The sequence below is a fragment of the Schistocerca americana genome, chromosome 7 (genome assembly GCF_021461395.2).
Source record: "Schistocerca americana isolate TAMUIC-IGC-003095 chromosome 7, iqSchAmer2.1, whole genome shotgun sequence".
Taxonomy (NCBI): Eukaryota; Metazoa; Arthropoda; class Insecta; order Orthoptera; family Acrididae; genus Schistocerca; species Schistocerca americana.
In genome coordinates this window covers 387,831,333-387,903,421 of record NC_060125.1, presented here as the reverse complement: position 1 = coordinate 387,903,421, position 72,089 = coordinate 387,831,333, and the positions used below count along the sequence as shown (strand labels likewise).

Below are 72,089 nucleotides of genomic sequence, written 5' to 3'. Positions count from 1 at the left end.
AGCATTAAAATATTTATTCCTTGCCTCAGAACGTGTCCTGCCAATTGAGTCCCACTTTTAATCAAGTTTTGACCAAATTCATTTTATTTCTAATTCAATTCGGTAAGTCCTCATTAGTTACACGATCTACCCATGTCATACTCACCTTTCTTTTTCAGCGTCGCATTTTCGAAGATGCTCTCATTGTCAGTGTTATTAAACCCATACTGGAGGGTTATGTTTTTTGTACATATTCGAAGGCAGTTACTTCAGTCTTTTTTTCCGCTGTATGTGTATTGACAAGAGAATCTTCGTCAGTTCTATACAGTATGATATATCATACCCTAGATCGACCTCAAACCATACACACACACACACACACACACACACACACACACACACACACACACACACACACACAGGAAGTGCAAAATGTTTAAGCAGTGATGGCTAGAGGACAAAGGTAAGGAAGTAGAGGCTTATCTCACGAGGAGTAAGATAGATACTGCCTACAGGAAAATTAAAGAGACCTTTGGAGAAAAGAGAACCACTTGCATGAATATCAAGAGCTCAGATGGAAAGCCAGTTCTAAGCAAAGAAGGGAAAGCAGAAAGGTGGAAGGAGTATATAGAGGGTCTATACAGGGGCGATGTTCATGAGGACAATATTATGGAAATGGAAGAGGAGGTAGATGAAGATGAAATGGGAGATATGATACTGCGTGAAGAGTTTGACAGAGCACTAAAAGACCTAAGTCGAAACAAGGCCCCGGGAGTGGACAACATTCCATTAGAATTACTGACAGCCTTGGGAGAGCCAGTCCTGGCAAAAATCTACCATCTAGTGAGCAAGATGTATGAGACAGGCGAAATTCCCTCAGACTTGAAGAAGAATATAATAATTCCAATCCCAAAGAAAGCAGGTGTTGACAGATGTGAAAATTACCGAACTATCAGTTTAAGAAGTCACAGCTGCAAAATACTAACGCCAATTCTTTACTCACGAATGGAAAAACTGGTAGAAGCCGACCTCGGGGAAGATCAGTTTGGATTCCGTAGAAATGTTGGAACGCGTGAGGCAATACTGACCCTACGACTTATTATGAGGATAGATTAAGGAAAGGCAAACCTACGTTTCTAGCATTAGAGAAAGCTTATGACAATATTGACTGGAATACTCTCTTTCGAATTCTGAAGGTGGCAGGGGTAAAATACTGGAAGCGAAAGGCTATTTCCAATTTGTACAGAAAGCAGATGGCAGTTATAAGAGTCGAGGGGTATGAAAGCGAAGCAGTGGTTGGGAAGGGAGTGAGACAGGGTTGTAGCCTATACCCGATGCTATTCAATCTGTATATTGAGCAAGCAATAAAGGAAACAAAAGAAAAGTTCGGATTAGGTATTAAAATCCATGGAGAAAAAATAAAAACTTTGAGGTTCGCCGATGACATTGTAATTCTGCCAGAGACTGCAGATTACTTGAAAGAGCAGTTGAACGGAATGGACAGTGTCTTGAAAGAAGGATATAAGGTGAACATCAACAAAAGCAAAACGAGGATAATGGAATTAGTCGAATTAAGTCGGGTGATGCTGAGGGAATTAGTTTAGGAAATGAGACACTTACAGTAGTAAAGGAGTTTTGCTATTTGGGGAGCAAAATAACTGATGATGGTCGAAGTTGAGCGGATATAAAATGTAGACTGGCAATGGCAACGAAAGCGTTTCTGCAGAAGAGAAATTTGTTAACATCGAGTATATATTTAAGTGTCAGAAAGTCATTTCTGAAAGTATTTGTATGGAGTGTAGCCATGTATGGAAGTGAAATATGGACGATAAATAGTTTGGACAAGAAGAGAATAGAAGCTTTCGAAATTTGGTGCTACAGAAGAATGCTGAAGATTAGGTGGGTAGATCACATAACTAATAAGGAGGTATTGAATAGGAGTGGGGAGAAGAGAAGTTTGTGGCACAACTTGACAAGAAGAAGGGACCGGTTGGTAGGACATGTTCTGAGACATCAAGAGATCACAAATTTAGCATTGGAGGGCAGCGTGGATGGTAAAAATCGTAGAGCGAGACCAAGAGATGAATACACTAAGCAGATTCAGAAGGATGTAGGTTGCAGTAAGTATTGGGAGATGAAGAAGCTTGCACAGGATAGAGTAGCATGGAGAGCTGCATCAAACCAGTCTCAGGACTGAAGACAACAACAAAAACAACAACCTTGTTGTTAACCTTATTTGCAATTAGTTCCAAATAAAGTGTAAGTGAAGAAAAAATTGATCAATCAATGGTAACTGAGTAAGGCCCCGTCCACATTTAAATAATGTCTTCCCTATTGTATTGTATTGTATGTCAACCGGGGACCTAGAAACGACGGAGAGGCTCCGTCCCCGCCGCAGCCGCAGTGGTCCACAACCCCACGACGACTACCGCAGTCCACTTCACCCCTCCACCGCCCCGCACCGACTCCAGGGTTATTGTGCGGTTTGGTCCCCGGTGGACCCACCAGGGAACGTCTCACACCAGACGAGTGTAACTCCTATGTTTGCGTGGTAGAGTAATGTGGAGAACTTGTTTGCGCAGCAATCGTCGACATAGTGTAACTGAGGCGGAATAAGGGGAACCCATCCTCATTCGCCGAGGAAGATGGAAAACCGCCTAAAAACCATCCACAGACTGTCCGGTTCACCGGACCTCGACACAAATCCGCCGGCTGGATTCGTGCCGGGGAGCAGGCGCTCCTTCCCGCCCGGAAAGCCGACCGGGCGGGCATCTGTCTTCCTTAAGTCCCATGTTTCACCACAGAAAGAGGAAACACTGCGTTTTTTCTCGGCATAATGTCCTATTTGTCCGATTGCTGGCTTTGTCCTTTGACTGATAATTCCATGTTGATCCGCTGGGTTGAGTATCCATTTTACCCCTAAGACTCCTCTTAGACCAGCTAGCTGCTTAGGCCAGCTCTCAGAATTGGAAACTGTGTGCATTCTATGTACAAGTGGCTTAAGCATACTCACGTCAACTCAAAGAATAAGTGTAGGTCCGTGTGACTGGCCCACAGAATCATCATTCTTATATCTAATCTGAATATACAAGAACGACAGACAGCCATGTTTTCCTGTTCCCACGGTAAAGCTAGATGTTTTTGTAAACGGAATTGTGATGGTGCAGAAACTGCGTTAATTTGTCCTTTTCATGTGGCCATACTATGAAAGTGTCATCAGCATACCTACTAAAACAATTTAAGAGCTGCTGATTTAAGGGCTCTTTCCACAAAGTTTCGTATAATAAATATAGACATCATGAAACAGCTTGAGAAAGGACATGGTGGAATAAGGCTGTAATGACTGAAATTTGTTGCTACTTGGTTACGTGGAGTCTGTGGTACGAGCGTCCTAAATAGAGAGATTACATAGTGGCCAACGAACTAATCTAAGTTACTTAAATTAAGGATTCCAGGTCTAGCGGTGAATTCCGTCGAGATGTAAATGTGGTGCGAACATTTTACCACAGATCTACTCCATAATGTGGCAAGATGTTCTGCCAAATCCTATTTAGTAACACCAATATTGCTTACTATCGGTCGCAATAGTAGACCTCCTCTATGAACATTGGGAAAATCATATAGTCAGCGTCAAACACAAATATTTGGTTTTAGCCACTTGATTCTTATTTCCCATAATGAAGAATCAAGGGATGCTCAACTTTTCCTGCCCGCATCTCGTGGTCGTGTGGTAGCGTTCTCGCTCCCCACGCCCAGGTTCGATTCCCATCGGGGTAAGGGATTTTCTCTGCCTCGTGATGGCTGGGTGTTGTGTGCTGTCCTTAGGTTAGTTAGGTTTAAGTAGTTCTAAGTTCTAGGGGACTGATGACCATAGATGTTAAGTCCCATAGTGCTCAGAGCCATTTGGACCATTTGGACCAACTTTTCCACTGCACTCATTGTGTGGGGTCGCGATCTTCAAAGTCCCTCGACAAAACGCACATGTTGGCGACACAGGGGCACGAGGTAACAGTAGCGTCGCATTGCCTTTGGCGGTCTTGGTATTATTACGTCTGGATTTTCTCGATGGCTTCCTGCGGAGGTTATGTTGCTTCATACAGTAGGAGTTTTCATAAATTCATGGCGAGTTCCCATTTAATCTCTTCTGTAAGGCAGTCAAAGAAAGATGTTGCACATCTTCTCCAATACCATTTAACAGCATCGCATCGTCCGAAGTTTTCTCTCTAATCACTGACTGTTGCGACGTTATATGCTCTAGGGGTGGCTGCAGTTTTGTACTATTACTCGCACGTCTAACGCTTTCAACAGACTGAGGTACACACTTTGCGGAAGGACATTATCCACTGATTTCTTTTATTTTATTAGTGAAACCGAGACGGTCCTAGTCGAACGCAGAGAGTCTTGCTACCAAACTACGATGTATCGGTCGGCGCGAGGTGACGAGCGTGCAGAGCCAAAGCTTGAAAGTGGTAATCAGGGACCGGCAGAGACAGTTGTGAACGTGGATGTGATGATGTACAACCAAGTGGGTTGCAGTTCTTCGTCAAAGCTGAATGTACGGCAGTCACGAGGTGGTGTGGAGGCGAAGTATTCTTTAAAACTTGTAGTAGACTGCCGAGGAATGTCGTGACGTGTTATTAAGTCGTCTTGTACGAGCTTAAATAGAGAGAAGGCGCTCGGCGTGAAGGAAGTTGATCGCTGCAGCGGTTTGAGTTGGCCGTTGTAACCGTACTAAGCGGCGGCATTTGGTGGTATGCTGAAAGTGGATTACAATCAATGCTAAGCGCCTTCAGTTGATGTCACATTGGGAAGCCATTGTGCACTGACGGAAAATATTTTGCTTTGTTTCAGCATGATATGAGTGAGCACCTGCAAGTCTATAGAACTTCGTTCATCACCCGGGCTTTGTTGTTTTAATTTGTTTTGCCTTGCTTCTAACACCACTGCGCTGAGTTAGCTTTATGTTAACTTTGTACGTCTCTGTGCTGGTTGATTTTCAACAAGGTATTTTATTTTCATAAGTATATGAAGTTCCTTTTAAAGCTTTTGTGTGGTTGTTATTGAGTTATATTAAACGGGCCGAGTTTATCGAAAATATTGTTGTTTAATAACTTTAAATTTACAATCATTAGCCCATTAGCTAACCACAGCAACAGTCCACTAATTGTTTGTTATTGGACGGTTATTCTTAGAGCGTGTGTTGCCTTTTCGAGTAAAATAACTGCTGAGTATTCGTGCGAAAGCTCCATTGACAGTCGCCCTGTAAATTTTATTTGTCGCGTTTGTTATTGTTGAAAATATTTTATTAATTATAGTTATCGCCAGTGTGTTACGATGCCGACCTCGGAGCGGGTTATCGGCTTGTGAAATCGTTATGGCTGTTGTTACATGTATGTCTATTTCCTGTTTTACAAGTTTCTTGTACCAACCTGTAATCAGAGCGCTCATGATACGGCAGGCAGCAGCTTGGCATAATGTGGGACCTGGGAGCGTATTGTGCCCGTTTGTAGCATCCATTGTAATTAACAATGTTTTTTGGTAACAGCTATTTACATTGCATTATATATATATATATATATATATATATATATATATATATATATATATATATATAATGTGTGTGTGCGGTAGTTTCAAGGAAGTTTCACATTTTCTTATTCTGTTTTGTTAATGGAAGGGGGGAACCATTCAAAATCGTTGCGTCCTTGTAGCATTCCATTCTCTTCATATCATTGTTTCTTCGTTTAAATGAATGAAGAAGAAATTATTAGTAATGCTACATTCTACACAAATTCTGTTCTTCACTGGCTGTTCCAATAACTTTCCGAGTTTTTCTGTTTCAAAGCTTCATTCGTTTAATTAGATGTTGCTCTCCACTTTCAAAAATGGCTCTAAGCACTATAGGACTTAACATCTGTGGTCATCAGTCCCCTAGAACTTAGAACTACTTAAACCTAACTAACCTAAGGACATCACACACATCCATGCCCAAGGCAGGATTCGAACCTGCGACCGTAGCAGTCGCGCGGTTCCGGACTGAGCGCCTTGAACCGCGAGACCACCGCGGCCGGCGCTCTCCACTTTCCACCACTGAATCTCCTACTACAATGCCTGCAGAATGCTGACGAGTAACGAAGGTAACATCAATTGTACGGGATAGAAACATAAGAAAACTGAAAAATTTGCTTATCTATTTTTCCAGTTTTTTATTTTTGAGGCATCATCCCAACATCCATCTTTTAACACATGAAAATCGAAAACATTGCATTATACAATCACCATTCAAATTTAAATTTAATAATTATTAAAATGCTCGCGCGCACACACACACACACACACACACACACACACACACACAGAGAGAGAGAGAGAGAGAGAGAGAGAGGGAGAGAGGGAGAGACCTTCGGAATGTTTGAATCTAGGGTGCAACTCTTAACATATTTCTTCACGATCTGGCAACTACTAAAACGATGAATGTCTTTTTACATGTAGCCATATCATTTTTGGCTCATACAGTTTTCACACCGGTAGGACATTGCGACCCAGACTTCACTAAACGCGAGTTTTCTTAAAAATCCAGAGAACAGCGAATGACAACATGTCCTCCGTAATGTACTCGGACAGTAGTGACTGTGTTCGTTGAAATCGATGAGACGGCGGAGGGTTATTACGATATGAACTGTCAGATAGGATTAGCAGAACGCTAAAAATTTCTGCTGATAATACTACTGTCTAATGTTTGTGCTGAGGGTTTTCGTGACATTCTCTAGGGGTGAGATTAAACGCTAGATAATGCCCACCAAGAACAGAGTGAATTCAGTGCTATTGAGCTGTATGCTTAGCTATTCACTCCTGGAGCCCGTCACACCGCACATATATTTAGATGTTGAACTAAAAAATGGTATGAAACTGAATGAACAGGTGAATTCAGTTTAAGAGGTGTTGAACGGCATTGATATAGAAAGTGTCATGCGTCTGTAAATGAAATCACGTTGTCGACACTATAGGGATTACAGGTTGACTCTTACACAGAAGATCACAGCAATCAGTCACTTTTTACAATGCTATTTATTTATTTTTTTAAACAGCGCCGTTACCGGTTTCGGGCCGATAGGTTCATCTTCAGATGGCTAGATCACGTTTTACAATGGATTTCGTGTCTTGTTTCCCCACCTGACCAAACTTCCTTCGGGTGGTGATGCCCTATAACCAAAATAAGATGTGGGACAGTGTCTTTTTACTTGTAATTGTACCTCACTATTATTTTAAGTGATCTAAACAAATAATTATTATTATTAAATGCAAAAATGGTTCAAATGGATCTGAGCACTATGGGACTCAACTGCTGAGGTCATTAGTCCCCTAGAACTTAGAACTAGTTACACCTAACTAACCTAAGGACATCACAAACATCCATGCCCGAGGCAGGATTCGAACCTGCGACCATAACGGTCTTGCGGTTCCAGACTGCAGCGCCTTTAACCGCACGGCCACTTCGGCCGGCTATTAAATGGAAGATGTTTCAGTTACTTACAATGAAGAATCCGCGCCATTACGTTCCAGTGCAGGTTGCTTATCGTCTTGCAGCACTGGAACGTAATGGCGCGGATTCTTCATTGTAAGTAAACGAAACATCCTCCATTTAATAACAATAATTTGGTTACATCGCTTAAAATCGTCGTGAGGCATAATTAGAATTAAAAAGAGGTGGTCTCGCATCTTGTTCTGCTTACAGGGCATCACCACCCCAAGGAAGTTCCGTCAGATTCGGAAACAAAACACGAAATCTAATGTAAAACGTGAACTAGCCGACTGAAGATGAACCTATCGGTTCGAAACCGGTAACGGAACTGTTTAAATAAATAAATAGCTTTGTAAACAGTGGCTGATTGCTGTAATCTTCTTTGGAAGAGTTAACCTATATTTTGTACACAGCCACGGGCTCAAAATGTCAGTTTTTGACAAAATAGCACTATAGAGATTGTTTCTGCGATAGTACAGCTGTAGAGTTTGGAGTCTTATCAGCCAGAGACGGCAGCAGATGTCGAAAAATTTCAGAGATACATGACTGCCCAGAGGAATTACATGTCAATGTTTCACGATTACGTGGCCTTAATCTCGCAAACTCTTGTTGGAGAAGTTAATAGAATCCGGATTCGAAAAATACAATACATAATTCTGTTCCCTTCATCATATACTTCACGTCAGGTCAGTGAAACTGAGAGCAGAGAGATTAGAGTACTTGCGGATTCCTACAGAGAGTTTCATTCGCAAATGGAAGAGGATCAAATGTGTATAATATTAAATATGAAGTAGCGCCTGTTCATGCACTGTACATTGATTTGCAGGGTATAAGTGTGGATGTAGGATCGTCGGTGATAGTTATGAATGTGCGTGTTTACAAGCTTTACTTTTTCTATTTCTTATTGCCGCTTTCTCATACATCTTTCATAACGATGGCCGAAGACTTATCGTTAGGGGAGACCGTGGCATTGTATGTTCAGAAGATGTGCTTCAAGCGACGGTAACTACACCAGGTGACCGCCGGCAAAACTGCTGGTCGACTGGGGAACTACGAATGTGTTCGCAAATCTGTCAGAAGTCACTGCTCCTGGGGCAGCCACCTCAAGCAGATCATCGCCTTCAACGCAAAGCCTTCTCATTCTAACGGCCGTTGCCAGTGGCCTCTGAATAAGAGATCGCTGCATTCTGCTGCCGAATTCGTCGTTCAGCCTTCTGTACTGTTGCCGGGACTTTGTATTCTGTCAGCAGTCTTTGACTGCAGATTACAGACTACGAAAAAAGTCCTCCAGATCGCTGTGTTACAAAAGCCTATGACGTGTGGAACACTATGAACTGCCTCATGCTATTAACAGGTGTCACCAACTGCATACTGTAATAAACTCTGAAGGCCTGGAACTTCAAGTGTCAAATTTTGCAAAATACTCGTTGACTACAACCGTGAGTTTCATTTGAAGACAGTTCCTTCTCAGCAAACCGAGTTTGAAGATAGAAAACAGGAAGAAGTCTTTTGGGGCTACATTTGGCAAATATGAATGAGGAACCAATTCAAAATCCAGTTTATGCACTTTCGCCTTTGTAATACCTTATGTGTGAGCTGGCGCCTTACCCTGATGAAAGAGCACTTTTGCGTGTCAACCTTGGTCTTTTTTCAGCCAACAGAAGTTTCAAACATTCCAACAACGAAGCATAATAGGATTCTGCCTTTTTCCAAGTGATCTATAAGGAATATTTCTTGTGAACACCAAAAAAAAAAAAACAGTCTCATCACGTTACCAGCTGACAACGCGGTCTTTGTTTTCTTTGGTGCGCTTTCATCAGATTTCTTCCATTGTTTTGACTGCTATTTTTCTCTGATCTGTAATGATGGATCCAGATTTCATCAAAAGGCACAGGTCGACCCAAAATGCCTTACAGACTGGGATTCAACATTGTCAGACATATTGTTGAAATGTTACGCCGGATCGATTTGGTCGAGTGATCAATCCCGTCCCTCACCTCGGACACAGTTCCTTGACAGCCAATTTCCCATGCTGAAAATTACGCACTCGCTCAGTTGAGAAGCCTACTGCCTCAGCAATGTCGCAAATTTTTATCGATTCCGTCAATTGTTTCCTTTGTGGTGACCTCAGTTGGACGGCTGGAGCACGATTCTTCTTCATTGCTTGTCCAAACCGGTTTCAATTCATTAATACAAACGTAAATGGTCTTAAGTGAGGTGCAGAGCTCGGATGAACTTCACTCACTTCTGTTTTGATCTGTATGGCAGCCCGACACTTCAAATGAAAGCATTTAACGTTGTTGTTGTGCTCTTCAGTCCAAAGCCTGATTTGATGCATCTCTCCATGCTACGCTATCCTGTGCAACCCACTTCATTTCCGAGTAGATACTGCAATCTACATCCCTCTGGATCCGCTTGCTGTATTCATCTCTTGGTCTGACTCTACGATTTTACCCTTCCGCCCCCCCCCCCCCCCCCACACTCCGCCCTCCCCACCGCCCGCCATAATTACCTCCAGTACTAAGTTGGGGATCCGTTGATGTCTCAGAATACGTCCTACCAACCGATCCCTTCTTTTGGTCAGGTTGAACACAGATTTCTCTTCTCCCCAATTCTATTTAGTACTTCCTCACCAGATACTTGATCTACCCATCTAATTCTCAGCATTCTTCTGTAGCACCACATTTTAAAACCTCCTATTCACTTCTACACATGGCTGCCCTCCATATAAATACTTTTACAAAGGACTTCTGGACACTTACATCTATACTCGATGTTAACAAATTTATCTTCCTTAGACACGCTTTTCTTGCCATAACCAGTATACATTTTATATCCTCCCTACTCCGACCGTTATCAGTTATTTTGTTTCCCAAATAGCGAAACTCATTTACTACTTTAAGTGTCTCATTTAGTCCGCAGCTCGTGGTCGTGCGGTAGCGTTATCGCTTCCCGCGCCCGGGTTCCCGGGTTCGATTGCCGGCGGGGTCAGGGATTTACTCTGCCTCGTGATGACTGGGTGTTGTGTGATGTCCTTAGGTTAGTTAGGTTTAAGTAGTTCTAAGTTCTAGGGGACTGATGACCATAGATGTTAAGTCCCATAGTGCTCAGAGCCATTTGAACCATTTTGTCTCACTTCCTAATCTAATACCCTCAGTATCACCTGATTTAATTCAACTACATTCCATTATCCTCGTTTTGCTTTTGTTGATGTTCGTCTTATGTTCTCCTTTCGGGATACTTTTTATTGTGTTCAACTGTTCTTCTAAGTTGTTTGCTGTCTTTGACAGGTTTAAAATAGTCATCGGCAAACCTCCTCCAAATTTTTCTGAAGTGTCGGCAGAAGTGCCAACACCGTGTTGTTTGAGGAAGCCGAAATGCACGCTATAAGCTCACGTAGGATGGCGTGAGGTCTGAAACAGGATACTTAATGAATGCTATAAAGAAAAGTACGTAGCTTCTGGAATACTTAACTTTAATCCACAATTGGTGAACATTGGTCTTGTTACTGTACATGCTTCATTAGATACATAGCAAAGGATAAATGGCGCCTTGCTAGGTCGTAGCAATTGACTTAGCTGAAGGCTATTCTATCTATATTCTCGGCAAATGAGAGAAAGGCTTCTTCAGTGTTGTCGCTAGCAAAGTCGTCTGTACAACTGGGGCCAGTGCTAGTAAGTCTCTCGAGACCTGCCGTGTGGTGGCGCTCGGTCTGCGATCACTGACAGTGGCGACACGCGGGTCCGACATGTACTAATGGACCGCGGCCGATTTAAAGCTACCACCTAGCAAGTGTGGTGTCTGGCGGTGACACCACATTTTCTTTTGTTTCTTTTACTGCTTGCTCAATATACAGGTTGAATAACTTCTGGCATAAGCTGCAACGCTGCTTTACTCTCTTCCCAACCACTGCTTCCCTTTGGTGCCCCTCGACTCTTATAACTGCCGTCTGATTTCTGTGCAGCTTGTAAATTGCATTTCAGTCCCTGTATTTTACCTCTGCCACCTTTAGAATTTGAAAGACAGTGTTCTAGTCAACATTGTCAAAAGCTTTCACTATGTCTACAATTGCTATAGAGGTAGATTAGCCTTTCGTTAACCTATGAGAAGTCGTAGAGTCAATATTGTATAGTGTGTTCCTACACGTCTTGGAAATCCAAACTGACCTTCCCCAATGTCGGCTTCTACTAGTTTTTCCATACTCCTGTAAAGGACTGATATTAGTACATGGCAGCCGTGACTTATTAAACTGGTGATTAGGTAATTTTCATATCTGTCAGCACCTGCTGTCTTGGAATTGTGATTATTATATTATTCTCCAAGTCTGGGGGTATTTCGCCTGTCTCATACATCTTGCCCACCAGATGGAAGAGATTTTGTCATGGCTGGCTCTCCCAAGACTATTAGTAGCTCTAAAGAAATGTGGTCTACTCCCAGGGCCTTGGTTCAAATGGCTCTGAGCACTATGGGACTCAACTGCTGAGGTCATTAGTCCCCTAGAACTTAGAACCAGTTAAACCTAACTAACCTAAGGACTAGAGATGGGGGATGCACTCTTGAACTAATTCATAGAGTTGAATCTTTCAAAGGAGTGAGCAATCAGTGATTCAGAAAAAAAGAACGGTAGCTCCAAACGTTTCCCACGGCAGAGAGAGAGAGAGAGAGAGAGAGAGAGAGAGAGAGGGAGAGAGAGAGAGAGAGAGAGAGAGACGGAGCATATCAGCGGCGCCTCTGCTGGTCACAGCACAGTACACGCCACACAACACAGCCAGCGCCGGCCTCTGCCCTGCTTCTACCTTGGCTGCCTCCATTGTGCAGTGCCCCATTGGATTTAGTGTTTCACATATGCCGTGCCGTCTCTGTGCGTCGTCTGCCGCGCGCAGTGTCTGGCGCAGCTTGACTTCGCATCGCACTTTGTCGGCGATCGTTTCAGTCGCACGTCCTGCCCTCTGGGCAGTTGATGCGAGCAACAGGACTGAGAGCCACCTAGCGGATAACATAGGAACTACTTGCAACAACCTGCTCGCAAGAGAACAGACGATTTGTCTCGGAGCGGGTGAGTTCACCGCTCCCCCCACCCTCGGAACTCGCCCGCTCAACGCTCACCCCACCGTCTCGACTCTAGCCAGAGCGTTGAGCAAAGCGACTCAGGTGTCACTCTGGTCTCTGCGGTCTCGGCTCACGCAGTAATACAGCTCGCGGCTCGACCTGCTCGACTCAGCGGCTCTGCATCGGAGTTCGTCTCTACTGGATATTGTTCTTCGTAGTAATACCGCTACGTATATTACATTATTATGTTATGTATTCATCATTTGTTTTTATTTTATTTTCATTTGTTTAAACTGATTAGATTAGGTTCCTGACGACTCCTCTTACTATAGGATTTTTATGATGGACACTCGAATTTATGCTTTGATTACGAGCGAACCGATAAACGTATCGCAAAATGTGATACACCAATATTTTCCTTGTTTTATTCCGCGAAAGGCTATATGCAGCACTTTCGTTTTACAGTCAAATTTATAGTTTTTTTCTTATTCTGGTACGGATTTTGCGATTTTAGGCGTCTTCGGAAGGAAACGTTCACTTTAAAAATATATGGCTTCCGATGTATTTGTATGAGGTTAATGAAATTTTAATACATTGTAGCCAAATATATTGTTAATGTAAATCTCAAGTTACAACATTTTCCGATCACCCAAAAAACCACGATAGTGCAAAATAAATCAATAATCAAAAACTTTGTCATATCGTGGAAATTTCAATAAACAATACAAAATTCTTGCTCATTATCTGTGTTACTTCAAAATAGGATCAAATAAGATCAAAATACAGGTATAGTACTGGAATAAACCAAGTTTAAAGGGCAATGTGCCTTCCATTTATTTTCTATTGTAAATGAGTGGTGAGTCATGAAAAAGAGCTAATTCATTTCAGGGAGTGAACAGTTCTGATCCGATCTCTGAAAAGAACAGTTTTGCCCATCTCTACTAAGGACATCACACACATCCATACCCGAGGCAGGATTCGAACCTGCGACCGTAGTGGTCTCGCGGTTCCAGACTGCAGCGCCAGAACCGCGCGGCCACTTCAGCCGGCCCCAGGGCCTTGTTTCGACTTCAGTTTTTGAGTATTTTGTCAAATTCTTCACGCAGTATCATGTCTGCGTCTCATCTTTCTCTACGTCCTCTTCCATTTGCATAATATTGCCTTCAAGTACATTTCCATTGTATAGACCCTTTATATACTCCTTTCACCTTCCTGCTTTTCCTTCTTTGCTTAGGACTGGTTTTCCACCTGAGTTCTTGATATTATTACAGGTGCTTCTCTTTTCTCTAAAGGTCTGTTTAGATTTCCTGTAGGCAGTATATATGTTACCCTAGCGATACATGCTTCTGCATCCTTGCATTTGTCCTCTAGCCGTTCCTGCTCATCCATTTCGCACTGTGTCGTTTCCACTGTTTAGACGTTTGTGTTCTCTTTCACCTGATTCACTTACTGCGTATTTATATTTCATCCTTTCATCGATTAAAATCAATATCTCTTGTGTTACCCAAGGATTTCTACTAGGTCTCCTCTTTTTACCTACTTGATCCTTTTCTGTCTTCAATATTTCATTTCTCAACGCTACCCATTCTTCATCTACTGTTTTCCTTTCCCCTGTTTTTGTCAATCGTGACCTAATGCTCCCTCTGAAACCCTCTACAATCTCTGTTTCTTTCAGATTATACAGGTCCCATCTCCTTAAATTGATACCTTCTTGCAGTTTCATCAGTTTTAATCTCCAGTTCATAACCAATAAATTATAGTCAGAGTCCACATCCGTGTCTAGAAATGTCTTAGTATTTAAATATGCTTCTTAAATCTCTGTCTAACCATGATGTAATCAATCTGAAATCGTCCTGTGTCTGCAGGTCTCTTCCACGTATACAACCTTTTCTTATCTGCAGACCTAGTTGGCATATAAACTTGCACTACTTTGGTGGGTGTGGGCTTCGTATCTGTCTTCGCTATAGTAATGTGATCACTACACTGTTCATAGTAGCTTATTCGCGTTCCTATTGTTTTTCTCATTATTAAACCTACCCCTGTATTAGCCCTCTTTGATTTTGTATTTATAACCCTGTATTCACCTGGCGAAAAGTCCTGTTTCTCCTGCAACCGACCTTCACTAATTCCCACTATATCTAACTTTAACTTATCCATCTTCCTTTTTAAATTTTCTAACCCACCTGCTCGATTAAGGGATGTGACATTTCACCCTCCGATCCGTAGAAAGCCAGTTTTGTTTCCCCTGTTGACGACGTCCGTCTGAGTAGTCCCCGCCCGGAGATCCGAATGGGGGACTGTTTTACCTCCGGAATATTTTACCCGAGAGGATGCCATCATCATTTAACTGTACAGTAGAGCTGCGGGCCCCAAAAAAAATTACGGCTGTAGTTTACCCTTGCTTTCAGCCGATCGCAGTGCCAGCACAGCATGGCCGTTTTGGTTGATGTTACAAGGTCAGATCAGTCAATCAACAATTTAATAACAGTGCAAAACTCGGCGTTCTCCAATTTTGATGGCAGTCGACACACAAATCAGTTCAGGCGGCTGTCAAAAACGAACTGTGCGTTGTAAATTGTTGAAAATTTTTATACGATCCTTGGAATAAATAAGCTTACCAACTACGAAGATACAACAAAAGTGTTCCATTCTTTCACGGAAATTTACCAAACTCTTCAAATCAGTATAGTATTATTATTTGTTGGCCAGAAAGTATTGTAAATATGAAAGAGTTTATTTATTGCTATAGGTTACAGCACTTTATTTACAGAACTTAAAACTAAGGACTAGAAACTTGGTGCGTATAACTTGTGGTTCAGTGTCTTCCGCTCTACCGCGGCGTCAGGCGGACGTAGACGCCGTTGACTGGCCTCAGCACCAGCTCGCCCACCACCCTCAGGTCCTCCAGTTTCTCCACCGTCTCTGTACGGAAATTGCGTAAGATGTATGACAGCACTGTCTTCTCTTCCAGGATGGCGAACCTCTGACCTGCAAAAATCCCATAATCATAGGCCAAAATGGTACTCATTGATATTACTTAACCTTACTTTAAAAAAATTGAGCGTTTGGTACGTGTAATTTAGGAGTACCAGATAGCACAAGAGTCTGTTCACTACCGTTGAAACCAACATGTTTTGTATGAATGTGAAACGCACACCGTGAGAGATTTTGAGAAAATGAAACTGGAAACTCTAGTATCTGTGGTGCAGAAGGACGTTAAAAGTTAGGAGAAACTGCGCGTCAAAAATGACCAGCAATTTGACAAAAATACGTCTGCTCTATAGAAAAGTGTATTTCATGCCAATTACAAAAAATGTATAGTTTATAAACATTTTCATTTCCCGGTTGTTCGTATAGTTAGTTTGAACGTAAAGTTGCTCAGGTTCCACGTCCGTATGCCATTTTAAAATGCACCAGAATCCTTGATGCCTTCTTCTTTTCATTACTTTTTCAGGTTTTAAATATGGGTCGTAACACAGTCGTATTCTAGAAGACTCTGACTATCGGAACCCAAGTATAGGCGTATCTAGAAACCTGTGACGTATTTGGAATCAAAGATCTTATGACAAATTTGTTTACTTCTTGTTTTAGGCATATGAAACACAGTGAATGGGTTTTCAGTGGTAGAAATGCCGAATAGAGAAATTTCACCCCGAACGGATGTTTCGAGCCAACCAGCTCAAAGCAGCATCGAATAACGCTCATCATTTGGTTCAACAGCCACCAACAGAAATTCGGTGTACAGGCATACAATACATTCGCAAGCATTCCTTGCTGTTATGGAGTCTATTAAGCCTAACTAAAACCGCTGCATAGGGAAGTGGATACTGGAAACTCTGTTACTGATCAGCTGAGAGTAACCGAAGCCGAGAGAGCTGCAGAAGCTATTACCAAGGGAGCTAGGATAAATGAACGAAAGAAGAGAAAGAGCATGGAGGAAAAAGAAACAGGTGACGAACAGGAACATGCAACTTGAATGTTCTAAAACAGCATAGTGCTAAGCTAAGAAATTTGTAGATCCTCTTTTCTGATTTACCGGAAACCTGAACTTTTATCATTCAGGTACACATTCCTCTCAAATGAATGAAGTTAAATTCACCAAACTTGTCACGTATAATTAGAAGGTCCTTATACATCTCCCCTGCCTACTATTTTCTGAAACTTCTAAAATATGGTGATCAAAGCGAGTGTTTCTTAATCCTCATTTGTATATATACCTCTCGTAGTAAAATAAATTTTGTTATTTTTCCCAGATTAGCATCAGAAGGTTAAACTGGATGTATAACATACTTCCCTGAATGTTGTATGTAGCCTGACTGTTTTCCTAAGCTGTCGAGTTAGTGGTAGCAAAGGAAATGGAACGCCAGTGAAATAGTGTTCTGTTTTTTAGCCTTTTGTAATTTGTTTGTCAACACCATAATATAATACACATGTAAACGATTTTCTCAAAAATACTTTGCCTAATATCGGTAATTATTTTTACAAAATTGAGCTACTTGTGCGTTTTATATCAGTATTACTTTGAGGGGGAAGGGAATTTTAAAAAAGCCGTCGGTTCAGGGACGAAGCCCCTTAAGTGCCGAAATGAAGAGGAAGTATGAAGAAAGGTGAGAGAGACGGTCAACAAAGCATGTAGCCGGAAAATATTCTCCTGAGGAAGCCTCCTAGTGCAGCTTTGTAGTTACAGAAGGGATCTGTTACACAGAATACGAGCCCAAGGACTGGGAGATTTGTGTTTCCACGAAATATGGAAACTTGCAGATTCAAACAATGTAATAATCTGAAAAGCTTCTAGACAGAACTTTTCTTTATTTTCAGAAGGAACTGACCAACACGTAATTCAAACGCCTAAATGAAGGCTCTGAACAGGTCAATCAGACAAATCATATGCCTTTAGGATATATTGTCGAGCAACAACGTAGGGGACACTTCGCTACCAAACCTAACTTGAAGCAGTTTACTGCGATTGCGTTGACTTTCCCGGCGTAATAATTCTTAATAGTCTCCTCGGGTTTGCTACCGGATGCTAGTATCCAGTAGCTAAGCCGAGGAAACTACCAGGAACTATTTCAATGTCTGCCTGAAGGTCGGTCAAGGCACTGGTTCTTCGATGGGCAACGTAGCTATTACTATTCTAGCCTTGCCTAGTTAGGCTGCAATACGTGCCAACACAACCAGCTCCTGGAGCAGATGTCGTTCTATTTACATAGTATGAAAACCATAATTTGTTCAGAGCCGCACATATCGCCAACTTGTGGTGAAATACATTAATGCCTTCATCATAACCATCATCTCCTTCCAAGAGTTAGGTATTATAGTCTTCTGTTCCATCCACCTCTTAAGACGTTCGTCTTATTATCGCTTTATGATCGGCCGTTACATTCTTTGGCAATCCAATTTCTGTCATTCTATCAACATGATCCTTCAACTTATTTCTATTTTCTGTTATCTTGTCAGTAACCGAAACGATTTTTAAATCTAATCTTATTGTTTCATTCTTCATTTTAACCTTTTTATTATAAGTCCTTACATATCTTGTGAGCATCACTCCTGCTGTCTATAAGCGTGATTGTTCTGTTTTCGTTACTGTTCATGATTTGGAACAATATGCAAGAGTACGTATAGCCGTATTTTTATAGAGAAGACAGCTTGAAATTTATTAACCTTATTCTAAATGTCTTTGTCATCGTTGAAGTCAGTATCACATCCTAGATAACTGTAGTGTTCTAACATTTTCTCATTTTCGATCTGACTGCATTCTTCCCTGTGAAAGCCATTGTCATTGTATTATTTACAGATATAGTGAAATAGTGTTTTGATTAAATGTATATATTGTTCTTTGTAAGAACAATCAGCCTTTACGAAAACCTATGCAATGATAAAATATTTATGATAAGGAAACCATTGGAAACTGTTGAAAAACATAGGTAATTTGACCAGAGACACAGTTAAAGTTTACTGTCTACAGGAAAACCTTTGATAGAGCAGAAAGGCCCTAATTGTGAAAAAAATTAGACTAAGTTAATTTACCAGAGTACAAGTCACCCTGCCAAAGTTCTGGTTGTCCGAAAGTAATAGTAACAACTAGTAAAGTCACACTCTGATAAGTTTTACTAGGGTGCACATATTATTGTTTTATCTCCAATTTTAGTGTATTATGGAAAGATGTGTTGGATGATGCACTCAAGAGTAAAGTGACCCTATGATTAATTTTACTAGAAAAGCAGTGATTTAGTCTCAAATTAGTTATGGTGTATCATGGTAAGGTGTCGCTTATTTTGGATTCAAAATAAGTAAGTCATTGTTTAGTGTGTACTTTCCATTAGTTTCGCCACGGTAAACGTAGGTATATTTTATAAGTATGAAATAGTTGTATTTTACTTTAATTACATCCTTCCAATTGATGTACCTAATACTATTATTGATCAAAAATGTCACATTTAGGTACTGTGTTAATGATCTATAAATATCATTGATGTAAGCTAGCCTTTTAAGGTGGAAAACATAATAAATCCATCACTAAATAAATAAGTTTCTAAAGTTTCGTAAAGGAGTGTACTACATACGTAGATGCCCAACATAGGACTAATTATTACAATGTATAACGTATCTCGTATTTGGGGAAGACGTCGGGGACTTGAGCTAAGACAGCCTGCAAAGACCTCGTCACACAAAGAAACAGCAGAAAATATGGATTAAAATCTGCAGAGATGAAGAGATTAGCGTAACACATTTAAGATTCTATATAACATGACGTAATACAAATGTTTCAAAATGAGGTATCGTAGAGAAATTATTGTTATCTTCATCACTGATGTTACAAGTTTGTGGCAGATTACAAACTATAGCTCTTAAGATACGCATCAGACACTGTGTCAATAAACAACCAAACAAGAAATTTGCCACTACTACGTCTGCTAACTACTTTCTCAGTCTCATGACGTAACGTAATGGAATTAAAGCTTTATCATGTCAATTTTTTTCAGTACATGGAGTTGCTTTGTAACAGTATGTAATCAGAGACTGCCATAATATTTTAATAGAGCCTCTTTGTGGTGCAGAATGTAGCAACTGCTTACCTATGCAGTTGCGAAGCCCGGCGCTGAAGGGCACGTAGGCGTAAGGGTGCCTTCCCTGGGCGTTCTCTGGCAGGAAGTTGTCAGGGTTGAAGCGGTCCGGGTTCGGCCAGTGTTCAGGATCGCGGTGGACTTTGCGGATGTGCAAAAGTATCGTTGTTCCCTTCGGAATGTGGTAACCACCTGGCAGATGGACAAATCAAACATGAGGCTTATCATCACCATACATCACCATGTTGAAATTAAACCGCTGTGCAAAAAAAAAAAAATTGAGATGGTCGAAGAATTCAAATATCTTGGAGACTGGATCAGATGGAATGCCCTCGAGAAAAAGTTAATGCAGTCCAGAATAAGTAAAAATGAATGACGTTCCAGCTCACCCAAAACACATAACAAAAAGTCCCTGTCATGGAACGTAAAAATACGCATTACAATAATGCCAAAAACTACACAGAAATTTTTACACCGGAAGGATACACAGAAAAAATGCTCTGTACAAATTAATGCTGCTAAGGCGCACTGCAGTATTCAATTTACTCATTTCTGCTGCACGAAGAACCGCTTATGAAAGCGGTTTGTGGAGCGCTAGTGCATGAATCGGCGAATAAGCAGATCCAGCCGTGGCAAGCGAACGCAGCGCCACGTAGAGCGAAGTCAAAAGTGCAGACGAACGAATTTTAAGCACTTTATCAATGCCAAAAATGTCCCAAATCATCGATTTTTTGAATAACTAGCATTTCATATAGTCAATTAAATTGTTGTAGATTAATTGTTGCTCAAGCGACTAGTAGAGGAAAAAAACAAGGCAATTTTTGATGTTACAGGCATCTCCCACCAATGGGAACTTGAAATTGTTGAGATTAAATATTTTATAACAATTTCTGTAGCACAGTTATTATGATAATTTTTGAATAATTTTTCATTTTACTAACAATGAAACAGCTCAATGATTATTATATCCAGTTGTTACAAACATACAGGGTGTCTGTTAGATCAGTAAACAAACATTTTACTTACATCAAGCACAATTGACATAAGAAAAAATTAATGCGTACAGATACTTCAGTCATTCCTAGGTTCAGTTAGGCAAGACTGGAATTGAGTAAGAAATGGTCATAGCGTTGTTCGGCGTGTTGTGCTGCATGGTAGGTGTACTGGATGAAATTCGTAAAATATGGAGATGCAAACATACGATGAAGAAATGATTGAAGTTAACTGTCTGATAACTTTCTGAATAATGCTCCTCATTACTGAATTTTTTCATTCTATTTTTTTTAAATATATAATTTATGCGGGGCTGAACCACGCTATTACTTCCAGATGGAATCAGAATTTCTTTTCGTCGTCTTCCTAAAGACAGGGGTGTCATTATGTCCAGGCCAACAAAAGCAATGAATTATTTTCTGTAAATGGTAAGGTAATAATAATAAAAAAAGTTTACTGAGTAATAATTTGGCAGCATGCAGGTAGTCATTCTACACAGATTTTGGCTTTCTGCACAATGCAACGTAGTATGGCTTACTAACTGTGAAATCATGAACACATGGGGTTGATGGCAAACCAAGGTTGGCAAATCATTCGCAACGAAATAATCATTTTAAGAGTTTCAAACCGTACATAAACTTGTTTTTATTTATTTTTTCTCTTTTCTCTTTTTTTGTAAGTGAACCAAACCAACCAGGAAACACAATGGGTTGTGGGTGAAGCCTATATATTACAAATATTACTGTTAACAAGGATGTCGAATATTCAGAAAAATAATCACCAATTAATAATGCGTATGGGGTGTAGGCAGTCGTTCTACGTGGATTTTAATGTAAACACAACGCTACATGTTATGTTTTGGTAGCTGTAAAATCATGAGCGCTTGGGGATGATGGCGAACAACGGTCTCCATACTGGACGCAAAGAAAAAGTCATTAAACTGGGATAAATTTCATCCAAATTTATACGTGAGCATCTATGGACAAACTACTAATGAACTACGAATCCTTATTGATCAACGCATGAAATATCAGTGGTTCAGTATCACACGATGTCAATAGCTCACACTATACTCTTTCCGGGAAGTTTACTAAAAGGAGCAAAATTAATGTACCGAAACGCACTCCTATAGCGAAAATGACGCTGAAAGATACCTGAAACTTAGACGAGACAGCCCTACAGAGAATGTCCGTTACCTTACCACGCCGAAACCATAATCCCTGGCATCACGGATGCACAGAAACGGCTCCACTTTCTAAAGAATGGAGGGGGAAAAGGACGCGTTCGGCCTGACCAATCATCGCACCACAAATAAGTAACCTGACGTATATCTTAGACTCATCTCCCAGCATTCACTCCGTGCTAACCTTGCTAAATTAGGGTTATCAATGGCTCTAATCTACTCGTCCTCTGTGATTACCCACGCAAGCGTTCAGACTTACAATATTCTCATTTTCATTCAGTCACGACTACAGAAAGCGAACACAAACGCGGAAAGGATGTGTATCAATAAATAAATGAACGAGTAAGCCCAGCCATTCTCCGGAAGCTATTGGTTTGCGGAATAATTAAATACGTCACAAGAAAGTCTCCGTTATAAATAAGCAACATGCCTCAGAGAATGTAATCGTAATGAAACGGTACTTACGAAACCCTTTCATGTAACAAGCTGGTACAAGGTTTCAACTTCATGGTCAGCATTGTTTACTTCTGTTCTAATAGCAGACAGTGGAGACTTGCAAACTGGAATACCAGTAGGCAAGTGGATTATTTGACAAATAACATAGAACGTTAAAGCATATTCATAACTAATTATATTCTGTGAATGTTACGACACTCTTCCTGAACGTACGTACTACAAGGGTACGCTCATTGGAGAAAGAGTCGACAGATGAAATATTAAACAAAGTGTTTTACATACCTACTTCTACGTCCTGGGTAACCTTTCGGCCTACGAAAGGCACGCTGGGATAGAGCCTGAGCGACTCCTTGATGACCATCTCCAGATACTTCAAGTTGTTGAGGTCCTGCATCGATGGATTCCGCCGGGCATCCCCTCCGAAGACATCGTTAAGCTCTGCGTAGACCTTCTCCTGCAATCATTATTGTAGTTGTTGAGATCAGATAGTGAGAGAAGGAAGTAATGATTACGCAAAAGCTAACTGTTGCTGTAATATGAAGTATTCATCCGTGGTTATGTCGTAAGCTCCTCTGCAAGGAACTATATAGACTATAGTACGATTTATTAATGGTTTTTCCTAAAATTAAGGAATATTTTTTCCTCAAACGTGTTACTTTTATTTATAAAGTTTCTGGTTTGATCACTTTGAAGGTATGGGTACATAATACATTGACGGCAAAAAAATCCCAGCACCAAGAAATAATTAACTTAGATTACAGACATTTCAGGGATTCCTTTCTCTAGGTAATGTGTTTAAGTGATTGACATCCTGGGTTACTGGAAGCGCGAGCTAAGTCATTGTAAGTCTGAAATGCTGGTACATGAATAACTGGTGTAACGACCAAAATGTTGAATGCAAGCCTGCAAGCGTGGATGCGTTTTGTTGTACAGGTGGCCGAGGTCAGTTCGTGGGATGGAGTTTTAAATGTTCAAATTTGTATGAAATCTTATGGGACTTAACTGCTAGGGTCATCAGTCCCTAAGGTTACACAGTACTTAACCTAAATTATTCTAAGGACTAATACACACACCCATACCCGAGGTAGGACTCGAAGCTCCGCCGGGACCAGCCGGATGGAGTTTCATGCTTGTTGCATTTCGTCCGTCAAGACAGGAATGGTTAATGCTGATTCTGGATGGCGCTGGATTTGTCTTCTCATTATGTCCCGCACATGCTGTATTGGAGACAGATCTAGTGATCGAGTAGACCAATGCAACACGACAACAATCTGCAGAGCATATTGGGATACAATAGCGGTATGTGAGTGAGCGTTATCCTGTTGGGAAACACTCCCTGGAATTCTGTTCATGAAGGCAGCACAGCATATTGAATCAGCAGGCTGACGTACAAATTTGCGGTCAGGGTTTGTAGGATAACCACGAGAGGGCTTCTGCTGTTATACGACATCGCACCCCAGTTCATAACTTCAAGTGCACGTCCAGTGTGACTAGGACGCCGACTGGTTGCACATGCTCACCTGACCTCTTACTAACAAACACATGGCCATCACTGCCAGCGCGGGAGAACCAGATTTCATCAAAAAACACAGCAGACCTCCACTACTCCCTCTAATGAGCTCTCGCTAGACTCCACTAAAGTTGGAAATGGTAGTTGTATGGGATCAGTGAAATGCATGTTACAGGGCGTCTGACTTGGAGCTGCCCTTGAAATAACCGATTTGTAACAGTATCAGCTGTGTCGGAACCGCGCGACCGCTACGGACGCAGGTTCGAGTCCTGCTTCGGGAAAGGATGTGTGTGATGTCCTTAGGTTAGTTAGGTTCAAGTAGTTCTACGTTCTAGGGGACTGATGACCTCAGATGTTAAGTGGCATAGTGCTCAGAGCCATTTGAACCATTTGAATCAGTTGTGTCACTGTGGTTCCAACCAGTGCTCGAACCCCTGTTGCAGAGGCAGTACGATGCGCCACAGCCATACACCTCTCGGTAGCGCCACGTGGCTGCCCGGAACCCGGTCTTCTCGTGACCGTGCCCTCCCGCAACCACCGCTGCCAACAGTCACGTACACGGCAACTAACGCTTACGACCATTACAAGGTGTAAACCTGATTTACATCCTGTAAACATAAGTAACGCCACTCTTGTGCGACTGTTGCTAAATTTGAATATACATTATTTTTCAGATGTAAAAACAAGCCTACCAACTTCCGTTTGTGTCACTAAACTCTTTCTTCGTGTTGGGATCTTTTTTCCGTGTTCTGGTGTTTTAGATGAAAAGCAGTGCTTCCTTATAAAATATGCGTACATTTCACTTATGGCATTCTTGGCTCATTTTTACTTATTCTGAAAGCCACTGCTTTTTCCTTCTTTTTTATCCTAGAATCGAAAAAACGTCCCAATTTTTCGCGTTTTTTAAGCTCCTTGTTTCTCACCCAGTGTTTATGTTACCTTCACTTCGTCTCACTTTTTAATACTTCACAAGAGAAAGACTCCTTTAGTTTCACTTGTTCCGCACTCACCACAATATTTATTTTTATTTGTTTGTTCTCTTTGTAGGTTGACAACTTGTGAATGTGATAAAATGAACCTGAATAAACCACAAACACCAACGTCAGGCTATTAGTAGTGTAACGTAGATTAGTGTCCGGAGACGCTCTCTGGGGATGGATCCTGTGACTACGGACACCCATACTCCTATTTATTGGCCTTTGGAATTAACTATTTAGCCAGAGGACTGAGTAGCTGCACATTTGATATACAGTGTGATATATGCAGCGTAGACATTGGAAATTAATTCCAGGTAAATTCCGTGGTACACTTTGTACGTTGACGCATTCAGTGCAGTCCATTTACCACAACTTCTTACTCTGTAGCCTTTATGTCTGACTTATAAATGTGATATCCGCTTCTTGCAGAAACTGAGCAGTACTGACATAGTCTGTTGTGGTCAGCTGTCGAAACAGGTCCGTCACAGATGAAGGTTTGGAAATTAAGGCTCTGATCAAGGCCTTAAGAAACTTGTGCCGGTACCTATCATAGCGTGAACACCCTAGTGTTACATGGTTGAGGTCTGTAATCTCAGTTGTGTGGACTTTGCAATTTGGAGATGGCTGAACTTTTATCTTATAAAGATGTGAAGGGTAACAGCTGTGACACAACCGGATGCACATATGGTAATAGTATGGCGTCTGGGTAGCTTTATTTGAAAGAACCATGTTTTTCGCGAAATATTCTGCATTTTTGCGACATAACATCTTCCTTTGGACTGTTGTGAGTTCTCACACGTCTGTGAATGTGCTAATATATGTAACACTACTAATCACGTAAATAGGTTGTTTAAGAGCCGAGAAATCGGTCGCGAATAAATTATCAGTTAACATCGGTGTGTATCTGTTGACAGAGGGAGAGAGAGAGAGTCAGAGAGAGAGACAGAGAGAGAGAGAAGAGAAAGAAACAAAGAGATTAGATTGTGGCAAAAGGGGGATAGAGAGAAAAGTGTGTGAGTGCGTATGTGTATGTGTTTGGGTAGGTGTGGGCGGCTGCAGAGCAATGAGGATGTCTTAGATGTCCAGCAGAGATGTGAGCGATGGCGGTGGGACAACAGTTTTAGGTTCGATTGTAGAAGGTCGGAAGGTGATTATGGGAAAGAAACTACGAGAAGATAGTAGAGGTGAGAGGGAGGAGAGGGATGGCGTTGGTGATGGTGGGTGGATGACACTTATAGAGGTTTGAGCATATGGCTAAATTTTATGTTGTATTAATCGGTCTATTAGTTTAAAAAGTACATGGTTAGCTAGGTTGGTCTCATCGTTTATGAGTTGTTTCTTTTCTGTTACAATTGAGTGAATTTTTTGGTAGCACTTTGTTGGGCGACAAGCTTTTTGTTTGTTGTGTATCCTTGTGTTTCTGGTTGTAATTTTATGTTGGTAATGGTGAATGTGTGATTTGTCCTCTACTTCCATTCTCTTACATGTTCTTTGTAACTTATGTCAAATGTTCTCCTAATTTGACCAATACATTTCCCATCACACATTACATTTCAGTTGGTGTAGTCGTGATTTATGGTACAGACCTGATTTTCTGCTGATTTTGGAAGGAATTTTAAAAATGAATCCCACTTTTTATGAGCTATATTCACGCTTTTGGTATTTGAAAATATTTCATATCATGTTGTTGTATTTGTATACTACCTTCTGTTTTCGTTTTCATTCTAACTGAAGTATAATATAAAATACAGGTATATGATTACATCTCTACATATGTCACCCACTGACTGTCGCTCCAACCCTCCCACTCAGTTCCCTTTCACCACTACCATCTTCTTCCAGTTGCCCTCCCTATAATCATTTTCCCACACGCAAATTCGAACTACTACCCTCGCTTCCCACTTCACTCACATCTCTGATGAACTTATAAGACATATTCACTAATTTACGCTCACAAACACAATTTCCCCTCTCCCCCGCACACACACACACACACACATCCACACACACACACACACACACACATGATTATGACAAAAATCATTATACCCACTTCTCTGCTGAACATCTCAGACACACTCACTATTTTGCACTCATCACACTTCCACTCCCTCGCCGCCCTCACAAACAAGTCTTTTCTCTCTACTGCCCCACCACGCAGTTTAATCTTTCCCTCTATTTCTCTTCTCTCTCCACGCGCGCATAAACACAAACACACACATAGAAGACTATGATGAAAAAACAGCGTCATTCACAGGTTAGTAGCACTCACAACATACACGGAAAACAAATGAATAAACATGAACACTGAGCTGAGTGTGAAACACGTGGAAGTTTTACAAAACTGAGGTGAAATGGAAATAACACCAAAGCATCGTCAGCAAAAGTGGTTTCAAAAAATGCGTAAAACTGCCGGGGGTTAGTGTGTAACTGAGTTTTGTTTCGACTTCACCCTCCGGTAAAAAAGAAGGAAAAAGCAGTAGTTTGCAGAATATGTGAACAAGAGGCATGAGCACCGTAAGCACGCTAAACACAAATTTTATGCGGAAATTAAGTTTTTAATGCAAAAAGACAAAAATGTACCAACATATTATTTGTCCGTATTTGAAGAATGACTGCAGAAGATGCTTTATTAGTAAAAACGAAACGCATCTGGTGTAAAATACCATTTTATTGAAGTATGGTTCAAATGGCTCTGAGCAGTATGGGACTTAACATCTATGGTCATCAGTCCACTAGAACTTATAACTACTTAAACCTAACTAACCTAAGGACGTCACACAACACCCAGTCATCACGAGGCAGAGAAAATCCCTGACCCCGCCGGGAATCGAACCCGGGAACCCGGGCGCGGGAAGCGAGAACGCTACCGCACGACCACTAGCTGCGGACGACTGAGGTATGCTTAAGACGGGAAAACAATTAATAGTTGATTATATCAACTGTTGCGGAACATGGACATGGAAGCGAACATGTAATCTATCACATTTTGGGAAGAGTGTTAATGTCCACAGGTACAACACCTGGCGTAAAAATGAAATTCAGTATCCATAACTAAGTTCTCAGTGACTAAGGATGGAGTTTAATACTTATCTTCAATCATTTGCCAAATAAAATAAACTTTACGAGGGGTAGCAAACAAAATTTTGAATCATATCTTAATTAATTTTTTCGGAATAGTTCCTTTGGTTCAACAGATAAATATTTTGTTAGGCAATGGAAGCATCTTTAGTGCAACAGAAAATAGTTTTCCATTTTTAACATGAGTTAAGAAGAGGACTTATATATTGGTTGTTATTAATTATTCAAGAATCGTGCTGCTCAGTAACACAAAAAAGTCATATATTAGTGGTCTGTAAGAAGTCACATTTCTGATAACTTCGACAGAAACTATTCACGTATCTATGACACCTACTAAAAAGGGAAGTACATTACTAAGGAAATGTACTCATGTATTTTCCATTTCACCACTAATTTGCTCACCTGAACATCTGGATGATGGCCCAGCAGAAAAAGCGTCCAAGCCATTCCAACCGACGTAGTGTCATGGCCCTGGAAAACAAAAACACTGTGTTACAGTCGGCGGCTCCACGTCATTCATGAGGTAAAACTGTAATAATTGTCTATGTAATGATAAATCAGACGTGAAAATGTTTTCAACCGCATACGAATGAAAACCACATGATCAATTAAAACAGATACCTCATCCTCTCGGAAACGACTAAGCTAACTCCTGGAGGAAATACAATCGATATTCATTGACCCCCATGTATGAGCCCACAACGTTATAAAGAGCCAAATTGGTTTTAGCTATGGATATTTTTCTTTTTGTGTGTTTTTAGAACTTTACTCATTTATATCCTGCAAGAGAGCCCACTCCTTCTTTTTTTTTTTTTTTTCGAGGATAAAGTGGAGGTCCAAAGCATTCTAACCGCAGGTTTTGGACGCTCTATTTTAGTACCAGCCTTCCCGTTCATAGGGCAAAGATTAAATGCCAGTGTGACATTAGTAAATAACAGCCTTTTCATCGAGCAAAGGTAAATGCAGAAATATAAAGATTAAGTTTAGCTGCAGATGAAAAATGGCTGTTATTTATATTTCTTGTGTACCGCCGAATAATACGAGATGATAACTGCACCTCAGTCTTCTGGGCAATGAAGTTGTGCTTGGAACTCGACACGTATGAACTGTTTCTCGTTAAACAACGCGAGAAATAATGTATTAGATTACCATGGCTAAATACGTAACATGATAATCAATATTTTCTTGATTTCATGTCCGTATCGCTTAGATATACGGCTGGCAACACTTAAGAGTCCTCACTTAAACGTTATCATTAAATACGCCCCGCAGACCAAAGGAAAAGTATGAACTTAGTTTAGTTTGAGCTATTGTATCTTTACAGATCCAGCGAGTGAACATTGTGCCTGAACTGTGGTGGACGACCTGCTTAACTAAGGGTCTACGAGTAACTGAGAGATTAACGATAGTGATATGAGAATCTAATTAATATCTCATTGAGTTCAATAGTGTTCAAGATATTTAAACAATGCTTCTTAAGTAACTCAGTCGTATCAGACAAAATGAAACAAGAATGCCGAAACCAGGGTCAACGTGAATTTCGAATTAAGTTTCATTACATATAATACCGTCTATATCTGGTGAACGTTTTAGGCAGTCCTGTACGTTACAGACAAAGAAAAGGATAATCTTCCTCTCAGCGATGGCCACCGTTAGATTTCAGAAAAAATTATTCTCTTAAGTTCATTTGGTATTGGTAGAAACAAGTATTCTTCGCTGACCTCAAACATGAACGTGTCGACTTCCTCTTGTATCGCCTCATCAGTGAGTTTCTGTGATACCTCAGAAGCTTCCAGCAGCATGTCCAGAAACGCCACTCGCCGCTTCCTCCCTGTAAAAAATGATATAATTCGTCGGAGAACTTCACGTAATTTCGCTTATAAGACACCAACGGAAGTCGACTTACCAAATTCGTCAATACTGTCTGATGTTGTCTTCTGCTTATTTGATTGCCTCGACAATCTCCTTTCATTAATTACCTGAAAATGAGAGAAAAAGTTATTTAGCAATTTATTGTGAAACAATGGACGTTTATGGGCGCAGGAAATTGAAAAATAACCTATGACTCTAAAACTCCATGTAACTCATTGGAAAAATAAATCTTTCTTAAGTAATTCTCTTTGAGCCTGTACGAGATGTATGATGGACAAAGCAAAAGTGAAGCACAATCTACCTCGAGTACCGGTGCTCTAACTTTACTCGTCAGTGTTTCGCGCAAAGAATGCAGCCCCTCAACCGTATAAGTTCATTGAACATTTCCGTTGGGCTTTCTTCCGGCCTATACTGACGGACGTGTTACGATCCTGTAAGAGTGCTCTGAATTCATCCGATGTCTTCTGTGATTCCTGGCCGAATTAAATTCCAAAGACTTTACTGACACTCCATAATATCTCGCAGTAGTGTCTTGCATGCTGTTAACTTTACGGATGTACCGCAACATTCACGAATACAAGTGTTCAATTCACTTTCCCTACGGCTAATATAATTCTTCGTTCCAAAATATGTAGCTTACAAATATTACTCCTACTGTTCTAGAAACGACGAAACTTTCTTTCTTTATTTTACATGCATCAGAACGGAAAATTAGGTCCAAGCACTGGTAGACACCACGACACCAAAGGTTCTGAAATTCAGAGACTAGGATGAGAATTTTTGTGCTCCGGCCAGTTTGCTTCTCTCAGTTTATGTGGTGAACATTTGAGGAAATGAGATGTGGAAGGTTTTAACTTTAGAGAACGAATTCCATGTAAGACGTACCAAATGAAAGGAATATTTAGTTAGAATGATACCGGTGTAAAAGAGAAACGTTGCTCTTTCTGCGGACCGGTGACCATAACTTAGTGACAGCGCGGCTTATAATTTTGTAAGTAGAGCGTTATTTTACTCTATAATGTATCACTGAAAATATTTGAGCGTAGGTTGCCTAGAGATTAGTGCGTCACCACTCGCCAGTCACACAGCAGATGATATTTCGTACTGAGCTGCAACACGATTGAGTAACATACTAAAATCTATATTTCAAGCTCAGTTCGACCTGTTGCTCTGCAGGGTTTGAGAAATTTTTGCTACCCACACATGACTTGTTATCATTATAAACACAGTCCACGGTTTCTTGCGTTCTTGAAACACGTCGCAGTCATTCAGCTTGCTGTATGCATTCTGAGTATTTACGTTAAGCTGTACATTCGGACATGCTCTGCTTACTTGTGGCGTTTTAGTATGAAAGTACCTTTTTAGTGAACCCTTGTAGGATTTCCACATTCTTAAAGAACTGTTTTCCCGTAGCAGTCTTCTTGTAGATAAAATCGCTGTGTAGCCACGGCGACAGACCTCGCTTAATAGTCATCTCACTGGCACTGAAAAGAAGCAAAATTTCCCTCTTTTAAAACTATGATCAGTTTATGGTTGCTCCGGTAAATCTTTCTGATACTACTGGCATATCTAGAATCAGATCATTAAAGGACTTGCTTATTCTCATAAATGAAGTTTCCGGGTACTGAATCTTGACGTATGATTAGATGCAAGTTACGTACAAGTTCCATCTCTTACCGACTTACAAGGTGCATGTGGTGCTAAGACGACAGTATAAATTAATTCATAGACGCAAGCAAAAAGCTGCGAAAGCTTACCTGTAGACGGCAGACACGTACGCAGACTGAGAGCCTCTCTGGGCGTCTACAGAAGTTCCCATCGCCGATTCTAGAAAAAAAAGACGAATCAGCTGTACAGTTAACATTACCACTCCAAGAACTTAAAAAAAAATTGGGAACAGCTGAATGGGTAGCTCATAGTGGCAGTCGTTATAGAGAGTGTCCGGGCTAGAGGTATACAAAACATTTGATAATATTTATTTCGGCTGGAGCCATAGTAATCGTAAATTTTTTGAATGATGCTTCCGCCATTTCGCTATAATAATTTTTATTTTATTGTTATACCATCGTTAGAAATTGTCTGGTATTACTCGATCATTTAGCTTGTCTCATACGTTGCCAGTTTAATGAATAACCTACCGATTTAACCACTGAATTTTTAGATACTATTATCAGAGTGACCGAACAATTGTTGTTTTATACTTGAGAAAATACTTTATACTGTGCATTTATTTTCTTATAGAATTTTACCATTTTCTTAACCGCATGCAGATTGCAGTGCAGATGTTGACGAAGAACTTACTCAAGCTATTTCACAATGCATGTTATGGATGAGAGTACACTAATTTGATTAGTACTTCAATAAGTTTTATAACATGGACTCTACACAAGTTTTATTTACTCGTCAGATAGAATGGATTTGAGTCCAATAATCTCGTGAATTTTGGTTTCCATCTTTTGGGGACCCATTTCTTCAGACTACCCCTTCCCCCTCTGTTCCCTGTCCCTCCCTTCCAGTGTCACGTCTATCTGGTTTGAATTACTTCTCACTTTCAGTTGACTCCACAGCTGCATCCATGTTCTTCCCCCTTCCCACCATTCAGTCACCACTGTATCGTCGTTTTCTTGGTGGACTGTGCTGCTGAGAGGGACATTTGGGAGTGTCTGCGTACTGCTGTTGCTGTTTGCAACGATACATATTACTACTCGCCTATACAGCGCATCATGATTTACACAATAAACTGTATTATAAGGTAGAAATTCCATGTTTGTTACAAATATATCATGACACGACTCTTGGCGATGTTTACATGTGAACTCTAATAGTGGACCTCCATGTAAACACTGTTAAGTACCGATAAATACAGAGATAACGTAACCATCACACGAAATAAAAAGTTCAGCTGCCTTGTTCCCTAGCACACCACATATCACATTGGGCACACTGCGCTGTCTCTCTGACGATCTCTGGAAGATCACTTCATCTATGCCCATGTCACTTATTTTCCGCAAAGAATACTGTGGCGCATACCTGTTTACTGGTTAGCAGTTCATATAACAGCTACGCTTTAGGGTCCAGAAATGAAGGTCTGCAATGCATTCAGGCATTTTAGACTTGTTCTCACTTTTATTAATTACAGATCGGGCCTATGACCAGGTACGCTTTATCTACAAGAACTTGTAATTCATATCTGTCTGACGTATTTCGAAATATAAATGAGATAAATAATCACGGTATTTTTATAGTATTTTTCATGGTTACCCTGTTTCTTGTTTATGTGATTTATACTTCTATTGTTTTTGTACTTGCCTAAGACTGAAATCGGGATCGTATAATAATAAAATAAAAATTATTAGAGTCAAATGGCAGCAGCATCATTAAAAAACTTCTGCCTATATTTCAGTATCTGTTGAGGTTTGTAACCATATTTCTCTAACATTGCACGCAGGACCTCAAACATTTTTACGCATGTATGTAGACTTCAGCGTGGGCACCGTCTGGAGCTCGACAGGTATCGAAACGGTACTCCATTTCGAGCACATGTTCATAAGCATGAGGGTGTTATGGCCTCTACTGCATCGTAGATCCGTTGTCTCTGGTCTGCCAGATATCGAACAGTTTCCTTAATAAGCTCCCACGCACCGAAATCCAGTGGAGTCAGATCGGAAGACAGAGGGGACCAGGAAATAGGATCCCCCTTTTCTGCCCCAGCACCGGAAACGTCTCATGGAGCGATATGGTGACATCACCATAATAATGGGTCGGGGGGTGGGGGGGGGGGGTGGCACCATACTACTTGGAAATGACTCGGGAGGCATCTGTGGATCTGCATAGTTCACTGACATGTCGAGATAATTGTGCCCTCTGATTCGTGCGCATACGCCATACTACTCAGTGATGTACATGAAATGGCGAGGAACACGTCTTGAAGAGTCTCCCTACCAACAGTGTATTTACCCAACAACATAAAATATTCATTTCTTTCGCTATAAGGAGTTGTTTGTATATACCTCTATCGCCGGCCGGGGTGGCGCTAAAGTCTGGAACCGTGCGACCGCTACGGTCGCAGGTTCGAATCCTGCCTCGGGCATGGATGTGTATGTTGTCCTTAGGTTAGTTAGGTTTAAGTAGTTCTAAGTTCTAGGGAATTGATGACGTCAAAAGTTAAGACCCATTGTGCTCAGAGCCATTTGAACCATTTTTTATAACTCTATCCCGGACACCTTTTACCTGAAAATATTCTCATCCACGTTATGCCGCATCGGTGGTAAAGCAAAACAAACATATACAGGCGAGAAAGAGTGTTACTAAAAGATCTGTAAATATGGACGTAAATTGTTACTTCAATTAGAATTGAAGGTTGCTTTATGTATAGTCTTGAACAGAAGGATAACGATTAACTTCGAGAGGTTATAGACAGCGCCTTCAGAAACAATTTGGGAATAGGAACCAATGGCCGACAACGTCATCCGACAACTCCACATGGCGTCGAAGATACAGAGGCCAACGCTTGCCGCTATTCCACCATTTCGTTAGGAAAATTGCGTTTGTCCACTGGCGGACTGCAAGAGGAATTTTACAATGAGACCGATAGTATTCAGGACCTAAGACAACTTAGAAAGCGTTCTTGCCCGCCGCAGCAATGCTGTAAAGACCACTTACTGCAGTTGTTACGTCAACATTGTGTTTCACGTTTACTGCATAAGGACAGTCTAGAGGCACGTACTGCACCCTATAACTATCGACACCGGATAACACATGACGTACAGTTTGAACCTCGAGACAGCTCGCTACAGCCCATCTAAGTTTGTCGATATCCGCACAACGTCAGCGTTTAGGGACACTGAGCGTAGAGGAAAGGTGGAACGTTAATCTCCGCTGCTCTGGCCAGAGACTGTTATTCGGCACTGACAGAACGCTGGCACTGAAGGAACGCTGTGTTTTTCTCAGCCAATGACTACATTTTGATGATACGTGGGGTCAGCACACCGCTCTCCGGGCCGTTGTCGGTTTTTCAGTTGGAGCCGCTACTTCTCGATCAAGTAACTCCTCACGCCTTTCGAGTCTTCTTATCAAGGGAAAAGCCCTGGCAGTGCCGGTAACTGAACACTCTCGTACGGGTGGGAGGGGGGGGGGGACTAGTTGAAACATACCTATGGTTATATCTCGTAAGGCCGGTCGTCCCGTTCAGCACATTTGCTCGATGGGTTTTCTGTGAGAACTCTCTGAGGAAGTCAGTCCTTTGGCAGTGTGCTGACAAATTGCTGCAGACAGTCGTGTATGAAAAACACATGCTCCATCTCCAACATACAAGTACAAAAAGGTTGTTCTCAGTTTCAATTTAAGACTGTCTTGCGATACTTGTACTCTCGATCTGTATCTCTAAACAGCAGGAGCACTTCAAACTAAGGACTCGATCGGTTTTCACGAGGTGTCCCACTCGACTCTTTTATATAAATCATCCATGTGGCAAGTGATTCTACTCGCCTTAAGTTCTGAGGGGAAATCGAATCTCCCTCTGCAATTTACAGTCAGTTGTTACTAAATAGTGATGTTAGTATAGTTGTTACGAAGATTAAGATTATATTCAGGTCAGTCTTCTACGAACTACTGGGACCTTTCGCCTGACTGAAAGCGGTTGTCTAAAACATGTCACTTCCCGATTTCTGGTGTAAAAATAAAGTGAGACACAATACACTTATTGAGTCGTTTACGGAAAATATCCATTGCCTAAATCTGTAAGTCCAAACAGCTGTTTGAAGATCTCACAACGAGAATTTCACTCCATTGAAATCATCATCAAACGAGCCAACTCCGTTAGTAGCGTTGAAGGGAACGATTCTTTGATCTGTTGCAGCTGAAATTACTATCTACAGAACCACTTCTTTATGCCCCTCCCGTTTCACACTGTTTTACACAGCACACACACACACACACACACACACACACATATATATATATATATATATATATATATATATATATATATATAAGGGCTGTCCAGAAAGTAAGTTACGATAGATCGCGAAATGAAAATCACAGTGAAAATCAGAAATGTTTCATTTGTAACAGCTAGCTACACCTTTCAGCTACTTCTCTACGTAGTCACCGTTCTGACTCAGACATTCGTCGTACCGTTGTACCAAATTTCCAATACCCTCATCACAGAAGGCAGCCGCCAGTGCTTTCCGCCAATTCTCTACGCTGGGCTAAAATTCGTTGTCTGTGCCAAAATGTTGTCTTCATAGCCAGCGGTTCGTGTGAGCAGAGATGAAACTCAGTGGGAGACAATTACGGGATGTATTGTGGATAACCAAACATTTCCAATGAAACGATGCAGGAACATCTTCATTGCCCCTGCAGAATGAGACTGAGAATTGTCTTGAAGAAGAAACCGCACGACAGTTATGTAATGTTGGTTGCATAGCTTCAGGGGAAAATTCTCACCAGGCCCTCGTACTTGGCGGGAGAAACTATTTTCTATAACATCTTTACGCGCTTACCAAGAGCCCAGGAATGAAAAGAGCGGCATAATTCTACCTAGAGTCATACTAGAGACACTGCCCAACACATCTTTGCAAAGCTTTATCGGATTTTCATAGTCGTTTACATTTCGCGACCGATCGAGAATAACTCAGGAAGTATGATAGGAGCTAAAAAGTTTTGGGGGGACAAGAGTTGCATGGGGCAACGGGGGCTGTAAAATGACGTTGGTTTTTCGTTGCTAGGTGGAGTCGCTTCAGAGATCCGAAGGTCATCCTTGTTTTTTTTTTTTTTTAATGAGATGCTATAGTTTGAAACTTATTTTCAGATAGCGGCTACCGAGACGAATCCAGTGATGTGTAACTTGGGGTTCTTGAAGGTCAACGTCCATTTACAGAAGGTGTTCGAAGTGATGAGCATTGGTATCAATGCAGTGCTTCATCTTCTTATCATGGATTTAGTGGTATTCCTTACCACATCGGCCCTTAGCGAAGAACATGCTCTCACAATTCTCTCTCAAATATCTACAGGTGTAGTTGGAACGTCTTTATAAACAATGACTTTTACGAATCCCTACAAGAAAAAATCTAGAGGCGTCAGGTCCGGCGAATGAGCCGCCCACGATACATCTCCTCCGTGTCCAATCGAGCGTTTTGGGAATTGCCTCTGCAACTCATTTCTAGTAATCAGCGAAAAATGTGCCGTACACCCACAGTGTTGATACCACATTCTGTTCCTTGTTCCTTAAGGTATTTCTTCCAACAAGAGACCTAATGTTTCTTGTAGGAATGTGGTGTACTTCGCACCATTAAGATTTCCTTCGATGAAGCAGGGGCCTATAGTTCTCTCCTCTAAAATCCGACACCATACGTTCACCGACCACGGTTTTTGGTGTGCAGCTTGCCGCACCTAACATGGATTTTCAGTTGCTTAGTAATGCATGTTATGCAAATTAACGTTTCCATGGTTAGCGAGTGTAGCCTCGTGAGTAAATAAGATCAAATTAATAAATGTGTCATCCCTCTGAATCTGAAGTTGAGCCCATCGGCAGAATTCAGTGCGACGCATACAATCCGTATCAGTTTATTCTTGGTGGAGACTGATGTGGTAAGGATGATATTTATGGCGATGGAGAACACGAACAACACTTATCTGTCTCATGACAGATTCCCTTGCGATTTGAAGCGAACTAACACAAGAATCTCGAACCACCGTGGCAAGAATACCAATTTCCGTTTCCTCGTTAGTAACTTTCCTTTGCCGGATGTGTTTTTGATGCGTTAAAGATCCAGTTGTTCTTAATTTATCATGCACATATTTTAATGTACGATGAGTAGGGCGAGTAAGTTGAGGATATCTTTCAGCGTATAAGTCTCTAGCTCTAACCGAATTTCGTTGGAATTCTCCGTAAATGTGAAGCAAATCGAATTGTTCTTCGAAGGAATACATCAGTCACATTCGCTTGATTCGGCGATACTAGTCTTACCGTTCATATTAGTGCTGTATTGCGAAACCGTCGAATGGTGTTTACATGTCAATGCCACATTACATGAATATACCGCATTCGGCGAATATTTACTATTTGCACGATATACGAGAGAGAATTGTCAGAGTAAGTGCTTCGATAAGTGCCGAACTGATAAGGAATATCACCCAATCCATGATAAGAACTGTATTGATACCAATGGTCGTTCACTTCGAACACCTTCTGAAAATGGACGTTCATGCCACCTTTTTGACCTTCGTTGACCTTCAAACAGCTTACTGTTACACATCAGGGGATTCGTCTCGATAGCTGCTATCAAAAAATAAGTACCAAACTATAGCTTCCCACATAAGAAAACAAAGTTAACCTTCGTATCTCTGACGCCACCCCATATAGCAGCAAAAAGCAAACGTCATAATATGGGCCCCATTGTCCCATGCAACATTTGTCCCTGGAAACTTTTCAGCTTCTATCTTATTTTCGGAGTTATTCTAGGTGGCAATAGTTAGTGACTCACCCTATATATATTAATTTTTGTCTAGGACAAAGGACTACATTGTCCCAGAAATAAAGTAAAATAATTGTGATCCCACAGTCTGACCAAGATTTTCGGTAAGTTCCCCTTGGTCACCAGGCGAATGCTGGAACTGGAAATAGCCTCCTGCATATTCCCAATTGAGATTTTCTCTGTTCTCTTCCACCCTTATGTGATACTTGGCTGAAAATAGGTTCTAAAACAGATTCCCCCCCCCCCCCCCCCCCCCCCCGCTCTCGTGACTTGCGATTGAAAGAAGTAAAATAAAATGTTTGAGCTGCAGGCTGACAATTATTATTATTATTAATATTATATATTTGAGTTTAAACAATTATTTTGAGTATTTTAGGATACATGATTTAGCCATATCTAATATGTATCACTGATGTCATATTCTTGCTATCGGTTTATTGTGGAACGTGCACAGTCTTTCAACGGATCATAACTTACCACAGATAATATCCAGAGCACATCGGGTGATATATGGATAGATATCGAATGGTTTTCCATCAGCTTTGGTCGTCAGTATGTCGATCAGTATTTCCGACTTCTCTGCGAAGACATCAATGAAGTTGTCTAGAATTTTGAAATGGAAAGCTGGCGTGATCATCTTCCGCCGAGAATGCCATTTTGCTCCTGCCACACAACAGTAAATTCGTTAGTTCTGGTACAGCCAACACTGCTACATACAAGTACAACCAAACAACAGGAACATTGGTAAAGTTCGTGAATGACATTGAGTATTGGTCATCAACGAGTCTATTTAAGTAGTAGTAATTATGTTAATTAAAATTGTGATGATCAGCTTTAGCAAACTGAAAATAACTTTAGAAAAACAAACTGATTATTGTGACTTTTATTTAAAGTGCTTTACCCGATGTTTGGTAATTATGATCTAGTGCAAGACAGTTTGATAATAAAATTGTGTGACTACTAAAATTTATTTGCGTCTGAACAACCTCCCGTCATTTCTACTCCTCAGCCGATTGCTGCAACTAAATTAGACATTTATTAAACTCTCACGAACCTATAGAATATCGTGTCGCCTCAATTATTGAAGGGAACTACTCAGAATCAAAGATGCAGAATTGATTTAAATCATGAAAAACAACGAAGAAGGGATGAGAAAGGAATTGTCACGGTGGCTCATAGATTCACGAAAATCTGTTCCGTACGTTATAACGAATGCTCCAAAACATGTGACTGACTGAAGAGATTTCAGAAGATTCTAAGTACACATTAACTGATTGTCTACATTAGGCAGGTGATGAAAGTGACGTCGAATACAACAAAGAGGTCTCAGCTTTGCAATTATTTACAAGAAACTTTCAAAGGACTACTTAGCAGACTATAGAAACGTGTAGATGACAGGAATAGGGAGTATTAAGGGGAATTTTGGAACTAAAAGTCTTATTAGGAGCACATCCTAAGTGTTAAGCTCACAATCCAAGACATAATACTAAAGTTCTTCTTCCACGCTTAAGTGTCTGTGGGCTTCAAAAAGGCATGGACTCTATTGACATTACTTCTGAACTTTTAAAACTGTAATAGTTTGCTGTGAGTAATCATACAATTACTGATAGACAAAAATTTAAGTTTTTTTGAAGTACTGAGGTCCTAACGGATGTTAATCAAGTACATGATCATTCACCATCTTATTCGATTATGTCCTTCAGAAAGTAATCTAATAGGTTGCAGGAGAACTAAGAAATAGCGAACGGAATAACGAAATGGAACTAGGCTAAAACAGTAGATTATTAGTATTCGGTATTCGGGATTAGTTGACATCCTTGCAACATAGTTTGGAGGTACAGCTGTGGAACGTCAGGGTTCCAAAAATAACTGCAGAAAGATAAAAAAAAACAGATCTTCAGGTGTCATACACAAAGACTGAACATATGACACCAATTATCCAGGCTGCAAAAAATGGATAATATAAATATGAAAACACAAAAATAATGCCCCTGAAGCAGAAATTGTACAGTAGAGTTAATTATCTTCTTTTTAGCATTCTTCTATCCTTTAGGTATTAAGCGAATTTGCCTGTTAACTGTAAGCCACCTTCGCCGGGTTCTTCCCCTATCTCCTCTTCCTTTGCGCATGTAATGTCTAGCCTTTAAGGGGAGTCTCTAAATCTCCATTCTTCCTATGTGTTCGTTCGATATCTTCTACAACTTACATTTTATTAAATTAGACCACTTTTTTAGTTCTTCTCTAATATATTCATTTCTTAATCTGACTTCTATTGTGCGGCCTTTATCGCTTCTCGGAAATTTCATTTCTTGTGTCTGAACACGGCTTTCTCGTTTCTTGCTAATCACCCAGAAAATTTAATTACAGCATCTTCAAGGTTTCTATTAACTGAATTTAATAAGCTTAATTGTCATAAATTTGTTGTAGCCACTTGTCCCCTGGCATCCAAGCTAACTGGAATGGTTTACTCATCCTAAGATTTTCTGATTCATCACTACTTTTGTTCTAATGTTTTCTTTCTCAATCAAGGCTATTATCTTAGTATTTTCTGTTGAGATCTCCATGTCACATTAAGCGTTGACGGTTTCAGTTAGTAAATTTCTTTCTGGATGTAATCTTCTTGACCTGCTAGGATCACTGACAGAAAATGATTTACAAGAGTCCTTCTGTCTAGGTATATATCTTTTCGAAATTCGGTTTTCTATTGTACATGTACGTAAACGTTAAACAAACATGGAGAGATACGGCACTGTTGTTGTAATCCTTTGTTCGTTGGTATCTCATTACTCGCTTTTCTGTCGAGATCTGGAATGATAGTCGTGTTCCGATATAAACTTTATACCACGTTTATTAAATCTTCCAGATTTTCGCGATTCGTCAATATCTTCCAAAGTTTCTGTATACTGACGTTTTCAAAAGCTTTTTCTTAAAAAAATCGGTAAGAGCGGTGTGTGTTTCTTTACAGCATTTTAGACTTTCATGTGTTTATACAGCTGTAAAATAAATACTGCTTCAATCATCGAGCGTCCTTTTCTAAAGCCCATTTGTTCCTCATGCAGTGCTACTTCCAGTCTGTTTTTAAGTCTTGTGTTTATAATCTTGGCATATATCGTGTGTGCTGAGTCCAGCAAACTTTTATTCCTCTGCAGTTACTGTATAGGCTTTTATATGCTTTTTTGAAAACCGATATTTCTTTAACAATGTTCTAGTCTTTGGGGATACTCTTGTTCTTCCTACATTCATTTAAGAGCTGTGGTAGTCTTTTAAGTAGTATTCCTTCGTGTTTTAACAATTCACCATAATATCATCTCTTACTGTTGCTTCTCCGTTCGTAAATGACGTCAGGGTAGATGCTATTTCGTCTGCCTGTATTTCATCTAATCCCATCTTAATTACTGGTTCAGTTTCAGTTTCTTGTGTTGTACCGTCACATCAAAAACCTATTTAATAATTTAACCATTGTTTTTCTTCAATATTGTTTATTAGTATCTTCTCATTTTCCATTGTGTTTAAAGTTTTAAAGAACTTATAGGAAATTTAGTCTCCTGTGAACATAACTGTCGATATTAGAAATAAATCTGTTCCACTGTTCCTGGTGGGTGCGTGGGTGTGTTTTTTTCTGCACTTTACGATATTTCTTCTACCGTTATCGTATTGCTTCTCCTCAGCTGTGGGGTTGTTCGAGTATTATGGACATGCATTCTGGTTTTCTTTAACAGCTTTCATGTTATCAACATTGCAAATTTTTAAGCCCTTTCTCTGGCTTGTTTTCTTTTTGCTGAGAGCTTCTCCTGCTACTCTACATATCACATTACTTAGATTTTGCCATTCTTCTTCTATATTATCATTAGTTTGCAAATTTCCTAGCTCTTTATTTCATTTGCTGTCTAGAAGATGTTTCTTGCTCGCCTCTTCAAACAAGTCCACTTCATAAATACTTCGACCTTATTGGTTACTCGTTTATTTTGTCATTTTCTTCCATTTCGCAGTAAGATCTATTCTGGAAATTACTACAAAATAATATTAATCTATATCTTGTCCTTTACAAGCTCACGACTTGCCTAAATGTAGCGAATTATTGATCTACGTTCTCTACTAGCCCAACTATACTTATCTATGTCTCTTTTCATAGAAAAGGTGAGATTATTATTTTTATATTATTTATTATTATTTTTATGTTACTCAAAGTGGCAAAAGGCGCTGTATTGTTCGTTACTGGGATGTTTCCTGTTCTGGTATTGAAATCACCCATCATTGCAGTCTGGCCAGTAACACTGTAATTATTCTTAGTCTTCTGTAGTTCTTCATAAAATGTTCTATACTCATTCTTTTTGCTTCTTCTGGTGGATACGTGCTTTTAACGGTGGCGTTGCCTCTTACCAGTCTGACTGTATTCATTCGTTTATGTATGTTTCATCCTTGATCTGCGTTGCCCATCTCTTCTGCAGGAGTAATACTACACCTTTGCCTCTCTTTCACTTCGCTCAACATAACGTAAACTTCTATATGTCTATTAACTCTCATTTTCATTATTGTTTCTGTGATTGCTACACCATCGATTTTTAAGTGTTTTAGTACGTCTGAAGTCCTACCTATGACATTCTAGATTACTACTTTGATGTACCCGCTGATCTATTTTAGTTTGCCTCTTTTCATAGTTTTGTCATTTACATTTGAAACCATCCTTTTTTCGAAGCTCCTTGGGGTACTAGGAGTCGTGCGTGTTTTCCGAAAGTTTGTTACCAGCCATGTGCAGTATACCCCTTCTAGCACACCAAATATTTTCTTTCGGAGTTATCTCCCGTAGCAGATGTGTTAGTTAATAGCATCTAATATTAATAACAAAATCTAACAAACTGGTAGGTAGTCGTTCATTTAACTGCCAACGTTACTTACCAGTGCTCATGAGTAGCCCGTCGCCAAGCCAAGGCTGCAAAAACGTGTACATAGGGGCCTTCGTGATCAGTTCGCTGCTCGTCATTATTTTCTGAAACAGGAATACAGTAAATGTAAATCTCAGCACAATGCTAGCCAAGTCCGACGGTGCATCCCGTAATAAATTTTGCCATGTCTCTGTCATTCACGTCGTATAGATACATTATCTGAAGTGAGCTAGCTACTCGTTATACATATAATACAACACTCTGGATTTATGGAGTCAATTCAGCATCTGGCCTTCTCAGATATGAATCCAGTGTATTAATCCTATTTGGTCAATATATGTAGGAGCGAAGTGCCTTGAAGAGCAGCTGAACGGAATGGACAGCGTCTTGAAAGGAGGATATAAGATGAACATCAACTAAAGCAAAACGAGGGTAATGGAATATAGTCGAATGAAATAAAGTGATACTGAGTGTATTAAATTAGGAAATGAAACTCTTAAAGTAGTAAATGAGTTTGCTATTTGGGGTGCAAAATAACTGATGATGGTCGAAATAGAGGTGATATAAAATGTAGACGGGCTATGGCAAGGAAAGCCTTTCTGAAGAACACAAATTTGTTAACACCGAGTATAGACTGAAGTATTAGAAAGTCTGTCCTGATAGTATTTGTCTGGAGTGTAGCTATGTATGGAAGAGAAACATGGACGATAAACAGTTTAGACAGAAATAGAATAGATGATTTTGAAATGTGGTGCTACAGAAGAATGCTGAAGATAAGATGGGTAGAACACGTAACTAATGAAGACGTACTGAATAATTGGAGAGAAGAGGAATTTGTGGTACAACTTGACCAGAAGAATGGATCGGTTGGCACGATATTTTCTGAGGCATCAAGAGATCACCAATTTAGTACTGGAGGGAAGCGTGGACGGTAAAGGAGGGAGAGCAAGAGATGAATACGCTAAGCACATTCAGAAGGATATAGGTTGCAGTAGTTATTTGGAGTTGATGAAGCCTGCACAGGATAGAGTAGCATGGAGAGCTGCATAAAACCTGTCTCTAAGCTGAAGTCCACAAAAACAACAACAACATGTAGGAATTCATTGCTCACAATAATGACGGGACTAATAAAGAACAAGAGACGGGCAAAATTATTTTAGCTACCTACCTCAACGTATTCTGCCTTCATAAGGTGAACTTCGGGGATGTGGCCAAGCCAAGTACGAAACATCGGCCAGTACTGTTTACTTATGCGGTCGAACACGTTCATCATTTCTGCAACAGACAAGATAGTTACGTTACACAGCGTTATTTAAGTTACTGCAGAGTTGAGTCAGTGGTTCTCAAGGTCAGTGACTCCCAGGTTAAGTGATAATACACTCTCATTTCTTCGTCCTACAATGTCAGTCAATATTTGGAAATGGTCCACTGTGAACAAGCTGCTCTTAGAAGTAAATATACATTCATGGCTAGCCTCTACACTTGATGGATTGAGATCTAACGGTTCTTATGCAGTTTGTAATAAATGTTTTATGAATTGAATACCCATAGCGAGTGGTAGGTGATATATCACTTGTTTCACGTTCTCTCTGCCCCCTTGTGAAGTAGAGACGTAAAGTATTATTGCAGTTTTGGGAGATACATTATTTCGCAGATATTCTTCAAAGAACTTCAGAAAGTTCTTTTTCATTCCTTCTCTCCAATCATTTCCGTTTTATTAACTGCATTTCAGAATCGTAGTATCAGCTATACTGACATTTAAAAGAATTTTCGTTCTAGTGTTACTTAGTTTTCTACGGGACATATTGACTGATGAAAGAGATGTGGGTTTCAAATAGTTCAAATGGCTCTGAGCACTATGGGACTTAACATCTAAGGTCATCAGTCCCCTAGAACTTAGAACTACTTAAACCTAACTAACCTATGGACATCACACACATCCATGCCCGACGCAGGATTCGAAACTGCGACCGTAGCGGCCGCGCTGTTCCAGACTGAAGCGCCAAGAACCGCTCGGCCACAACGGCCGACTTTGGGTTTCGTCATACAACTTGCTCACAATTCTTTTTCTCATTAAATTGACGTTACAACTTTTCACGTCCAGTAGAAGACCTTTCCGAACACTTTTACTTTATTTGTCTTAGTCTATCGTATTACGATTGTGCTTTGCCTTACTAACTGATTTGTTGTACTTGAGATATTCTACCCTTTGATTATCTTCGTACATTTGGCTGGTTGCTTAATTCCTTTGTTAAGTGATTACTCGTTTAATCTATAGTTATAACGTTGTTATTCTCTAAGGCCATAAACGTATTGCTTTATTTGACCTTATCCCCTCCTGTCCACAAATGTGTTCTAGTAATCAGTATGTCTTACCATTCTGTGAGTCTTTCCAAACGTGTGTCTGTTTTCATATTTATCTTATGAGCATATGATCACCAGTACTTCAGAAGTGGCTTAACACCGTTAACCTTAGTACAGTCTCCCTATTTTTATAAAAATTATGTAATTAAATTTTCGTTCTTTTTACTCCTGGCCTAGTCCATTCTATGTTTGGTTTCTTCTGATACAATGACGTGTGAAGGGCAAGCCTACTGAAACTTACGCCCAATTATATTAATGTAAGTTGTTGCTAGTTTAATTATCACTCCCAGAGATACAAACTAGGGTACTGTTCCTTACTTTAAATCCTAATTTTCCGTTAAAATTTTCTATTTCTCACCTGATAATGAAATCAGGATGTAAGTTGTTAGGAAAAGCAGAGGAAAAACATTCGTCTAAGTGCATTGCATAAAGTCATGAAATTATTTTCCGTATGTTATTAATATATGGCTGTATTGTAGTACTACTGCAGCAGTACACATATAATTAATTAACATACGATTATTGAAATGAGGTCGCCCTAGCTTTCAGCTCTTACTGTTTTTATTTTACAGCTGAAATTTTGGCATTTATGCCATTTTAAAGCATCTAGAAAACATAATACTACGTATTCAGAACCATTCAGTATGGCAGAGGTTGAAAATCTTGCTACAGATGTAAGGTTCTTTTATTTAGGACACTTCACTGATCGCCATGCAACTACATTGAGTCTTAGCATTGGTTTTTTATATTTTCTTGCTTCCCTATCGCATTCAGACTTCTGACACTCCGCGCCCCGAATCATAGAACGTTATCCTTTCCTTGGTTATTCATTCTCTTTGTCTTGCTCACCACCCCCTTCGCAGTCTTCTCCTGTAGATCCAAAAGGGAGACCAGTTCGGAATTTTTCACCAATGGAGAGATCATCATGTCACCTTTTTAGATACTGGCTCCATGTCCTGTTTACACACATTACGTGTCTGTAATGCAGTGGCTTCCATTGCCTTCTGCATCCTTATGCCGTTTATGATTGCTGATTCTTCCGCCTCTAGGCGCGGTTTGCCATCAAATGTGGTACCGAGGACGTTTGATTACTAATCAAAGACACTACCCCTAGAGCATGTGTCTGCCACTGCACTGTTAATAAGGTTACGTCTGGCAAAGGGAAGTCTACTGGTATAAAATATGGGCCTTAACCTGAGGAAATGTCTGAGAATGTATGTTTGGGGCACAGCATTGCATGGTAGTAAAACGAAGTGTTCGGAAACCTGGAAAAGAAGCAAATCGAAGCGTTAGAGATGTGGTTCAGCAGTAGATTGTTGAAAAGTAGGTGGACTGGTAAGGTAAGGAATGAAGAGTCTGTGGAGAGTCGGCTAGGAAAGGAATGTATGAGAAACACTGTCAGAAGAAGGGACAGTAAGGTAGGAGATCTATTAAGACATCAGCGAATAACTTACACGGTATTAGAGGGATCTGTAGAGGGTAAAAACTGTAGAAGAAAACTGAGATTCGAATACGTCCAGCAAATAACGGCGGACGTAGGTCGCAAGTGGAATTTGTGGTAGGCCGCATCAAACTAGTCAGAAGAGTGATGACTTAAGAAAACGCCTTTCAGTAAGGCCCACTGGTTTTTCCCCAAACCTACACACAGCCGAAATTAGGTCGAATTCTGGCTGGTGTTACTTCACCTTCCTGCACAGTTATACAAGATTTCATAGCTAGTCGACCATCCTTAATCGTGGTGTGTTAGTGGTGACACAGAGCTGACTGATTAAAAGTCCAATGACGGGAGGAATTAAATTAGCTTAATATTTGGCTGAGACAGGCAGGAATAGTTGTGGCATAAAATTCGTGAATACTTGTCACCAGCGGCACCAGCTTGGGGTAAGTCGATAACTTCCTCTTAAATAAATTCCCAGTAATACCTCATAGCGCTGATGGTTATCAGTAGATCTTATAAGGATGTTACCCTCGGTCGTCCTCGGTGATTGTAGGGAAGCAGTCTGTTTGCTTATACGAATTTCTTTCTGTTCATTTCACTGAATGCTGTCAAAAGCACTGTACAAAACACTATGGTCTACAAGCACTCATGTAAGTCCACGATGTGATGTCAATACATTTCTAGAGCTTTAAAGGAAGTTTGAAAAAGGCACCACCTTGACCAGTCATCATCATCATCATCATCATCATCATTTAAGACTGATTATGCCTTTCAGCGTTCAGTCTGGAGCATAGCCCCCTTATAAAATTCCTCCATAATCCCCTATTCTGTGCTAACATTGGTGCCTCTTCTGATGTTAAACCTATTACTTCAAAATCATTCTGAACCGAATCCAGGTACCTTCTCCTTGGTCTGCCCCGACTCCTCTTACCCTCTACTGCTGAACCCATGAGTCTCTTGGGTAACCTTGCTTCTCCCATGCGTGTAACATGACCCCACCATCTAAGCCTGTTCGCCCTGACTGCTACATCTATAGAGTTCATTCCCAGTTTTTCTTTGATTTCCTCATTGTGGACACCCTCCTGCCATTGTTCCCATCTACTAGTACCTGCAATCACCCTAGCTACTTTCATATCCGTAACCTCAACCTTGTTGATAAGGTAACCTGAATCCACCCAGCTTTCGCTCCCATACAACAAAGTTGGTCGAAAGATTGAACGGTGCACAGATAGCTTAGTCTTGGTACTGACTTCCTTCTTGCAGAAGAGAGTAGATCGTAGCTGAGCGTTCACTGCATTAGCTTTGCTACACCTCGCTTCCAGTTCTTTCACTATGTTGCCATCCTGTGAGAATATGCATCCTAAGTACTTGAAACCGTCCACCTGTTCTAACTTTGTTCCTTCTATTTGGCACTGAATCCGTTTATATTTCTTTCCCACTGACATTACTTTCGTTTTGGAGATGCTAATCTTCATACCATAGTCCTTACATTTCTGATCTAGCTCTGAAATATTACTTTGCAAACTTTCAATCGAATCTGCCATCACAACTAAGTCATCCGCATATGCAAGACTGCTTATTTTGTGTTCACATATCTCAATCTCACCCAGCCAGTCTCTTGTTTTCAACATATGACCCATAAATAATATGAACAACAGTGGAGACAGGTTGCAGCCTTGTCTTACCTTGACCAGTGGGTCTAACAATTTAACTGACGGTCACCGACCTCTTTCTAATTACAGATTTTTTCAGGTTTTCATGATCACTATTTGACGTTTCTCCTCTTTGTTTTTGTATCGGAATCTTCGCCCAACCTATTCTACTTGATCTTCTCGATTTTTCGCCAACATGAATGGCGGCGGTGTCAAAGATTCACCATCCATTTCCTTTAGTCTACCACCAGCAAAAGAGTGTTCATCTCTCGCGCTGTCGAAATGTGAGAAACTCACTAAATAAATGTCGGCCCAAGATCCAAGACGGAAGGCAATGATTAATTCCTCTATCTTATCCATTAGTAAAATCAATTTCTTCTATCAGAGGGAGACTTGCAGCGGCCTAAATACCGCTTTTAAGCCATCGCTTTGCCAGTTAAATGAATTAAAAGAAAGACAAAGTTCTCGTTCGGGCTCCAGACGAGCCAACCTGGCCCGATCGACCTCCGAGTCACTCTCAAACAATAACGTCGTTTGGTGCGGCATGGCCGGGCATGTGGTCAGCACACCGCTCTTCCAGTCCTTGACATTTGAAACGCTACAACATGGCCGAGTCGCTCCTCAGCTGGCCTCACAAGATTGAGTGCACTCTGTCCCAACCAAAACAAAAGCAGGTCTACGTTGCAGTACCAGGAATCGAATCCGGGTCCCCCGCAAAGTATTCAGCGGCACTTACCTCTCGACTACGGAGGCGGACAATAAAATGAATACAAATCTAAATCTTGTGATAATAATACATTGATGAAATGCATAAGGTGATGGTGGAGCTGTGCTTTCTTTCCGTGCAATACTGGTGTTACGGTACTCAGTCCAAAGACTGGTTTGATGCAGCTCTCAGTGCTGTTCTATCCTGTGCAAGCCTCTTCATCTCCTAAGACCCTACATCTTTCTGCATCCGCTTATTGTATCCATCTCCTGGTCTCCCTCTACAATTTTTACCCCGCACCCTTTTCTCCAGTACTAAATTTGTGGATCTCAGAATGTGTCCTGCCAACCGAACCCTCATTTTAGTTAAGCTCTACCATAAAATTTCCTGTCTCCATTGTTCTATTCAGTACTACCGCAATAACTACGTGATGTACTCATATACAGTGTGATTCAAGAAGATATGCAGATATTGTTATGTGTTATTCTATGAGTAAAACTAAAGAAAAACGTTCATATTAACATAGGTCCGCAAATGTTTAGTTACGAAGTTACGGCTAATAAAAGATTTTGACTGAAATTTAGCAACCTCGCTTATATGAACCATCGCAAAACTGCACGAGGTTAAAGTAAAGCGCGATTTCCATTTATTTCGTTGTTATTGGTCTGGTAAATGTAATGAAACATGTCCCAGACGTCTATCTGCAGTAGTTTTCCAGAACGTCGAGAGAACCAAAGATGTAATTTCGTAAAATTTTTAATTTATTAACTACCTGGCCCAATTTGTTTTTTTTTTAAATTCCAGACAATTGCACAATGCTTTCAACAGAAATTGCAGAGAATTAGATTTTGGAAAAACGATGGTAATAACGTTAACTAAAAGAACAGTGTCGTGTGACTGCGGCCTCCCGTCGGGTAGACCGTTCGCCGGGTGCAAGTCTTTCGATCTGACCCCACTTCGTTGACTTGAGCGTCGATGGGGATAAAATGATGATGATTACTACAACACAACACCCAGCCCCTGAGCGGAGAAAGTCTCCGACATAGCCGGGAATCGAACCAGAGCCCTTAGGATTGACATTCTGTCGCGCTGACCACTCAGCTACCGGGGGCGGACATAAAGTTAACTGAAACTATATGAATGTGTCTGATAATCTGCTTTTATTAATACCATATCACAACACATGTGAATCCATGTTAAACCGGAAAAGAACCAAGTTCAGTGTTAAGGAAGATGTAATTTAATATATTTCGCTTTCAGATTTTCTCAAGGTTGTGAGATAATATCCCAGGCAGAAAGGCCTGGTCACAGGATTTCTAGTTCTAGTATAAGATTTCATCTGCAAAAGATTATGCTTGTTGTCTTACATTGGAATTTGAGACGAAACCACGACCTGGATTTACGGGTTTTATTACTTCACATTGAACGGATCTACGAAGTATTATCTGACGCTATGAGTACATGAGTTTTAACTATACTTTTGATATATATATTGTGCAATATCTGTGATAATTCAAGTGAGAGACGATTAATTGTATAATCCTGTAACCACCCTGAGCACTGAGTTAGTTTGCTGATTGCTGATCAGCGTCGGGTTAAATTAAATTACGTTACAATGTTCATAGTGTTATTAGAGTTATTTCTCTTTTGTTTAGATTTCACTTTATTAAAATCTATCAAGCGTATATAAATTAAATTCACGAGCTGCAACATAGTCGCCTATACGAACAGTAATCCAATACTGTCAAATCTTTTATTCCAGTCTGATGTTGTACTGATTATATTTATCTGTTTTGACGATGCGATTATGGCCTTATCACCTTAGGACATGGTGTAAAAAAGATCTGAGGATGGTCATTACTGATTGAAACCGATCATCGTCAAAAGAATTGATATTTTGATCAAAGACTGAAATAAAAAGCATTTTATAAATTAAATTAAATTACATTACAGGAGTCACACCGGATGATGTGAGACTCACTTTAACGGTGGCAGCGTAGCGGCATGCTTCAGGAAGGCATAGTAAGTATTTGTGTTATTAATAAAGGCATCTTACCTTCTCGTGGTCGCAAGGTAAAAACATTGGTGGTTGCTACGCATGGATGGAAGAGGGAAGGGTCTAAGCAACTTTTCGATGGCCCTTATTAGGTACTCAGGGTGCTGGCCACATAAACGGCGACCCTGTACGCTACCACCACCACCAGCAACATCACCAAGGTTTGATGATTTATCTGTCACGCTCAGTTCGGCCCTCGAAAGTGGGGCTCCGGTCAGTGTCTGCCAGCAAATCTTGTGCTGGTCACTTATCTACAGTTCGCGTGACTGACCTTCGCCGTCCTCTTACGCACAGGCAGATAAAAAATAAGCTCCTTTATGTTATTTTCACTGACGAGCTATCTGAAGAACGTCTCAAATCTTCAGATTGGGAATCGCTTTAGTAATATCATAAGGTTGTCGTGTGTAATCTTCCGCGTAGTTAACCGGTTGCTTGACAAAAACGAAGTTTCAGTTCCAGTGAATTGTTCGAAGATGGCTGGCGGAGAAAATCCTATGAGTTACTTTATGAGACTTAAGCCTAAGCGATGCTCGAGATTGATGAGTTAACCATGCTTTCCTCTTCTATAAGTTTACTTCTGTTTTCTTTTCAGTCCTACGATAAACACATTTCTCGGTGTCTAAATGTGCATTTTATTCAATCTGTAATGTAAGTTGGTTACATCACTCGGTACACGTATATTAAAGTCGTCAACAAATAAGGTTACGGTGTAATTAACGGACGATGGAGGCAATTGTAGTTCTCCTCGTAACGAATTTACATTGATGAATTGCCTGGTCTGGTGCTTACTGTTGATACAGCTGGCATTAAACTTACCAGATTGTTATGCAAACCCACATAGTATTTAATTTCATGGTTGTGAACTCAAATGAGTAAGAGTCTAAGACACGACTAAGGTGTGTTCCTAAGTTGGCATAACTTTGTATCTGGTCATTCTTACAGGCTTTTCCTTTAGAAAAATGATCATCATAATCCTTTGTCATCCTTCAGAAAATCGTCACGAAGCAATCTTCTCTTTACAGTAGAAATCAAGGAACCCAGAGAGTAAAAACCTTCGTATAATTTGCTTAGGTAGACAATCGCAACGAAACCAGTACTCCTTATCTTCCTTTACCCTTCAACATTTTCCTAATCTTCGGCAGCCGATGTTTCACACTTTGATTCATGATATGTATGTCTTATGAAACAGCTGTAAGTCCTCTTAAAAGGGTATTAGAACCGCAAATCCCTCTGTAAAATACTGAATTTGAGAAGCATATCTATAGTAACAGGTTCTTCAAGCTGTTCGGTGACATATACTGTTATCTTCAAGGCAGTAGGAGAACTGATATCTGTGAAGGCTCTCTACTACACACGGTTACTTCTGTGACGTAGCAACGATTCCGATCACAAAGTCGGCACTGGAGTTGATTGTGCGGCTAGATGCCCATCAATACAAAATAAACTAGCATTCATACGTTCTCTTATTACATTAAAGTGTAAGGAAAGTAAAGGCTATTTTGAACATTTGGCATTACGTATCTCGATCTGGCGTTAACTTCTTCCGTCCTAAGAACCAACGAAACAGACAATTCGGCAAGATCTTACAATTTAATATTTGGGTAATGCATGATCATGAGTTTGTGGTATTATTTTCTAGTATAGATAAATTTCAACGGCGAATAGAGAGAATTAATACAACGAGCTTTAAATGGTTCTGAAACACAGTTAAAGTAACGCTAAATGAAGTCTAAGTCATAGATCCAGTTAACGGACATTTGGATATATGTTGGTTGCACAAAGCGGTTGAATGGACAGAACTGAAATGAACAGAAGAGTGGAGCACTATTGGTGAGCTAAGAGAAATTTTCAAGAGTGAGCTTCAGATGTGTGTGAAAAGGAAGGCGTATATCTGTGTGTATCACCAGCATTAATTTATGGCAATGAATACGGGTATTAAAACAGAAAACAGTTGAAAAACTGTGGATTATTTGACACGTAATGGAGAGATATGTATTCGAAATTACTACCAGGATTCCAATGAAAGTGCAATTGGAGATGAGAGGGACGTGTAGCGAGGCTTACAGATAGAAGGTGATGAATTAAGTTACATGCCGAATTCCAAGAGACAAGAAAATACTGCCGCAAGGATGTACAGGAAGATGAATGAATGAAATTAGATAACATGCAGTAGTATCTTCCGTGCCTCTATCTAGGACAACAGGATAGAAATCTAGTTTGAGAACTGGCCTAGAAATGCTAGAAATGAATAAAGACGATGTGTGATTTTCAAAGACAATCACAGAAAGCTTACAAGTTGAAATTAAACCTACTTTCAGAAACAAATATTCTGTGATAAACAGTATCAAAAAAACATAATAATGTTAAAAAGCGAGAGAGAAAGTGTCAAAATACATGAGAACTTGAAACACTGAAAAATTAACAATGGGCTCACTTATCATAAAGTGTAATTATGATTTATTATCTGAAATAAGTAGTAATGTGTCTCCGATCTTTCTTTGCTTTGCAAGTTATTATATGGTTCTTTTCATTCGACCCCAAATTTCTTAAAAAATATGACACTGTAGCCTCTAGTTCTCATGTTTGAGACAAAGGATGTTATAAACAAATGCACAAAATCGAGAATAGGGATCTAGGTACTCAAATCTCAAAATATGTCAATAATATACGGAAGCGAAGGTATAGATTTTAATTATTACGTTTTTGCTTGTTAGCTTCCACCATAGTTATGCGGTTCCCCAATAATAATATATGTTGTGGTATTTGTATCATTGTTGTGTCATCAGCGTATGGGTTGTACTAAATGTCTGTTATTCAACGTTTAGCTGGCTAAACAGCCGTTAGCTGCCGGAGGCAAAATAAATAAACGAATAGTTTGTTCACAAATTTACGTTTCTTTGGTTAATGAGGTGGGGCACGACCGCTTATATTTCTACAGAGTCAATATTTTGAAACAGATTGTACCTGCAGTCTCCTTCTGCAGAGGTGTCATGATACGTGAGTCAACAAATACAGCGCCTTCACTGACGAGTGTGAAGTTTTTAATGGTACATGCGAGTGTAATAATATCTGAACCGTTACCACCTTTGCAGAAAATGGGTAAACAAATCTGTCATCGTGTATACTACAACAATTCCCTGGCTGAACTGTGCCAAAGCAGTAAACAAAGACTCACTGTTTTCAGTACTTGCTCTCACCAAATTTTTATTGTAACTTCTCACTTCCATTATAAGACAATTCTAAGCAGTTTCATTTTATTCACCAAAGTCTATCATTACCTACGTACATCTCGATTTAATAGATATTTTGTACATTACAATGGTTGTTTTCTTTCCTTGTCTTTTTAAATTACGTTGTTCATTTACAGTAAGTATTTTTGTTAAGAAATTGCTCTTTCGTAGCCATGACTTTGCAGAATGCTTAACATATCGCTGAATTTAATCGGAATCGCTTCCTTTTCACTGGTACACCTGTATAGTCGGCATCTGTGGTGTCCTATTCGACAGTTCTGTTTCATTTCAGTTTTGTATACGTTTTCACACCATGTGTCATGAGTCTATAGTAACCTGCCATTCAAAAGTGATTTAGGACAATTAAAATATCTTTAGTTTTAGATAAAAAATTCTAATTCAATTTTAGTTCCATTTGGTTTTTGCGAAGTCCATTACATGTATATTAGTTCTCTGTGGGTATATAGTGCTCTAAAAATTGTGTCAATGAAAAATTTGTTGTTGTTTTCGGCAGACTCTTCCAACGTAAACAGCTGCCACTTCTGTTAATACTTCTAATGTTTCCTGTTAGAGTGCAGTTCTTTAATTTATGTTCCCATTTTTGTATTAAAATTACCAAATTTTATAATGAAGGGCTCTTAGTGATTTTTAGTAAAACAGGATGAATTGTAGAGGACAGCAGGATTCTCTTTTTCTGTGTGTGTTTCCACTAATTCTTGAAATCACCGCAGTGCTATCGTGGCAGTGCACATACCACTGTCTGTTTACATGACTACATTTGTTTAATAGATGATAAAATTTTACATATAATTAAATGAGAAAGTGAAATACAGGTGCAAATGACATACAGAACCTAAGAGAGCGAGAAAGGAGTCTCCTACTTTGTTTCCAGTTACATATGTACCTTAGTGAATGGCTTTAATTGTTGCTGTCATTTCAGTTTTAATTGACTCAATTGTTTCAACTGTGCTTAACAGTTACGATCTGTGTTAGTCCTAAGTTTTTGGTGGTACGACAGGCAGCGTGCCAGACTTGTTGATTTGCTAAAACGAAAAATTAGGTCATAAAATAAAGAACAGTACTGTCGTTTGAAAGTTGTGGACTAATAATAAGAATAGCCGTGGTATACAGTTGTACAATTTGCCGAAAGCAGTGAAGAAAACATTGGAGAATATGTGATATTAAAAGGAGATGGGGTGCATAAGGGAGGAATAACTGATTGTGGGTATAAAGGACTCAAGAAGATTCACTCCAACCTTGTCAGCTGTGCGAAATGTACCACAGAGAAAATTCAGTACTTACGTTGCCTGTAGCGACATCTTACCTTCTCGCGGTCTAAAGGCCACTAAGTAGGTTGTTCCCACGAATGGAAGAAACAACGGTCCCGGCAGCTTCTCTATGGAGCGTACCAGGCGCCAGTTCTTGAGGACGAAGGCCACAGAAACGGCGACCACGAAGGCCACCAGCACGAACACAGCCAAAGCCATCTTGTAATGTGTCCGGAGCGACGAGTTTGGTGCTCACAACTACGAGATCCGGCGACTGTCTCCCAGTAAAACGTTTGCTTGTCAGTTTATCAATAGTTTGCGCCGCCGACCTTTGCCTCCCTGTTACGCACTGAGAGATAAAAAACAGAGGGGCATCATGTAATCTTTTACCTACGAGTTATCTCGCGATATATAAATATGAGCGTCGATTATAATCTACTGCGTAAGTAATCGCTTGCTTGACAACGTCGACAGTTCGTCCAGAGTGAGTAATTCGAAACTTACAGATGGGAAAAACCTTGTTGGATGCATCCTGATACTCAGGCCTCTCTTTGAATAAAAGGCAACTTCGTCTGAAGAACAATCCGCGTTTTCCTCTTCATTAAATTTACTAAAACCTTTAGTATTAGTTTTGCAATAAATGTACTTCCACTCCTTATACAGAAAGTAAATTGCTTCACTCACACTTCACACAACAAATAATGTAAAGAAACAGCACAATGTACCGAAGATGGAGGCAATCGTTGTTACCGTTGTAGTGCAGTTTTGTTTATTAGGAGTTTGGTAGTTGGCTGTTTACCTTCGTTACAGGTTATATCAATCCCTTCAAAGAGTTATGCAAGGTGTAACGGGAATAAGTACAGTTATTTTTATATGTGATCCCTTAATAAGTAAACACATCGGTGTATGGTGTTTTTTCCGCGTCCAAAAAATGGTTCAAATGGCTCTGAGCACTATGGGACTCAACTGCTGAGGTCATTAGTCCCCTAGAACTTAGAACTAGTTAAACCTAACTAACCTAAGGACATCACAAACATCCATGCCCGAGGCAGGATTCGAACCTGCGACCGTAGCGGTCTTGCGGTTCCAGACTGCAGCGCCTTTAACCGCACGGCCACTTCGGCCGGCCCGCGTCCAAAAAGTCTTTCCACAAACCCATAGCGTAATGTACTGCCTGATGTTTAATGCACAGCCGTAACTGCAACAGTAACTGGATTACGCCTGCAGTATAAACTAATCATTTTGCGTCCATGTGTTCACACTTTAACACGTGACCTGCTGCCCAGGAAAAAATAAGCAGTAATGGCTTGCTCTTTGCAATGTACTCAGAAGTACTAACTAACCTAAAACATACTTCTCCTAATAGTTATAGTTATTAGTCTGCAAATGAGATAGCTACTGATGTAATATTGTTCAATAAACTGTCCTCAGTCACTTATAGAAATATCTGCACTTGCATCCATTACACCCAGTAAAAACCTAGACCAGTGTTACAAAGTTTTTTCCACAGTCTGTATCCACTGTGAGGCAGAAAAAGGACACAATTTCAGACTACCTTTTCAAACAGTCACCACACTGTCCAATATCACCATGATCATGAACTCAAAAACCTGGAAAATTTAGAGTATAACCCACATCGACGGCCTGCACATTAGCTCGACATAACGCTATATCTGCACAATGGATATGCTATTCCTTTCCATTAATAATCACTAGTATCCTACTTTACTCTTCGTAAGTTCATCATGAAGCAGATTTATCTTCTACAGAGTAAATCAAGAAACATATGCCATAAACACTTGGTTTATTAGTGTACGTAAATCCTCACAGCTATCAAAAATGTTATTCTTTTTCTTTCTTATTTTATCATCGATTACTTTGATTTATACTTTCATTCATAATAGTAATTGAGCCATGTATCGACTCGTGCTACGCCTTGTGTTTAGATTGCATTGGTTTTCCTTATCTTCCCCTGACATGTTTGTTTGATATGTTGTCTGTCATTAAGTGGCTGCTTGGTTGTCTTTTCCCTCTGCTATCGATATCTACGTTACTTCCGGGAAACTGCTATGGAGGAAGTGAGATCTTTGACCGGTTGTAACCTCGTGTGGTCGCGCGGAAGTAGGGGCCTTGCGCGCAGAGAGTGTGGTGTATACGGGAGGGCAGTGTGGCTCTCCAGCGCTAAGCAGGCGTGGTCGGTTGTACCGAGTCGCCACGTGATGTATGTCGGTTGTGTGTAACGAGCGGGTCGAGTTGACGGAAGAGCTCCCCGCGTGTTGGTTGTATACAGAATCGCCCCGCGAGTAGTTGCTGTTCATTTCGCCTTGGTGGGACGTTAACAAGCTTCTTTAAATCCTCCGTTTCAACTCTGGAGTTTAAAATCAGACACCTAACATGCAGCAGTGGTCACTACCCATCAACGTTGCAGAGAAGACGTGAACTCCGGTGACAGAGCGTGTTGTCGCGTGACCGTGGCGTGTTGGGTACGCTGGCGACGAGTACGCCGTTAGATATGTGGATCCTAGCCATCGAAGGTCGTGTACTGCCTGTTCGAGCATAATTGCAAGTTAAGTTCGTGGAAGGTTTAATCATTAAGTCATAATTTTGTGTCGCTAGCGTCTCTTCTGCCTTGTGGCCTCCGGCGACCGGGTTTCCTGTCCCTGGCACCGGTGTAATTGAAGACAGTCATCTTTCCTCCTCCTCTCGTAACTGTTCGATGGGAAGTGTAGCTTTGGCAGTTTGTTTCGCTATTCTGTCGTGGGTTATGAGTAAATTCATGCTTCTTGTTGGTTGATCATGTGGTCGCTCATTCAGGACTGTCTGGTGTAATGTTTCCTTGCACGAGGTTAGCTCTAATTCTGTCAGCAAGTTAAGCCACCTTATAACAAGTTTTCGCTGGCTAAAAGTCGGTGCAGTGACCAGCCTGAAAGTGGCAATTGTGTTTACGGGCGTATTTGAATTGGTCAGTATTCTCTCTATCCTGAGCATCCTTGAGTGGGTGATTTGTGGCCGCCTTACACGGGTCCGTCATATCTGTTATGTTCTAATGATATTCCAGAACACTTTTGTTTAAAAAATTGTTAACTTCCTCCAAGTTCCTAAATTCCTTTTATTGCCATTAATCGTGTTTGCTAAGACCTTTTTAATTTTTTTAATGGCGGTGTTGGTAGCTTCACTACCTCACCGTACTTTATTAACAAAGTTCCGTATTTACTTTAGTAGCCTGTTTACTAATGTTCTTTAATTTTTTTAATTGTTGTATTGCTATAAATCACTTGATTGCCGTTAGCGGCGTGATTAAAAGGCTGTTTATTGCCGTACTGCTAGTTTCTGTAAGATACGAATAAAACATTTGTGAGAATCTCAACTCGACAGTAAACTACTAGAAATTTGGCCTTGTTTCCCAACCTGTGGTGAGGCTTGTGGTAACCGTAACCACTGTGTGTCAGTAATGCACAGTAGTAAGTCTTCCGTAAAAGGAATTTTAATATTGAACTCTCCTTAAAATGTCGAGTTTGAAACGCGTTTTTATGGTTATTAATAGTAACAGGTTCACACGATGTTTCGGGACATAACTTAACTCTGCTACATCGATAGAACAGCTTACTTTGAGAACTCTACTCATGTTAAGTTACTTGTGTGACGTGAGAACGACTTTGATCATAGCCACTACTGGACGTCATGTCCAACCGTCATCATGGGCTATACGCTCTTCGAAAATCCGTATAGTATGATAATTAGATTCTCCTACTACATCACAAAATCGTGAGTGAAGGATATTTAGGCGCTTACGCCATTATCTAGCAGCAATGGCTTGACTTCACTCTCATGCATCCTATGGAAAACGACCCTAACCAATTCTGGTAGATCTCAGTATTAATCAGTCTTCGAAAGCAGGTCTGTAACTCAGTTACAATAGGATTAAGTTAATTTAGTCGACAGACTGAAACGAAAATAAAAATTAAAAATGAAGTTATAGAACCAGTCGATGATTACTTTTGGTGACTAAGGTGAGATTTTTATAACTAGTATTTGGATGTTTCTGAATAAAAGGCATAGAATCAGTTTCAGTTTACGGTAGTCAGACATAAAATGTGAAGCGAATACTGTTCATAAAGGGACGGATATTCAGTGGGACACAGATATTTAAGTGAGACTAAGAGAAACGGGAAAACTAGAAAATGAAGTGGAAGTCGTTGGTAGGAATGTAGCGGACATGAAATGGAGATGGGCGAGACATGTAGCTAGTAAAATACACTGTGAAAAAAAATTAAAACGTCTCGTTCCTGAAGCCATGTCATTTCCCTCACTACAAAGCACAAGTGCGAATTTGGCGCAAGCGTGCCTAAAACCTTCTGCTGTAGAGGTGCAAAAGCGTGGCGCCCTGAAACGTCACCCTTAGGCTCGGCGACAAGTCAAACACCAAGGTGTCAAAGCATGCGAAGACCGGATCTCATTAGTTCATACGACGTATAAGATAGGTTAATGATGGAACGCTGGCACCAAATTTCACATTTCTTCCCAAATCTACGGTGGACGTGTCACACGATGGGAACGTTGTCACAACGCCCCTTAACATCTCTTCTCTTCTCTTGATGCCTTTGGGCTGTGTGTCGCAACCACGATATCCAGCGTGGTAATAAAACGGTTGTCTTACGTATGGCTGATGAAAACACTTTCAGACACAGACGCTCAGAATCGACATAACTGGAAGTGGCATGAAGGGCATCAATGAAACTACGCCATTCCTTGGGGCATTCATTTACCCATGTATCAAGTTTGAAAACGACAGTTCGCTCTGCGATATGCATGAGAACGATGTTGTGAACCTTTCGTATTTCCTACGCCCAACGGAATATTTGCAACTTCACTAAGGATGCAGTGTGGCTGCAACACCACTAAACGTGACCTCATCGCTTCGAAGTGCAGTACGACAGCAATATTTGCTCTGGTATAAATCGTGAAACTACCGGGGACCTTGCAAAACGGTCTACGTGAACCGAAGCAGCAAACGGCGTTTATGGTTTTTCAGCTTTCCGTTTTTGCACCCTCCTGCGGCGCGATGATGGTGGTACTTGACATCCAAGAGAACAACCAAAAATGTTACTCACAGAACTGATGAAACAAGAGAGTGTGATAACTTACACTACAATGGGGTGACAGAAACCTTTTTAGCAGTCGGGAATCGAAATTACAATACCGATTCCGTTGCAGACGTTTTAGCAGCGCGTTTTGCTGTCAGCATAGAAACCGGACGACGGTATACACAAGCCATCAGCTGATAACGTTAAGCAAGCACCACACTAAGGAAGTTTAGTTGCTTCCATATAAACCTTCCTGCTTGTACAAGAGTTGTCGAAGGAAACGTTAATCCACGCAAGATATGGTTCCCCATACTTCTCAGAACATGAGTAAACAAAATTTTTAGCATGGAGTTAATGTGGTGGATCGAAGTAGAAGGCAGTAACAACTCAAACACTCGTGGAGCACGCCCAGTCGAACACTGGCACCTGATTGACCCGCTTTCGCTGCTCTCCGGTACATCAAAACAACCGCCCAATATCGACTGCCGAGGTGCGGCCGCGTCGACTGCACGTGGTTCCGTCAAAGCTTCTTTACAGGGACCCCCTCCCGTCGGGCCCGCAGATCCGTTCAAGCGCTAGGACAGAGGGCTTTTCTACTCTCGGAACGAGTACGTCCTCCTCACTTTAGCTGCATCGATCAACTGCACGGCCGATTGACAGGTCCAATCGATAGTCGATTATCAGAAAAAATAAGGCAAACTATTGTGTCGCTCACACATCTTCACCAACTAAGAAAGAAAACCCTGGCTATCTGATCTGTCAGTGTGTGATTACCTTATTTTGGGAGCCCTCAAGAACTGCAACAGAACATTTCGGATGAGACTTCGGCGTATCCATCAGTCCAGCTTCGATCAGCCCTTAGCAAATTGTATACTATTGCCCAAAAGTGCCGAGAGGTGATTGGTGGTCTCTTTCAACATCTGCTATAGTCAGGTTAGTACGATATTTTCTTTCCCCTTCTGTGGTCCAAGGAACACTAGAAGTTCCTTTTGGGCTTTCCAGCGGGGCGACAATGTTGTCGCGACTCTTAGACGCGGTACTGGGTGATATAAATTTCAAACCCTGTATAACTACTCGGCTGATGTAATGTTGTAAAACTTCCAAGAGCACGTCCAACATCTCGAGCAGGTGCTGATCCGCTTCTGTGAGCCATCCAAGATTCATTGCCATAGAACAAATTTCCTCTTTGCGGCGTTTGATGTCAACTGACGGTATTCGAATAGAGAAAGGCAGAAAAGTACCCCCCTCCACCCACAAGAATATGAAGGGAGTCACGGCGTATGGCCTACTTCGTTAGGAAATTTGGGCATAATTTTGCCCAGTTGGCCGCCACAATGATTAAACTGCGGAAGAAGGGAGAAATCTTCAGTGGGGAGAGAGTAAGGAGTCCGCCTTTGAATTCATTAAGGTAGCCCTTAGTAATCCACCTGCTTGGTCATTCCAGCTTTTGAGTCTCCTTCGTGGGTCAAACCGACGACTCGAATACTGGGGTTGCTGCTGTTTGTTTTGCAAGAACAGTATGGATATTGCCAGATGGTGGCTTGTGCTTGTACCCCGAGGGCCCTTACCCCAGCTCAACGTACTCAGTCTACCAATAGGAGGCCATGGTGGTGTCACTTTGTATTGCACGAGATTCTCTCTGGTGTCCCGTGGCTATCTGAAATGGTAGAGTAAGGGTCACGATTGAAACATAAGGGCGGAGCTCACCATACGAAGCATGGTTCACTGGACCAAATGCGGATCTTTGTTACAGAACCAATTGGGTCAGCACCGGTCTCTGACGCTTCTCCACCATGTAATCTGCAGATCCCTTGACTGACGCTATAGGGAGAAGAGGTGTCAGGTTCCACTTGATAGGTCATGGGTCCATTACACACAGCAGACTGCTGTGCGGTTAGCAGGGGTGAGGTGGACTTGTAGGTTTTGTAGGCTAAACGTTCCTGGGAATTTACAAAACGGGCTTCAACCCCAAATGCTGCAGGTCAGACACAGGAGGATGGTACACATAGAAACTATTAGTATTATAATTTAGTCCACCGTAGTTGTGTTGGGAAGGATCTATAGCTCCAGCCGCTAGTAGAAATCACTTGCAGTCAAATCGTTATAGGTACTGAAATATAGCTAAAGCTGGAAGTATGACAGCCTGACCTTTTGCAAAGAGCCAAACGGTGTTCAGAAAGGCTTAAGTATAGTTTGTATTGCCTTGTTCGTATTGTCTGAAGTAGTTTATGTGGTAGTGAAACTGAAGAAGATAATTCCTTAGTTTAGAGTAGGTAGAGGTTATACTTGACAGCCGGAATAAATTAACAATAGGTTCCTTTTACCCTCCTCATTAAATTATAATTTTTGGTGATTTCGATTTACCGTTGATATGTTGTCCAATACACGTGTTGAAAGACGGTGGTATGCATAAAACATCGTCTTAAACTATACTAAAGGCTCTCTCCGAAAATTGTTTTGAGCAATTGTTTCAGGAGTCCACTCAAAGTGTAAACAGTTGCGATATCATACTCGACCTCTTAGCAACAAATAATTCTGCGCAGATACAGTGTGTCATGACTGATACAGTGGTTAGTTATCATAAAGTCGTCCTGTCGAGACTAAATACCGTAACATCCAAATCAACCAAAATTGAACGAAATACACCTCTATTTTAAAATGCAGATAAAAATTTCCTTTCCGCCTTCCTAAGACAGTCTCTGTTCCTTCCAAACTATGTAAGCGTAGATGCTATGTGGCTTAAATGCAACAAAGAAACAGTATGATGGCAGTTGAGAGATTTATACAGACTAAATTAATAAGAGACATAAGAAATACATAGCAGCACACAAAACAGTTCTGAACACTGTTACAGAAGCAACGAAAAAGCATGCCATATTTAAAAACTTGAAATCTCTAAGCTTGGCGATGTTTCACAGGAACATAAAATAGACTTCTCTTGGCCAGATAAGTCCTTTTTCCAATTGCTGGTCTGCTTTTGATCCTCCTTACTCCGTCCGTCATTGGTTACTTTGCTGCCTAGGTAGCAGAATTAACTTCATCTACTTCGTGGCCATCAATCCTGCTGTTAAGTTTCTCGTTGCTCTCACTTTTGCTATTTCTCATTACTTTCGTCTTTCCTAGATTTACTATCAGTCCGTATTCTTTACTGGTTAGATTGTTAATTCGATTCAACAGATCATGCAATTCTTCTACACTCACACAGGGTTGCAAAGTCATCAGTGAATCGTATCATTGATACCCTTTCACCTTGAATTTCAGTTGCACTCCTGGACCTTTCTTTTATTTCCATCATTGCTTCTTCGATGTACAGATTGAACAGTAAAAGACGTAAGACTACACTCCTGTCTTAGACGCTTTTTAATCCGAGCACTACGTTCTTGGTCGTCCACTCTTATTGCCCCCTCTTGACTCTTGTACATATTGTGTATTACCGGTCTCTCCCTATAGCTTACCCCAATTTTTCTTAGAATTTCGAACATCTTTCACCATTTTAACTGTAGAAGCTTTTTCCAAATCGACAACTCCTGTGAACGTGTCTGGATTTTTCTTTTGGTCTTGCTTCTATTATCTACCGCAACGTCAGAATTACTTCTGCATTGCCTTTACCTTTCCTAAAGCCAAACTGATCATCTAATAAATCCTCAATTTTCTGCTGTATGTTATTCTTGTCAGCAATTTTGACACATGAGATGTTAAGCTGATTGGGCGATAATTGTCGCATTTGTCAGCTCATGCAGTCTTCGGAAACGTGTGAATGATATTTTTCCGAAAGTCAGATGGTATGTCGCCAGACTCATACATTCTACACGTTAACGTGGATAGTAGTTTCCTTGCCACTCCTCCATAATCATTTTAGAAATTCTAATGGAATATTGTCTACCCCTTCAGTCTTATTTGTTCTGAAGTTCTCCAAAGCTCTCTTAAAGTCTAATACTGGATCCACTATCTCTTCTAAATCGACTCCTGTTTTTTCTATCACATCAGACGAATAAGGTATACTGCCTAGAGAGCTGTTCCTTATTGCTGTGTCTACAGTGTTAGAAAACTTCAAGGGTATCTCGTCATTTCTTAGTACTTCCGGATGCCATTTGTTTGTGTATTGATTCTTCCTGAGTAATCTCTTCCAGCTTCTCGTCCTCACTACCATATTGTGATCTGAGTCTATGTCTGCTCTTGGGTACGCCTTATAATCCAGTATCTGATTTCGGAATCTCTGTCTATGATGTAATCTACGTGAAATCTTCCCGCATCACCCGGCCTCTTTCAAGCGTACCACCTCCTCTTGCGATTCTTGAACTGAGCATTTGCTGTTACTAGTGGAAACTTATTACAGAACTCAGTCTTCTTCCTCTCTCATTCCTTGTCACAATTCCATGTTATCCTGTAACCTTTTCTTCTACTCCATAGCCTACAACGGCATTCCAGTCCACCATGACTATTAGATTTTCATCTCATTTTACGTACTATATTTCCCTTTCAATATCGTCATATACTCTATCTCTTCGTCTTCAGCTTGCGACGTCGGCATGTATACCTGAACTATCGTTGTCGGTGTTGGTTTGCTGTTAATTCTGATAACAATAACCCTATCAGTTAACTGTTCACAGTAACAGACACTCTGCCATACCTTCCTCTTCATAACCAATCCTACTCCCTTTATACTATTTTCTGGTCCGCCCCCGGTAGCTGAGTGGTCAGCGCGACACTGTCAATCCAAAGGTCCCGGGTTCGATTCCGGGCTGGGTCGGAGATTTTCTCCGCTCAGGGACTGGGTGTTGTGTTGTCCTAATCATCATTTCATCCCCATCGAAGCGCAAGTCGCCGAAGTGGCGTCAAATCGAAAGATTTGCGCCAGGCGAACGGTCTACCCTACGGAAGGCCCTCGCCACACAACATTTCATTACTATTTTCTGGTGCTGCTGGCATTACCCTATACTCATCTGACCAGGAATCCTTACCTTCTTTCGATTTCACTTCACTGTCCTCTCCTTTGTTTATATTAAGCTCTTGCAATTCCGTATTCAGACTTCCTAGCCTCCCTACTACGTTCAAGCTTCTTACTTTCCACCCCTCCGATTAGTTTTCCTTTCATGAGGTTTTCAATCTTCTTCTCATGGTCACCTCCCCCTTAGCAATCCCCTCCCGGAGATGCGAAAGGGGGACTATTCCGGAATCTCTTGCCAATGGAGAGATCATGACGACACTTCTTCAGTTACAGGCCCCATGTCCCGTGGATACACTTAACGTGTCTTTAATGCCGTGGTTTCTATTGCCTCCTGAGAACACAAAACAATTTTGACAAGATACATGTATGGTGCGATAAGTGGCAACTTACTCTAGACAAAGTATCCATTAAATTTCGGTTGCACGTAAATCACAAGATTGTATAGGATATCAGTTCAACTAAATAAGCAGTATTTCAATTACAAGGTAATCGGAAACTCTCACATTGAAGATCTGCGGAAGGCGAGCCAGAAACTGAGTTTTATTGGCAGAACGCTTAGAAGATACAACAGATCTACTAAAGACACTACCTACACTATGTTCGACCGCCCTCTCCTGGAATACTGTTGCACAGTATTGGATTCTTACCAGGTATGATTGACAGATTGCATCGACGAAGTTCAGAGAAAGGCAGTCCATTTTGTATTATCAGAAAATAGGGGAGAGGACTTAATGGGTGTTGGGGGTTGCAACATGAAGACGAAGGCGTTTTTAGATGCAATGAGAACTTTCCTAGAAATTTCAATAGTAATTTTTCTTCTACGATTGTGCAAATTTTTTTTCTGATACCCACTTACAAAGAGAGGAGTGATTACCCTAATAAAATAGGAGAAATCAACGCTCGCACGGAAAAATTTCAGCGTTTGTTTTCCGGTATTGAGTTACAGAAATAATCTGAAGGTGATTCGATGAAACCAATGTCAAGCACTTAAGAGTGAATGCAGAGTAGTGATGTGGATATAGATTTAGGTATATGGGATGTAGGTCATTGTCGGGATGTTGGTACTGTGAGGTGTCAGGATTGCGGTTAAGCAACAAGAAAGTTGAGTCTTTGTATAAGAACAACTGAGGAAAGTCATGGAATGGTGTGAGACTCGTTTTAACTGTTCAGCTGTGCGGCATGCGACATTTATATAAATTAAATACACTATCGCTAACAGTATTTTACCTTCTAGCGACCGCTAGGGATATAAATAGGTGATCCCTATGAATGGAAGACAGAAGGGTCCCGGCTACTTCTCTATAGCGGGAACAGACGCCAGTTGTTCAGGTTGAGGGCCAGAGTAAGGGTGACTACGACGTCCACCGCCTGTAGCAAAGTAAGCCACATCTGATGACTTACCTTTCAGGCTCGTGTCGGGTGTCCCAAGTGGAACTCCAGCCACTGCCTGCCAGAATTGCTTGTACTGATCAGTCTGTCAACAGTCTGCGCTCATGACCTTTGCCTTCCTCTTACGCACAGTGAGATACAAAACAGAGCTTCATCATGTAATATTCCACAGACAAGTTATCTAGGGAGAGAGATTATAAATACACTCCTGGAAATTGAAATAAGAACACCGTGAATCCATTGTCCCAGGAAGGGGAAACTTTATTGACACATTCCTGGGGTCAGATACATCACATGATCACACTGACAGAACCACAGGCACATAGACACAGGCAACAGAGCATGCACAATGTCGGCACTAGTACAGTGTATATCCACCTTTCGCAGCAACGCAGGCTGCTATTCTCCCATGGAGACGATCGTAGAGATGCTGGATGTAGTCCTGTGGAACGGCTTGCCATGCCATTCCCACCTGGCGCCTCAGTTGGACCAGCGTTCGTGCTGGACGTGCAGACCGCGTGAGACGACGCTTCATCCAGTCCCAAACATGCTCAATGGGGGACAAATCCGGAGATCTTGCTGGCCAGGGTAGTTGACTTACACCTTCTAGAGCACGTTGGGTGGCACGGGATACATGCGGACGTGCATTGTCCTGTTGGAACAGCAAGTTCCCTTGCCGGTCTAGGAATGGTAGAACGATGGGTTCGATGACGGTTTGGATGTACCGTGCACTATTCAGTGTCCCCTCGACGATCACCAGTGGTGTACGGCCAGTGTAGGAGATCGCTCCCCACACCATGATGCCGGGTGTTGGCCCTGTGTGCCTCGGTCGTATGCAGTCCTGATTGTGGCGCTCACCTGCACGGCGCCAAACACGCATACGACCATCATTGCCACCAAGGCAGAAGCGACTCTCATCGCTGAAGACGACACGTCTCCATTCGTCCCTCCATTCACGCCTGCCGCGACACCACTGGAGGCGGGCTGCACGATGTTGGGGCGTGAGCGGAAGACGGCCTAACGGTGTGCGGGACCGTAGCCCAGCTTCATGGAGACGGTTGCGAATGGTCCTCGCCGATACCCCAGGAGCAACAGTGTCCCTAATTTGCTGGGAAGTGGCGGTGCGGTCCCCTACGGCACTGCGTAGGATCCTACGGTCTTGGCGTGCATCCGTGCGTCGCTGCGGTCCGGTCCCAGGTCGACGGGCACGTGCACCTTCCGCCGACCACTGGCGACAACATCGATGTACTGTGGAGACCTCACGCCCCACGTGTTGAGCAATTCGGCGGTACGTCCACCCGGCCTCCCGCATGCCCACTATACGCCCTCGCTCAAAGTCCGTCAACTGCACATACGGTTCACGTCCACGCTGTCGCGGCATGCTACCAGTGTTAAAGACTGCGATGGAGCTCCGTATGCCACGGCAAACTGGCTGACACTGACGGCGGCGGTGCACAAATGCTGCGCAGCTAGCGCCATTCGACGGCCAACACCGCGGTTCCTGGTGTGTCCGCTGTGCCGTGCGTGTGATCATTGCTTGTACAGCCCTCTCGCAGTGTCCGGAGCAAGTATGGTGGGTCTCACACACCGGTGTCAATGCGTTCTTTTTTCCATTTCCAGGAGTGTATATCAACAGTAACACATTAGCACCGCGTATTAAGCACCACACAGTTATTTGAATCAGTCACAAAAGATACCGAAGATGGAGGCAGTCATGGTTCCTCTTAAAGTACCATTTCATTAAAAAGGACAGTCCGTTTCTATACATAATCATGTCGCTGAACTCCCTGAAACCCTCCCACCCCCCCCCCCCCCCCGCACAACTCTCCTCACCACTCCTCTCCCCGCTGCCCCTCTCATCCTGCCAGATTCTTTCATTTACCTGTCATTAAAGCGAAACAGCTAATAACAGACCAATATTTACAGACCATTCAGATGAAAAAGTCAATCACTATATAGCTGCCATGGCGAAAGGTTTCTGGATGTTTTGTGCTATGTCAAAAAATGTGACAATACTATTTTTCCACTTCTGTATTACTTTACAAAAATCTTTGTCATATGTTCCTAAAATTCCTGATAGTCATTAAATATTATTTCACATATTCGCACACACTATTAGAAGAAAAACTGAAAGAATACCCTGAATTGCAAGTTGCATGAAATGCTGTGAAGTGAAGCAAACATTTGGACGCACTTTAATAGCTCTCAGATGTCTTGACCACACTTTTATATTGTTTCCAAAATCGCCTTACCCCTTTAGACATCGTCATTTTCGAAGGCTATAAAATACAACACAAAACTGGTGCCAGACGATATGAAGATATGTTACATTTTATCATTGATTAGAGACTTAGTGTACACAGAATATGGCTTTCTAACTTACCATTGATTTCAGTCACATAAAATTGTCCAGTAGATACATTGTATCTCGTCAACATCGTCAACTAAGAGACAAGTGTAAACTGCTACTAAGGGAAAAAGGGGAAACCAAGTGAACGAAACCACTACGCGGCACTGGATACATGGTACACGAAGCATTTGTTTGTTTAAAACTGAATTTGCAACTTTCAATAGCATAAAGCAATTTCATAAGTATACAATTTATCAGCAAACTCCACGGCGTTTCTTAAAAAAGGTAATATCTTTACAAAACAGTATGTAATAGATCTTTTCCATGGTCGAAAATAATAGACGGGAATAGGCCGCTGAGTAGCACTAGGGTACATGAGGCCAACTGTCTGTTAACAGTTTTTGATAACTTACAGAGTATAAATTACTACCATCAGTAAAATTTCATAAATACCATTTTATAAGAATTTACAAAGTATAATAACACCAGCTGGGGCATGTAGCATACTCTAACGAAGAACAGGTGAGGCCCACGCGTCCCCATTGGCGGAATTTGCAAGCTAGAGAGCCATATTCTACTAATTATATATCGTCTCTGATGAATGGTGAAATGTAACGTACTTTCATACCTTTTGAAACCAGTTTTGTGTTGTATCTTACAGCCTTAGAAAATGACGGATTGCCAAAACATGTAAGGCGAATTTGGAAATAATAAAAAGTGTGGTCATGACATCTGAAAGTTATTAAAATTCAACTGAATAGCATATACTGGCGCCATAGAGTAAATTCACTCACACACTCTCACACACTCTCACACACTCTCACACACTCTCACACACTCTCACACTCTCACACTCTCTCTCGCACACTCTCTCTCGCACACTCTCTCTCTCGCACATACACATACACACACACACACACGCACACGCACACACACACACACACACACACACACACACACACACACACACACACACACACACACTCCCTCTCTCTCACTCTCTCTCTCTCTCTCTCTCTCTCTCTCTCTCTCTCTCTCTCTCTCTCTCTCTCTCTCTCACACACACACACACACTCACACACTCACACACTCTCTCACTCACACACTCACACACTCACACACACTAACACGCGCGAGTATATCCCCCAAAACATGACTCTGGAGTCTCAAATTAAGCGCCCCTGTACCACTTCCGTGACTAAATGGTTGTAAAAACACGTGTGACTAGAAGATAACAAAGGAACTACGCTTCTGACATTTCATTTTTAGACATAAATGTGGCTGGGTACAAAAACGCACCTGACCAACTGTATAAATGCACAAAACACAATTTGACTGAGATGCTGTGATCATCAGTCAAGCACACAGACAAATAGGCTGTCTGAATAACTATCAGTAACTGGAATAATGCAATTAATGTATAATTTATAGTACATTAGGCACCTAAAGCACGACTGAATCTGACTAACAGCAAAAATGTTAGTTTCACATACAAATAGTCCAACTGTAAAAGACATAGGTAGCTTGCTAAGAAGGCAACTGAAGTGTCACCCTATGCCTAAAAGGGAGTATGAACGAAAAGGGAGCAGAACAAGTGCCCTTTTAAAAGCGAAGAAGACAATGCATCATATTCTTCAACAGGAAAGTGGCAGGCTGTAATTATTAACATTTCATTTGGGATCTACATGTGGTTACGTTCTACTGGTGCTCTAAACACCAACAGTACCTTTTACAACCCTGAAACTCAACAAACAGTACAAAAAAAGGGATGCATTTTGACGAGATATTTCGTACTGGTACATAAATTGTATGCTTCCTTGAGACCATGGTTACTCCTGGTTAAAAAATGAGTCACTTTATTATTTACATAACTTTTAATTATACACCACTTCACCAAGGACCAATTTACGGAGGCTGCATTTTGTGGATACAGATTATCCATCAAATTTTTGTATTATAAAAATAAAATCAGTGATGCTATTTCATACATGTAATCTGGGCGCACCTGAGGTTGCGTACAAAACAAGTTGAGGAATGCTGTGACATTTACCAAAAAGTGCACGGCTCTCTTAAATCATAGACTGAATTTTCTTTCCTTTCTATAATCAAGTACCAAGCAATACCAAAATCTAGCAGTAACACTCTAAAACACAAGATGTAAGAACACACAACAGTCTAGTTTCATATTCATTTGATGTGAACTGAGGTCCATTGTTACTTAAGGTTAACCTTCTAGGCAAAAAACCTAAGACAACGCCTGAATTGTGCTACGTGACTGGCAGTTACCTTTCAATATTAGTAAGTATAACCTACTGTTGTAACCTCCCCACAAAAATAATGAAAGTCAATGTTAATGAAAATGAGCCAAGCGTAACCTCCTTGCAAAATTAAAGAATAATAATGGCCCAAATGTTAACTCCCACAAACATTCGCTAATGAAGATTGCTCATTAAACTCACAATAATATTAATTAATGAAGCATGAACTGAATGTAAGATCTCAACGCAAATAATTAAACCTGATAAATCTTATAAGGGAAGCAACGCTGACCTTCG

At 40.9% G+C, this 72,089-nt stretch overlaps 1 protein-coding gene across 1 annotated transcript; it reads right to left on the bottom strand.

Annotated features, from left to right (window-relative positions):
• Nucleotides 1–15,375: 15,375 nt before the first annotated feature.
• Nucleotides 15,376–56,026, bottom strand: LOC124622390 (cytochrome P450 4C1-like). The gene is made up of 12 exons (XM_047148079.1): nt 55,820–56,026; nt 44,218–44,324; nt 43,063–43,153; nt 38,644–38,829; nt 31,447–31,516; nt 31,047–31,173; nt 29,724–29,796; nt 29,539–29,648; nt 28,220–28,288; nt 22,532–22,703; nt 19,630–19,809; nt 15,376–15,538 (listed from the first exon to the last, which is right to left on the bottom strand). Exons 1-12 carry the CDS (start codon nt 55,980–55,982, stop codon nt 15,381–15,383), a joined length of 1,506 nt encoding a protein of 501 aa, XP_047004035.1. The 5' UTR covers nt 55,983–56,026; the 3' UTR covers nt 15,376–15,380.
• Between the last annotated feature and the right edge of the window lie 16,063 nt (nt 56,027–72,089).

Bases quoted from the DNA above. Each gene is read 5' to 3' on its own strand.
- LOC124622390 (XM_047148079.1), bottom strand. From the start codon at position 55,982: ATGGCTTTGGCTGTGTTCGTGCTGGTGGCCTTCGTGGTCGCCGTTTCT. The intron at 29,797-31,046 runs GTACTTTCATAC...TCTCATTTTCAG, and splicing joins TACAAGGGTTCACTAAAAAG to GTAATTAATGAAAGGAGATT. The intron at 22,704-28,219 runs GTGAGCAAATTA...TAATGATTGCAG, and splicing joins GCCATCATCCAGATGTTCAG to GAGAAGGTCTACGCAGAGCT.